This window comes from Pinus tabuliformis, chromosome 9 (genome assembly GCF_031772625.1).
Source record: "Pinus tabuliformis cultivar Carrire ecotype Pingquan chromosome 9, CPIR1, whole genome shotgun sequence".
Classification (NCBI taxonomy): domain Eukaryota; kingdom Viridiplantae; phylum Streptophyta; class Pinopsida; order Pinales; family Pinaceae; genus Pinus; species Pinus tabuliformis.
The window spans coordinates 452717216-452789304 of NC_142307.1; the positions used below are offsets into that span (position 1 = coordinate 452717216).

General features: G+C 37.8%; 1 protein-coding gene across 1 annotated transcript; it reads left to right on the forward strand.

Annotated features, from left to right (window-relative positions):
* The first annotated feature begins 18312 nt into the window (after window positions 1-18312).
* LOC149149152 (uncharacterized) lies at window positions 18313-46748 on the forward strand. The gene is made up of 3 exons (XM_089442400.1): window positions 18313-18724; window positions 18995-19628; window positions 46688-46748. The coding sequence occupies exons 1-3, from the start codon at window positions 18313-18315 to the stop codon at window positions 46746-46748; spliced, it is 1107 nt and encodes a 368-aa protein (XP_089298526.1).
* Window positions 46749-72089: the final 25341 nt, after the last annotated feature.

A 72089-nucleotide genomic window follows, 5' to 3' on the forward strand; every position in this document is an offset into this window, starting at 1 on the left:
GAGTTCAGGAAGTTGTCACTAAGGGGGGATAGGCTCTAGTGCCTCCTTCCTTCTCCTATTGTGTCATATTTGTAAATCCTTCAATCCTATCCCAAGTTGTTCTTAAGGGGGGATGTTAGGATATTCCGACACATAGGAAATAGTTAAGTACAACTTGGTCTAGTGTAGAGTTAGGTATAGAGTTAGGTAAAGTGTGTTTCTTTACCGTTGTACATTTTGTAACTTACAATCTGACGGTCACGATATGTAGTGATCCGAAGGTTCATTCTCTCCTCGGTATTACCGACACTTGATCCGTGGCTTGACACCCGATTGGTCCATGAATTCTATTTAAAGCGCATGGAGGGTCATTTGTAGGGTAATCCGTGCATGAGAGAAGCTTATGTAAATTTTCATTCTTTGATTAATAAATTGCCTGAAGTGGCCGCGTTGGCTCAGGCCGTGGACTGTTTCCCTCTTTGAGGGTTTTAACCACGTCAAAAATACTGGTGTATTGATCTGTGATCTGGTTGTGAGCGGTGTCCTTTTGGTGTTCTTTCTAAGGAACTTACCCTGTAAATTCCTACATTTCTCTTAGGGAAAATTTTAAGAACCCCCTAAATTTCTATGTATAATAAATGGGCTAATCCCCATGATACATAGGAAAAATGGGAGGCGATTTTATCAATAACATAATATGTATATGTAATTTTCTTGGTGAATCTCTCACCAGATTATATTATCTTGTACAGTGATGGAGAATCTTTCACTGAATTATAAAATCTTGTAAGAGCTTGGCAAATCTTTTACTGAATAATAAAACATTGTGAAGTCTTGGTGAATGTTTTGCTAAAGTATGAAACTGTATATGATAATAAGAAAACATATTCATTAAACTGTAATATACTAACATACATGTTTGGAAAAAGAAACATAATTTTCTCTTCCTACAAACAATGTTCCAAGTTTCAGTGGCCATGTTTGTCAAGGTTCTAACAATACACTCTTTCATATCCTTCTATTAGTTTTGATAACATTCCACAACAAAGTTCTTTTAGGTGTTGATATTGAAAACAAGTTCTATCAAGGTAGGAGAGATTAATCTTTTCTCTACAAATTTTGTCAAGCTACCACTTTTTTCAAGTTATCAAATTCCATAGACTCCAACTGCGAAAAACAAAAAACACATCAAGTTTGTTTACCCCAACACGCCAACAAGTAGCAAGCCCCAACTATATTATATAAGAAATTATTAGGTATCCCAAGGGCTTGAAGGGGATCTAATTGAAAGAAGTGACCATTGTGAGAATCCTTCCAATTAATATATGAATATATAAATGTAAATTTATTATTATTTTAATTGGAAATATTCAACTAAATAATAAAATTTAATTACGTCTCTCCCAATCTAAATTGCTTATTAGCATAATTTAATACCCTCATAGTTCTCGCATTTTTTAACAACGTTGTAACATGTAGATTATTTTCCTTTTTGGTGAACAATATCCACCTTTTAGGAAAATATGGTGTAGTAGCTTCAACCCCTACAGATCATTAGGACAAACTAAGAATAGCACAGAAGATGAACGGTTGTACAAACCAACTTATTTTTCAAACAACTAATCCAACATCAGTACCTAAACATTTTCATGAAGATATCATATTGAGAATGTTTGAAAAATGGTGAGAAATCTTCTACGAGGGTGATGCAAAAAGTGTGATAAGGTTTCATTGTTTTGAATTTTTTTTGTTAAATCAGAAAAAGTTAAAAACCAATATTAATGGAAATATTGGTATTTTTTACTAAATTTTGTGAAGTGACTAAATGTAGCTTTAACCATTCACCTTAAGATGTTTTTACAATATAATTTCCTAAGTCTATTTAATATCTTCATTATCATAAAAGCCAACTTATATCCATCTTAACTCCACATCTACCACTTTTAGGGGGATGAAATCTATTTATACCTCTGAGCACTTGGTAGACCCAAAATTAAAGTTAGGTAGCACTCTGTTGGGAAAGCTCACCATGAAACCAACGGGACATACTTTGGAAAAGAAGGGAAAAGAAACTTCTCGTTCAACTGGTTTGGTGGGCTGGCTTGAAACTCACCGATCATAGGGCTCTTAGCTGGACATTCTATCCTTCTTTTTAGGGTCCCTAAAGGATGGAACTCCCTTACAGCTTTCATCCCTTGGTTGGCCTAACTCACTAACCTAACCACCTTCTCTAGATGTCTTGCCTGGTTCCACTATGGTGATTCGATCCATTAGGTCTGGTTATTCCAGCGAGTCCAGTCATGAATGTTCCGATATGGGCATATGTCATTCATTCATGGATCTAAGATGATAGAATTTCCCCTTTAAATAGTCTATGCTTACATGAATACCATGGTATTACCATGGGTTATCATAAACCTGGAGTATTACCATGGGTTATCATAAACCTGGAACTTAAAAATTACTATTAGTAATTTATAAAAATTAATAAAATTAATAATTGATTTTTATTTTATTTTTCATTTTAACAAAGTTAAAATGTTTAACATACATTAAATTACAACATCCATTTTTACTCTTTGATCCACCAAGCCCTGAGAGGGATCAAATAATTTTTCACTCTATGCTAGTTTGCATATCACGATATTTGATACCTCTCGGGGCGTAGATCTAGAGTAAAGATGGATCTAGAGTAAAGATGGATCTATGCTGGTTTAATTCCCCCATTTAAATAGGCTACATTCCACATGAATACCATGGGTCAATACCATGTGCCATTTTTATTTTTATTAATACTAATATTAGGGTTAATAATGTTTTTTTGCATGGTATTAATAATAATCTAGGCCATGGTATTTGGCCCATAGTATTTTTCCCATAGGTTTCACCTAAATATAATGCATTTTTTGAGTTTGAGTGTTCATAAATATAAGGTGACTTATGGAGTAAATATAAAAAAATGTTTTATTTGTTTACCATACCTCTCCTTTATTTATATTTTTATTAATTTACCTTACCTCTTTTATAAATATGGTATTTGGCCCATAGGATTCACTTAAATAAAACCTCTTTTTTGAGCCTTCATAAATAGAAAGAGGGTTATGGAATAAATATAAAAAGAGGTTTTATTTATTTACCATACGTCTAGTTTATTTATATTTTTATTTATTTACCATACCTTTTGAGTAAGTATAAAAGAGGTTTTCTTTATTTACCATACCTCCACTTTATTTATATTTTTATTTGTTTACACCCTTGCATGTATATAAGGTGACTTATGGAGTAAATATAAAAAATGTTTTATTTATTTACCATACCTCTCATTTATTTATATATTTTACTAATTTACCATACCTCATATTTTACTAATTTACCATACCTCTTCTATAAATATGGTATTTGGCCCACAAGATTCACTTAAATAAAACCTATTCTTGAAAATTAGGGGGATGGAAGGTTGTAACTCCTAATTTCAATGGCTAAATTTACCCTTTTTACCCTCTCCCTTCAAATAAGGTGGGCTATTTGAGGCAATTTGTAAAAATGTACTATGATACAAAATATTCGCACACTAAAAATTTAAAACCCCTTAATTACCCTCTCCCTTAAAATAAGGTGGGCTATTTGAGGCGATTTGTAAAAATGTACTATGATACAAAATATTCGCCCACTAAAAAATTAAAACCCCTTAATTTCCCCAAAGGGCGAACATTTTCCCCTAAAATTTTCCATGATTTCTCTGACTTCTGCCTAAGTACTTAAAAACCATCCATAAATCATTCATCCACCTTCATAAGTATTTTCCTAAGTAAAATCCTATTTTACGTACGAAAATTACATAATTTCTCATAAAAAGCCCTTTTTCACTTAAGCCTAAGTTAAATACACAAATCAAATGTTTTTTCACTTAGCGCTTTTCATTTCACTGTCATATTAATTTTTAACCTATATGATATAAATCCCTGATAATGTTTACCCTTTCCTGTATTATATAAATATGAAAAACCCCGAATTTTTATATATCCCGCCCTTGGTTAATTATAGTCGTAATACATCCTAATTGGGATTAATTAGTTAATCTGTAACTAATTAACAGCCCATAAATCCCCCACCACATTAATATGCGATTAATTAACCCTTATGGTTAATTAATAACCTTCCCCGACCTATCGTGCCACTCCCGATATGATTTAATTAACCCTTAATCATATCGGGCCCGCCTTGTTAAACTCCCTCATATTGCACCTTCTGTCAACTGTCTGATCACGTCCTCCAGATTTGACGTCCATTATGAATATCGCGTGACCCTTTGTGACCGCGCGTTAGCGCACAATCACAAAGCGGTTTTGCATAGTGCCTCCACCACGCGTCGTAAGATCTGTGGAATCGCTGGCTCTCGGCTTATTACCGCCTGTCCCCAAAAGTGGTTTGATATGAAACTACTTACTGCCCTCCCACATACGACAAAAACGTCATGTCACTCACCGCTGTCATCATTTGCCCATAAACCAAAAAACCCTGCCAACCCTTGACTTTGCAAATGAAACAAACAATGTCATTTTTGTTGTTTCGTACTGTAAACCTATGCTCCCATGCAAAGAATGTCGAGGTCAACAGTTCGAAGTTTTAAACCGCCAACCTGCTCAAAAAACTTGTAGTTGAAGTAGCCCAGAGCCTGTTAGCCACTACCAGTACCTGAATTACACTATTCATCCCCCGAACACAGGTATTTATCCAAATTTCCGACAAAACCCTACAAGTTCTTGTTTTCCACTATAATTTGACAGAAAAGGACTCAAATTCATTACAATTCAGTCTTTGTTTTCATCATATAAGTTCCCAGACCCTTTGTTTTGCCCATTTCCCACAGAAAACCTAAATTCCCTTTCTGAATCCACAAGAACTAGAAATGGAAACCCCGGTGGCTTTGAATGTTGCACCTATAAATGCCCCTCATAAAGATTTGGACTACCTGCCTTTGGCAAACCAGGACTTCCAAATAAAAGACCTTGCCACTGATAAAAACCACCTCAAAGTCTTTTGCCAAAGTAGAGATAATTATCTGAATGGCTCTGACGTCCTGGGATTGTGGGAATCCAATCTTCCTATGTACTTTCTCTCCTCAGTCCATGTTTTCCCTAATCTAATTCATCAATGCCATGCCAATTATGACCCTAATCGCAGAGCAGTTATGTCTCCCAGCCAAACAATCCTTTTCCCTATAACTACTGAATCCATCAACGAAATGTTGCAATTTCACTCTAGTCAAGCTCTCACTCCCATTTCCATTGGAGATTTGCTTAAGAAATCAACTCAATTATCTCAATCAGAACGTAATCGCATTTGTCAGACTTTCATGTTGCCTAAACATCAGCCTAAGGGCCCACCTCCTTATTTGCAGACTTTCTTCACAGATATGGGAAGACGCATAGTTGATATGATATCTTTGATTATGGGATTCAACACTAGTGAGTTTGTTGATGAGATAACCCTAGTGTTGTTGTCAATTTTTACTCCTAGACAACCCCCTACTGTTAAGTATGATTATGCCATTTATTGCTAATAAGATTCATGACCAGTTCTTGAGACTGGAGAATGAAGAATTTTTCAAGTATACCACCTTCATATATCATCTCATGTTGTATTATCAGTCAGAAAACTTCCCTTTTCCTATCATGAAACTTGACACCAAAGGTAATCCAAGGTCTGTTATTTTTTGGAGTTCCATCTTCCATGATTCCCCTGGTTCCCCTTACAATAGTGAGTTCATTGATCAGTTTGTTCATCCAACAACTACCTTATTGATAGGGATTTCCCCTCCCAGGATCAGTGGGGGCATTAAGAGAATCCTACAACTCTCCAAGTAGTACAGAATAGGTGAATGGTATCTATACAAGAACCATATAGAAATCAGGATATATGGGTGTGAACCCTGTCCTTTCAAGTTACCAAAATACATTCCAATGAGACTGTTTGCATTGGAATATTTCAGACAAATGATAAATTTAGACATGGTTCATTTTTGTAAAGCCAAAAAGAAAGCTCAACTCAGAATCAAAAATCAACTAGGTAATACTAGGGAGGCATGGAGAGAAGAAGAATAAATTTTAGAAGATCACCTTAAGTTACACAAAAGTTTTGGTTGGATGCCATATGACTCTCATAGCTTCATATGTGATAGAAGAATGAAGAATAGGTTGTCACCATATATACATCATAGAATCCCAGAGATTGAACAATTTGCCAATATGGATGAATGGAGGGAAGGAACCCTAGTAGAAACTGATAGTGAACAGGTCAATATGGAAAATGTTATGAGAGATCTTGAGAAAACACTTGACTTGGATTCTTTTGGGTGGGTATGGTTTGAGTCTTCTCAAAGGTTAGGGATTAGTTCCTCTACATCTGAAACCTCTCAGCAGCATTCACAGGATACTAGCACACCAGTTACAGGAATATCCAAGGGAAAGTGGCCATAGACCAGCACTCAAGCCACAGAACAATCTATAATGTCTAAGTAGCCTGAAACTTCTAAGGAACAGGCTCAAATGCAAACCCCTCCAGCTCAAGGCAATGTGGGAGAAACCCAAGTCCTACAAACTCCTCTAAATGAGGAAAGGAATAAAAAAAGAGAGAGGGAAGTAGCCACCCCTACTAGTGGACCCTCAGAACAAACTGGTGCTAAAAGGCACAGGTTAAATCCTCTTTCAGAGGAGGAATTCATTGAAGAGACTACTGATATCAAAGGAAAGAAGGAGTAGATAGTCATCAAACTTTCCCAGTAGGTGGGACATCTACTAGCTCACAAAGACAAGAGCTAGAGAGACAACAAAGTGCAGAGGTATCATCTTTCAGGCCACCGGGGAAGGACACTTCAGATATCAAGAAGAAGTTTATAGAAATAAAAGCCAGAAATGATCCATTGAGGCTCCAGATTTACAATCAATATTTGAAAATGGCTCCTACTAATCAAAACAGATTGATGTCAGCCTTTGACATCAAAGAATGGAAAATGATAATGAGTTATTTCAAACCCAAAGTGCAACAGCCTCAATCAGTAGCAGACTATCTCAGAACCAATTTTGAAGTCATGGAAAAGGACATTCATCCTTTGGACCAAATTGAATTGCACAAACAGACAGGGGAGATGATCTATTCTACATTGACTGGTAAGGCCATGATGGCCCAAAGACTAGAAAATTCCTTGAATAATACAACTGCCCAACTACAGCTGGAGAAAGCCTCCTCACAGGCTAAGGACAACAGAATAAAATCTTTAGAAGAATTGATCATTGGGTTGGGTCATGATCCTCAAGATGTGAAGGCTGCAGAAGCCTTAATTAAAAAGAAAGATGAAGACATAGCTGCCTTAAGAAAGCAGTTAAAGTTGCCTCCTTCAAGACATCCACAGACTGCTGAGATCATAAAGCAAAAATCTGAAGAAGAGCTGATGGACTTACTCTTAAAACTTAATGAACGACTGACTAAGACAGAGAAAGAATTAGAAAAATCATTGAAGGACAAGCACGAAGATTCTACCTCTCAACCTCTCAATGTGATACCAGTAGTGTCAACTACAGTCCCTTAAACCTTTGGAACAGCTTTGGCTCCAAATGCCCCTTTATTCACAGCAGAGGTGGTCACAAGTACAACAACATCAGGAACAACACAGGAAAATACTTCAAATTTGAGCACAGAGGAACTGATTAGATCAATGGAGGAGATGAAACTTCAACTTTCAGAGTTACAAAAGGTAAAAGAACAATATGTTACCTTAGAACAGAGGTATGATATTTCAAAGATAAATGTTGCAGAAAAGACAAGGGAAATTAAAGGATTAGAAAACAAGGTAAAATCATTAGAAAAAGACCTTACATTTGACAAGCCCTTGGCAGATATTAGAAAGATTCTTTGGGCCAACATCACTCAGTCAATAAATGATGTTTGGCCATCAATCCAAATAATTTTTGAGCAAATTGATTTGGTGAAGGCGACCCAAGAAGAGATTCAGAGGACAAGAGCAGAATTAGGAAAGATGCCTGAGGAAGCTACCAGGCTCATAAATTTTTTGAATAACAAGAATAAGTACCAGCTTGAAGAACTGGGCATTGAAGACAGAACATGGACTATTCTGGAAGTTAAAAGGGTATTAACTAAAAGGACTCTGATGCAAAATTTAGAAAGAAGATGCCATGACATGCAAGAAGAAATTAATGCTTTTATGGAGAAATTTGGTATTTTGCAGAGCAAAGGGTTACCTAGTCCTTTAGTTATTAATGACAAATTAATATTATGACTCAAATTGAATCAATATGCACGCAATCAGACAAGTTCATCAACAAGTGCATCAGCATCAAAGGCACTGCCTACAGGTAGAGTTCTCTATGATAGTCTAGAGAACCTGTTCTATGTCGAGCATGAACTAAAGCACTTGTGGACAAATTGAATCAGTATGCAGGCAATCAGACAAGTTCATCAACAAGTGCATCAGCATCAAAGGCACTACCTACAGGCAAAGTTCTCTATGATAGTCTAGAGAACCTGTTCTATGTCGAGCATGAACTAAAGCACTTGTTTCCAATTCAGCCTACCTTTTTCAGGTACACTAAAACTGATGAAACCCTCAGAAAACTTAAAAAAACTAGGATACCATAGCCAAAATGGTGGGAATAAATGTTAGAAATTTTGTAATTAGTCCTTGGTAAAAGGTAAATTTTGGTTTTTACTACAGTCAATGATGGTGAAAAGGATGAACAGAGATCAAACAGGTAAAGAGTATCAGAGCAGGTCAAAGTATATTAGTAAGAAGATTAAAACAGAGTAGCCAGTACAGAATTACATCAAAGACAACAAGATGCCAAATCATAGGGCCTAACTCCAGCACACTCTTAAGAATAGGGACAGAAAACCATCCGTTTGCCTCTATCTGTTATCTACGAGACCATTTGTCTCTATTTTCATGTAACATATGGTTAGTCATCCTAGAATATATCTCACTCTATTATGAGATATTTTATTGTAAAATTTTTGTATAAATACTCCCTCATTTAGAGTATTGAGTGTCGATTCTTAGACATTGCTGTAAAACTGATTATTTTGGAATAAAGTGTTGTTGGACAAATTTTGCATGGCTGGCTGAACAAAGAATTAATGCAAAGGACTTTTCACAGGATTCTTGTGTCAAACACCGGACAAATAAGTATCTTATATCTCATGTGGTATTGTTTTCTTGTTTATTATATCAGTTATGTTTCAGATCTGAATATTAAAATGAAAAATAATAATTCAGAAAGTGCTTGAGTGCAATCTGTCTTCAATCGTTTTTATTCTCAATGTTTTATTCTAAACTAGCATAAACAGTGAATTCTTAATTGCTCATGTTTCCTAGTTTACTCATTTTGATCGTTTAGTAAAGAATTCTTAATTGCTCTTTATTGGTGATCAGTCAAGTTCTCTTCTTTTAAAACATGTTGAAGGATTCTTAATTGCCCTTCATCCCTTTTAAGTTCGTCCCATCTTTCCAAGTCTCTATTTGCTCCCTGTTTAGTTATCTTGCCCTGTGAAGCCATCCTTTATTGAGAAACCAAATCCAGTTGAGCCATATTCTGTTGACTCCATTAGTCCAATGGCCTAAACTACTCAGTTCTGCCCCTCTACTATTGAATTTCACCAAACAAAATCAAAACCCTTTCCAAAGCTTTCATAACTAGCCTAAAACCTTTTAAAACAAAGCTAAAACTTAAAGAGAGAGCCCTCTCTAGGTACAAATTGGCTAGATTCTGTACCCAGAAGTTGGTTTGTGGTTACCTCAGACACCTTTCCTCTTCTTACAACTTCTAGGAAAATCTGAGTGATAACAGTTTGAATCTGTAAGGAATTTTTACACCGAGAAACCTACTATGGCCACTAAAATCAATTTTTTCTGACTTCTCTTTGTCCAAGAGCATAATTTAGGTTTTGGGTAGAGTCAATTGTGTGGTTTATTTAGTCATTTTAGTTACGTCAATTATGTGCCATGTTCCCTAATTGTGGTATATCACAACCCATTGTGGTCGGGGTGGTATGGGTTGTTTCTTTTGTCATTTAGTGAGTCCTTTACTGTGATTCTTTTCACTTGTCAAGTCTTTCCCCCATAACAGTCAGTTTTGTTGACTTGGCTCTCGTTTCATTTTGTTGGTTTCCCTTAGAATTCTTATTTCATTAGATTTTTTAGGGGGATTTTTAATTCATTCATTTTTTAATATGAAGTTGACATGTAACATTTTAAAGATTAATAACAATATGTGTGTGTTTGTGTTTAACATTTAAAAAAATAATTATAACAAAAATAATTATATAGAGAGATAATCCTATGGATATATGTTTTCTATTTCCAAATATGATTGGAGCATATATTAACATTTGGATGTATAGAATGTGAATCATAAATAGAGTATTTCAATACAAATAGAGCACTAGATTTAGAGAAACACCCTCCCAAGAGAAGAAACGGGCCCAAAAGACCAAATATTGATGAAATTCACAAAACAAAGTGCAATTGAAACATAATGAGGACCTCCTGCTTACTGAATTACCTTCACAAGCACTGCAGCTTCACCCAATGCCAAGCTTTGTCATTTGAGAATGCCACAAACAAGTTTCGATTGAGGCATCCACACATACTCCAGTGACCCTCTCTCCCCAACCCCTACCCAAACATGCACTATTGAATTGAAACAGGGGGTGCCTTGAAAAAACTAGTACACCAACCACTCTTGGTAAAAAAAAATTACCTTCACATTTGAAACTAAAACCAGAGAACCAAAGAAAACCCACTCGTTGGGTGGCCCACTAGAGGGTCATGGGGCCAAAAACCACTACTCACATTACCCGATAATCCACACAACTAGAGCATACACTGTAAACGCTGTAATAGAAAGGAAAGTTTGAATTACCTGAGAGGTGAATTTATTCCCTTCACTGATGAACACAATTTCTCTATGCCTGGGTCTTGAGGTTAGCATCTCACTAGTCGAGCCAAAGCCAAGATCTTGACTACCAAAAAGAAACAACTCCCATGCATGAGCTGACCAAGTGCCCAATATTATTATCTGATACACTACTCCATGTGGAACAACTTTATAAGGCCATATTGCAATCACAATCGTTCTTCTCCACCTGTCGATACCTCCGCTATCTATCCAAAGAGGTTTCCCGAATGAACCAAGCATGTAGTGCCATCCGAAATCAAAACTTTCATCTCCCAGTTACTACATCTACTCCCAAGTTCCATCACCAGTGGAATAATAACCCAGGTTATTTTGAGAACCTTCCCCTATAGGACACCAAGCCCTTCGTACTCTACACGTTTAACCTTCATTGCTTCCGCGTGGGATGACAATTATTGCCCCGCTCCGGAATAGTTTCCAAGTCCATCACCCCCAATAGGGAATGATGTCATTAATTTTATTTTAATAAATAATAATTAATTTCAATTTACTTGTGTTATTTCTAAATAAATATTATAAGTTTATATTATTTGAAGAGTGAAATCATTTTAGTACTAAAAGTTTATCTCTATAAAAAATAGCTAATATGACTATATAAATTAAATGGCTAGTAAACATTGATAGGAATCAAATTATGATAAACATCAAAATGCTTACTTTATAATACATCTCACATTGTCAAGATTCTAAAAAACTCTTAAAAAATAATTATATGATACTTTATTTTATATTATTATTTAAGCTCATAGACATGTATATTTTACTTTAATTATCAGTAATTATTAGGTGGATGGTAGAGATTTAATCTCCATAGAATATGTTGAAATATCCATAGTAGTAGTCACATATTAAATGATAAGTTAAGATTAATATCCAAGTTAGTTATTCCCTTTTAATTAATTGCATCAAGAGCGATCTATAGCCCAGTATGGAGGATATGTTGTCATGTCCCGTCTTCTTATCTAAATCAAATTACGCAAAAATAAAATTAAAAATTAGCTTAAATTTAAAAGAATAAAATAATTATAATTATTAATTAAAACATTTTTCACTCAAGCAAATTACATAAAAATAAAAATTAAATAAATAATTCGAATTAATTAAAACTTAAAGTGACTTAGATCCATGTAAAATCTGCATCTACAAGCTCCAAGAGGGATCAAATCTCTTGAGGTTCAAACCTCTTTTAGAGTGAAAATAGATTTGATCCCACTAAGCATTTGGTAGATCCGGAGCTAAGATAGCCCTAGGTTGGTTTATCTCAAACTAATTAATTAAAGAAATTTTATATCAACGTGCGCCATATTGGGCATGTGGTATTGATAAGCCGTGGTATTGGCCCATATATCATTACAAAGATTATTTCTAAGTTAATAATTCTTATGATAAAGTGCGAGTCAATCTCCATGGTTAAGAATATTATTATCCGATAACCTCCATGGTATATTCTAAAGCATTCTTAATAGTATCCACAAATTCAAGTTTTAGATTTATCTCCAAAGTAGTTATGCACCTTTTTTTCTTCTTTTAGTTAAATTGATTAATTAAAAAAATGTCATACCAATAAGTATCATACGAAATGAGCTATGGTTTTCTTTGGGCGTGTGATAGTAATAAACCATGTTATTGGCTCATAGTATTGTAACAAAGCCTATTTACAAATAAAAAGTATGAATGAATCTCTATGGTTAAAAAGCATGTTTCATGTTTTTTCAAACGTATATATGTTTAACTTGTATATTAATTATTTTTATAATTGATAATAATAATAATTTAAAATAAATTTATACTTCAGTTAATTTTGATGAATTTTTTTTAATTTTAGAAATGTGAGATGTATCATGAAGTAATGATGTTTAACATAGATTAATGTCTGTTCATGTTTACCAACAACTTAATTTATATGGTTGCACTAGTTACATTTTTTTAAGATGTACATTTGTTTAACATATATATTAATTCCTTTTATAATTATTATTAATAATAATTAAAATTAAAGTTATAATTTAGTTAATTTATATTATTTCTTTAATCTAGGTAAGATGTGTCATGGAGTAAGTGCTTTGATGTTTAATTCATATGGTGGCACTAGTATTATAATTAAGTATGTAACACGATTCTTAACCATGGAGATTCACCCCATTTTACTATGAAAATGATTAACTTATAAATAGGCTTTGTTAAAATGCCATGGAACAATACCATAACTTATCTATACCACATTCCCAAAAAGCCATACGTCATTTCATATGGCACATGGTCATTTGAATTTTTTTTAATTAATCAATTTAATGTAAATGGTAGAAAGGGAATAACTACTTTTGAGATAATATTAAACTTTGATTTGTGACTAAAACTAAGAGTATTAAATCCCTATGGTCCACCTAATAATTATTGATAATTTCACGAGAGGGGATCTCCATTCTAGTATGGTAGAGATATAATGTTTAACATTTTGACTAGGTCAAAATAAAATAAAATGAAAATAAATAATAATTTTTTTGTAGGAAAGTAAGATTTTTTATATTATTAGAAATGTACATAGATTACAAACTTGCAAAACTGGATTTTTCTATGTGTAACACCAAGATGTGAACAATGGAACCAAGTGGAGATCGCTTGCCCATGAGAGGAAAACCAGATGATCTCCCACAAAAATTTGAGGCTAAATGTAAACATAGATACAAAAAAACTTAGGAAACCTGAAGTGAGAGCCATCTACACAAAACTAGAAATGGGATGGCCTCTTGAAGAGTTTGAGTGCGACACACATACCATGGGGTAGCAAAAATCATAATAAACAATGTTGGAAATAGACAAACTAGAATAGTAAAGAGAAAAACAGAAACCTCTGAGAGAGTCGAATCATGTATAGAATTCATGCATGGACGCTAGATATGGAGTGAATTGGTTGGATTGTTGACTCTTATGGTCTAGATTTTTTCCTTATGGGCTTGCTTCTACAGCTCGAGATACAAGAATGGATCACGGTAGCCCTCCGGAAGATAGGGATGGAACTCCCATTCAATGTAATCCCGCCCTGTGTGGGAGTCCTTTAGATTCCTAGAGGCCTCACCCTTTGAAGTGCCCTTGACTCCTACTAGACTAGACAAGAATGGTATCAGTTCCCCCAAAGTTAGTGAACTGTGGGTGGCCAACACCTTCAGTTTTTTTTCTTATGATTCAAATTGTTCTTGAGGTGAAGGTCTTTGTCCTTGGTGGGAGGATTCATGCTATTTAGATCTACAATGAGAATTGGAAGATGTAAACAGAGGAGGAGGAAGAGGAGAGGGGATCCTCATGGATCATAACATGTTTGGGAGCATCTTTCTCATTTGAAACAAAATTGTATTGGCCTTCACCATTCTTCTTTCAAACTTTTTTTTATTATTTCCTCTTAATCTCTATGTTGTCTATCCAGCAAGTTCCTGACTTCACAAAGAGTGTTTCTAGTGTTATGTCACTGCTCAACCTCCATGGTATCCATAAGTCTGTGAATATGGACTAGAATGTCCTCACCAAATTCCTCTTCCCCTTGAGCATGCCATGGGGGGAGAGGTTTACAACCTCTTCCCCTCCACCCCATCTAGCCTGGGATCTCTTTGAGACCATAATGAATAGAGAAGAACTGCCTACTGGTTCACATGAACTAGATGTAGCTCTAACCAACTCTACACCACCTACAAACAAACCCTCTCTGCACCTGTTCCTACTAGAAGGAATGTCTATGATAATTGAGCTTGAATCCATGTCATGCAATAGAGGTAAATAAATGATCCTCTTCAAAGAATGTGAGACCATAGTGCATTGAATGAGGTGTGAAGTTAAGTCAAGGATGTTGAAAAATTAACTAGTATCGGTCTTCATAATTGTTGTATATAGCTCATGACATGATATTATTATGTATTTGTAAAAAGAAAGAAAGAAAAAAAATTATTGTAAAAGAAAAGAAAATTATAAGCATGGATTTCATGCTCAATTTATTATATTTATAGTTCAAAGCCCCCATTGTGTGCTTCTAGGGTTTGTGTCATAAGCCATTGTCCTTGTCATCTTGTATTAGACCCTTCTTGGGCTTATTATATCGAAGAAGAAATTTATTTTTGTGTCAAAATTGTAATTTGTCCCTCCTCAACTATCCACTTGGCCTCATGAATGGAATTAAGCCTCATAAAACCACTATATATAATCTAGGACTTCGACCTATTTTTTCATCTATCCAAGCAAGTTGAATCTGATGTCACAAGGAAGTGAAAAAACAAGAAAAAGGAGTGAGAAAGGCTTGAAGAAGGAAGAAAGACCCTAGAAAAGGAAAGAGTACTATTTTTCTCTTGATTTGGCTCACATGTGTGAGATTTATGAGTTGCACGAGGGCCAAAATTTTTAGGTTTGTAGTAGAGGCTAAAATTTTGATGCAAAAGGGCTGAAATTTTGATGCAAGCAATATTGAAGAAGGTTGACTTTTGTTGTCTAGAAACAAACTTTTGTCATCTTGGAAGAACTTTGTTGGAAGGCTAACTTGGTGGATTGGAGGAGGTCTTTGTCTTGGTTAAAGGGTCTTGGTTATCTCATTTTATTTGGTTGTAAAGTAAGAGAAGATTTTTGTTTTTTGGTTTTCCCCTAGGAGAGGGGTTTTTCCCTGGTTGAGAGCCTACATATTGTGTCCTTATTTTTTTTATATTATTGAACTTATGTTTTGGTAGTTTCTTGATGATAATAAGATAAAATAATACAAAAAAGAAGATAATAAGAATACACAAAAATCACAATTAATTATCAAAATAAGAAAATACTTCTGCCTTTCTGATTTTCTAACATGGTTTCAGAGCCAAGGTGAAGCAGAAGAGGAAAAAGGTAGCTTTAAGATCAATAGCTTCCATCATCTTAAGAAAGGATTCATGAGAAGTTTCAAGATAGATCATAAGGAGAAGAGAAGTCTTAATTTTTGGACCTTTGAAGATCTGTTGAAGAACACCATTTGCTAGAAGGAAGGAAGTCTTGAAAGGTAATAGAGAAGTTTTGGATCCCTATAAGCCAGTTTGAAGAAGAAAACCTATTGAAGGGTACAAAGATATCTAGACTTAGTCAAGCGTGACATTGAAAAGTTTACATATGGACTCGTCAATGAAATCTGAGAATAAAATTCAAGGAGCTTCTAACTTTAGAGCATGGAAGATAAGGATGGACCTCATCCTTGCAAGGAATACAATATCAGAATTAGTACAAGGAAAAGTCAAAGAACCTACAGATGATGCTGGAAACAAGTAAAAGGAAAATGACATTATATCCATGAACCTAATTGTGGATGTAGTTAAATTCAAATTCATTCCTTTCATATACATGTTAGATACTTCAAAGAAAATGTGTGATGATCTCTCCAAGTTATCTACAATCAAGAATATTGGACAAGTGGAAAATCTAAAGAATGAACTTCAAACTATCAAAATGACCAAAGATGATGTAGTGTCCTCTTACTTTGTAATAATTTACTACAAGAAGTTGATGAAATATTCCCTTATAAGAAATTATGATTGTTGCCCTTATAGGACTACAAAATTCTTGGAATGCCTTTGCAGATGAAATTAGTAGTTGGGAAAATTCTCGCTCCTTTGAAGAAATGTGGTCTACATGTACTCAAGACGAAGCTCATATTTCCTTAATAGGAGGTAATCAAGAAGATGAAGAAAATACCTAAAATGCCTATTATTCCCATTTTAAGAAGAAATGAAGAAATAAGAAATTTAAAGGGTCAAGGAAAGTCATGTGAAAATTGACCTATCTAAAATAGAATCATATCGTTGTCACATATGGGACATTATAAAAATTGATGATGAAGAAGAGCCAGTCTGATACTTTTTAAATGCGCGTGCTTGCTCCCGCCGTCGCCTGTAGCCTGCGATTTTGAATTGGCCATTGGCCTCCTAGCATCGCCCCTCCAGAGGCTCCACCGGAGGAGGCAGCTCTTCAGCAAGTATTCTCCGACCTGGTCCGATCTTTACCTCCACAGCCAACTCGCCCCACATTTTCAAAGTTTGTGAAAAAGCTTGATGGGTTGTAGGAAGTTTCTTTGCCTCCAACCTTACCCCATATGGCTGCCCTTGCCTTGGAAAAAAGAGGTCTTATTAGACAATTTACAGGACTCTGGCCCTCTCCAAAAACAGTGCAGAGGTGGGTGGAAAGGAACTGGTCAGACAAAGCTTAGTGGAAAATATCTATCAAATTTTATGGGAAAGTATACTTTACATTTCATTTTGAAACAAAGGAAGATAAGGACATGATCTTCCATAATGGGCTTTACTTCATGGTTTCCAGATGACTATACCTCAATAAATGGACACCAGACTTTGATTCGGAGCTGGACATTCCTAGTGTTGTGCCTATTTGGGTCCGTCTTCCTCACCTCCCCCTGCACTTCTGGGGAGATGAATCAGTGCATGCTATTGGGAATGTTGCTGGGAAATACATTGATCAGAGCGAACCTAAAGACAACATGCAGGCCTGTGCTCGCATCTGTGTAGAAGTTGATTGGGAAAAGGCCTGCCAGAAGCCATCAAGCTCAACGTTGACGACTGGAATCACATTCAACAACTTGAATATGAGCAGATCCCCTTCAAGTGCAAGGTATGTCACGAATATGGCCACTTTTCCAATCGGTGCACTAAACTTCTTAATGTTGAAAAATCTCCAGAAGAAGAGCAATGGGAAACAGTTAAAAAAAAAAGGCAACCCCTAACCCTAACCCATCTCATAAAGCTAGGCCTTCCTCTCGTCCTCCCCCCAATCCCCCACCCTCATCTCCTACCCCCTATTCATCCCACCCTCCCTTTTCCCCGATCGCCAGCCTGATCCCCATTCCTCCTCTACCTCCTCCAACCCCTTTCACATCCTCTCTCCTCCTAAGGATCCCCCTACTCTAGTGATTCAATCTGTCCCTTCAGACTCTCCCCTTCCCTTGACTATCTCCTCATCCTTCCATCTGATCCCCCCCTCTTAGAATCACTAGAAGCAATTCCAAGGAGCATGGTTCCACCCTTGACAACCAAAAGAAGCCCAGAAGAAAATCTGCCAAACAACATAGAGATGAAAACACGCAAAAAGATATAGCATTGGGTCTTCAAAACCCCATAGAATCCTATATACAAGGGAAAATAGACAAGGACTTAGTAAACAAGGACCAGGGAGGAAGAGAAACTCCTCACATCCCTCATCTTAAATGATGAAAGTACTCTCTTGGAACAGCAAGGGATTAGGGCACCCCTCCAAATCAAATGCCTTAAAAGATCTAATTAATCAAGAAAGACCAGAGATTGTTTTACTTCAAGAAACAAAACAAGGACAGATAGAAATGAATAAAATTATTGAACAGCATAAGCAATACAAAGGATGTGTGTGTGATTCTAGAGGGGCTTCAGGAGGAATCACTACGCTCTGGCATCAAGACAAATGGAACAATACAGTAGAAATAATAGAGCAGCATTGGATAAAGATTGTACTAAATAACAACATGAGCAGTCAACAGCTTGTCATCTACAATGTTTATGTTCCAAATCACTATAGAGACAAGGAAGTTTGCTGGAATTCCCTCAGCAACAATATAGTGGAGGAAGAGAACAACAACATAATTTTAGGTGGAGACTTAAATCTCATCCTGCATGCTAACGAAAAATGTGGAGGCAGCTTTACTCCTGATCCTTTTAGAAATCAGCTGGAGAATGTAATGCAGCTTGGAGATCTTGTTGATATAATCCCAAAGAATCGTAAGTTCACTTGGAGCAATCACAGGTTAGGGAAAAGCAATATTATGGAAAGGCTTGATCGAATCTTGGTAAATGTGTCCCTGCTCTCCACTTTTACAGTTGTCTATGCTTCTATTCTTCCCTTTGTTGCTTCAGATCATTACCCCACTGCTTTAACCCTTGAATCCCACTACCCCCTGGGCCCTATCCCCTTTAAATACAGCCCTTTATGGAATGACATTGCAGCAGCAAAAGATTTAATCCAACAAACTTGGCGTTAGCATGTTGAAGGCTCACCAAGTTTCATATGGGAAAGCAAACTCAGGAACGTAAAGAATGCACTCAAGGATTGGGCAAAAACTCAATATAAAGAACCGGAAGCAAAGAAGCTAGAAGTGAAAGCTAAAATCGAAGATTTACACCATGCAATGGAAAATCAAGAGTACCTTCAGGTAGGGAAAAACCAGGAAGAAAATCTCTATAGTCAATTATACAGTATCAGAAGAGAAGAGGAAGAAAAATGGCGAATAAAATCAAGGCAGGTTTGGTTGAAAAGCGGGGACAGGAATACGGCCTTCTTCCACAAGCAAGCAACAGTTAGACAAATCAGAAACAACATAACAACTATCACAGACAGCATAGGCATTCAGCACAACGATCAAGCTGCTATCAAAAAAGTGGCTTCAGAACACTTCAAAGAGCTCCTATCTGAAAAAGGGGAAGAAGAAAACTATGCTGATCTCTTACAGCATATGCCAAATAAAATCACAGCAGAAGCAAATGAAAGACTGATCGAAGAGATAAAGGAAGAAGAAATCAAGGGAGCCATCTGGGGCCTCCAGCCTGACAAAGCTCCAGGACCGGATGGCTTCCCAATTTGCTTCTATAGGGAGCACTGGGAAACTATCAAAAAGGATCTCATCAAGTACTTCAAATGGATACAGAGGAAAAATAAAATGGGAGGCTACACAAATTCAACCCATCTAGCCCTCATCCCCAAAGAGAACCGCCCCTCTAATTTTTCCCGTTTCCATCCCATATCGCTTTGCAATTCTTATTATAAAATCTTCACAAAAATCCTTGCTTCCTGTCTCAAGCATCTCTTGCCAATGCTAATTTCCAAAAATCAAGTCGACTTCATGACAAATAGGCAAATTTCCGACTCCATCCTATTAGTTCAGGAAGCCATCCACTCAAGCCACTCCAGGAACGAAAAGGGTTTCATCCTGAAATTAGACTTGGCAAATGCTTTTGACAGGGTCCGGAACTCCTTTCTATTTGCTACTCTTCAAAAAATCGGCTTCGCTTCTTCATTTATCGACCTCATAAGAGCTTGTATCTCTAGACCTTGGATCGCCCCCCTTGTCAATGGTAGGCCTGGCCCTGCCTTTCAATCTTCAAGGGGATTGAGGCAAGGCTGTCCTCTTTCTCCCTATTATTTATCTTAATGGTTGAATCCTTCAGTTGCGCCCTTGACCATAAGCAGCAGGCAAGTCTCATTACCGGAATCAAATTTGAAGATGGAGTTAAAAACATTAATCACTCCCAATTTGCTGATGATACCTTGCTGATAGGAGGGGAATCCACAATAATAGCTCGAAGATTCAAAACTCTTTTAGATAAATTTATGAGATATTCTGGGGGAATGATAAATCACCTCAAAAGCTGCATTTATGGTTGGAATGCTTCATCTCAAACACTCCAAAACATATCCAACATCTTTGGGGTGCCGTGCAAGTTAAATTGGGACCACTTCAGCTATTTGGGAATGCCAGTGAGCATGGGACGTGCTAGAGCTGAAATATGGGAAACAATGCTAGATAAATTGAAAAGAAAAGTTCAAAAGTGGGGATCCTCCTGGCTCAACCCAGCTGGCCAATTGGTTCTCCTTAAATCAGGCCTTTCTTCTCTCCCTCTATATCAGTTCTCCCTAGTTCAGGCACCAGCCTCATTTCACCACAAAATGGAGAGTATTCTCAGATATTTCTTATGGCAGGGTGGAAAAAATGAAAAGAAAAAATATAACTTGGTTAGTTGGAAACAAGTTATTCAAAGCCAGGAAAAAGGGGGGCTTGGAATCAGATCTCCAATGCTCACAAACTTAGCCTTTGGTGGCAAGATAGTTTGGAGATTGCTTGAGGATCAACAAGCTTGGTGGAAAAAAGTCATTGAGGCCAAATATCTCAACAGCCCAAGGCAGCAACTTCTAACAAGTGAAATACCCGTCAGAAGCAGCACAAGCATTTGGAAACTTTGCAAAAAAGCCATCTCCTTTATGGCACAAAATGTCTCAAAGGTCCCCAAAGGTGGCAGCAAAATCAACATTGGAGCCGATAAGATTATGGGAAACCAAGCAATCAGCAGTCGTCCAGGTATGGAACCAATTCTCCTCTTTCTTCAAAGCAAAGGAATATATCGCTTAAATCAAATTTCTCAATGGGATATAGATACCCAGGCCTGGAAGGGTTGGAGCTTCCCTCCCATCCCTGATAATCTCAAAGAGAACTTCAACAATTTTCAGATTCATCTTGATAGCATCGCGCTTATAATTAAAAATGGAAATGATGGATTCTGATGGGATCCCACGGGCTCCAGCTACTCAATACAAGCAGGTTATCATTATTTGTGTAATAGGGACCACCCGACTCCTCCATGGATGTATTGGAAAGCAGTTTGGAAATCTGAAGCAGTTCCTAAAGTAAAATTCTTCATGTGGATCCTCTTAAAAGGGAAGACCCTCACCTCAGAAAATTTGCAAAAGAGAGGTATTATTGGACCCTCCCGATGCCCAAATTGTCATGAGGCAGAAGAGACTATTCAACACCTTTTCATCTCGTGCCCCTTTGCTATCTCTTGCTGGAAAAGCATAGCTCCAAATGACACTTTCACCTAGAATCCACAACTCTCCATCGGTGAAGCCTTAAGCAACTGGAAGAAAAGCTATCCCTGGAAACCCAAGAAAAATAACATTGCCAAGAGGGTGTGGGATGCCCTCCCATATGCTCTCTTATGGAAAATCTGGATTGCTAGGAACCGCAAGGTTTTCAGAGATCAAGGAACATTAACCAGACAACTTTGTAGTAAGGCTAAAAGCCTTGCAATAGAAACCATTGCTGCCAAAAGTATAAAGAAAATCGATATGGCCAACCTCTGTATCGAAGAGAGAGACTTCATCAGGAACCTGATAGACAAGCGCAGTATCCTCCCATCAGCAAACACCTTCAGTAGCTCAATCAACACCCTCAGCCACAATTGGAAAATAAGATTAAAGCAGGATGAATTTAATGAATGGCTTTGCAATAGCAACTCTTATACCCTTTTCTTTGATGGTGACTCCAAGTCAAATATAGGAGCTGCGGGGGCAGGGGGAGTTATCTATACACCCAATGGAGAACCCTTAGTCACCTTTGAGTGGGGACTAGGAAATATTTCAAATAACAGAGCAGAGGCTCTGGCACTCTACCAAGGCTTATACCAACTTCAAATTCATGGAATCAGGAAAGCATTGATTTTTGGAGACTCTGCTATTATTATAAGTCTTATGAATAGTAAGCACAAAGCCTCCAACATTCTCATACAACAACTCATCAGCAGATGTCAAACCATGATCAATCAAACCTGGGAGCTAAAATTTTTCCATATTCTTCGCAACTTAAATCGAGAAGCAGACAAACTCGCCAGTCAAGCGTGTATCTGAACTAAAGGAAATATTCTCTGCAACAATAAGGATTTTTTTCAATACCTCCCCTGATCTTCCTCATGATTCATGACAATCCTATTGAGCTTGACACTGGCCGAAATTTCAAGGCGTACCCTGACAAAATCCATTGCAATCCCGATGTGGCAATCTCTCTGCCGCCGAAAATCTTGCCTCCCAATCCTACAGTCTTCTCATCTACTTCGATATTTGGTCGCTCATGTGAAATTTGTGAATCCACTACCTCTTACCGCGTGACTCTATCCTCCCTCTCTTGCAGCCCGCTCACCATAAATACTTGGGCACCTCGTCTTCAGGCCTTCATCTCTACCAGTGATTTTTCCACTGCTACTGCACTCATTTTCGATCTTAGCTGCTCCTCAGCGCTATCTGCTCATGCCAGCCCCCCCGTAATCCTTCTTATTCCTCTGTAAATTTTCTGACTCCTCTTCGTAGCTCCTCCCTTGTTCCTCTAGTTGCTTCTGCTCTCCTTGTTTTTTGTTGGCCTTCGTTACATTCCATGCCTTCTCTTTTCAATTCAGCGCTCCCTTTCATGCTAGAACTGTTAAGGGCCGGTTCAATCTTGCTCTATTCTTAGGCAACCTGTTCACCTGCTCCTCCAGCTAGCCCTCCCTATTCTGGAACCTCTCAACGACCTTTTCCCAGTTCCCTGATCACTCATCTTTCCCTCTACTCTGTTCTTCAGTTCTTCTGCCCTGACACTCTTGTTACGGTTGCAACAACTACTTCTTGGCGCATTAATTTTCTAGCGCATCATCATAACAGAGCCAAATCTTCTCAGATGGCTCGTAATGAGGACTACCTGCACTGTTGGGATCTCCAGGAATAACTGGAACAAATCAGATTACATCAGTGAGTTTTGGATGAAAAGATTGATTCCTCCACTCGGATAATCAATGCAAAGTATGAAGCAGACTTAAACCTCTTTCTCCATCGTGTCTCTTCCCTGCAGGAATAATTCAATACCTTATCCAACATTTGTGCTCATATTCAAGAATCTATAGATATCCTTAAATATATGATGGAGAATCTCAATGCTCAAAGCGCCAGCTATTCCTGCTTCAAAATCGCTGATTAGGAAAGCAAGCTAGAAGAATATATTGCACGACATATTAGTCACATAAATATAGATTAGGATGTTTTGTAAAGTCTGTCTACTCCTTTTCCAATTCGTTAGAATCTACTCTTGTGTTAGTTTCTTTCAAGTTAGAAAATTTAGTAAATTAGCAGAATGTTGTAATGTAATCCAACTGCAAGCTCAACCTTTGAGCTCCACTCATGTAACTCTGGAGCTGAGCCTCCCAAAATTTTTTGAAATACAAACAACAGCCGAACTTGTTAAAAAAATAAAAAAATAAAAAATAAAAATCAATGCCTTGATAATCCTAAGAACACAAAGAGAGAAAGATACAAAGCTAGAGTTGCAATTGACGATAATCTTGAAAAGAAGACCAAAATTGAATATTTTGAAGTCAAAGACTTATTTTATTAAGTCTTTAGCGATGTTATCCATTGTATATCCTTTATTGGTGGTATAGGTCATTGTTTTTAGGCTTTATAGAATTTTATCTTATAATTAAATCTGGGATTAATATTCCTTTTGAGTCCTGCGATTTGTAGATCTAATGTGTTTTTATTGAAAGTTCTTGATTTGTTTTGATAAGTTGAAGAAATCCCTCAAAATGGTTGGATCAATACAAAATAAAGAGGGAGCTTCTACTTTTCTCAAAACATAATTATCTTGTTCTTTATTTCCTTTACATTATTGTTGACTTCCTCTATATATCTAGATTTATTTTTAATTCTTTGTTGTAATCCCTTCCTTATGTTTTATTTGGAAGAAGGTTTGCAGGAATATTCTAAAGAAGAAAATATTGTGGTTAGATTGATAGGGAGCCTCCAAAAGCAAGACATGAGTTATGTAAGAAGCCTTGTTGCAAAGAAAATCCCTTCAAGGTTTGTAAAGAGAGCAACTCAAGGTATGCTTAAGATCATAAGATTTTTAGTAAGTCCTTATAATAAAATAAGGTACGATCATTTTGTCTTTAAAATTTGCTTTATATTAATAACTCTCTCATGTCTAGGGTTTTTCTATAGAATCATAAATATTCTTATATTTTTCTGGTGTTTGATCTCTATTAAATCAACACTTGTAATAACTATCATTCGCTATTTGTTAACTCTGATAAAACCATAACCTTTTGATTTTTAGGGTTTCTTGATAATATCTAGGGCATACGATAAAACCATAGCTTTTTAGGGTTTGATATTTGTATCTAGGTTTTATGAAAAAACCCTAGAAAATATGTAAAATTCTAAGGCATGAAAGTGTAACCCTACGTGTAAATTCTTCCGCTATGGTTGAAACCCTAACATGTTTAGTTGTTGGATATCTAAGGTTTTTTTTTTTAAGTTTTGATAACCCGAGATGCTCTCCTTGTGATAACATGATAACCCTCGTTTGATAAAGTTATTTCATGATCCCTTACATATATATTTGTGCATGGTTGTACTTGCTAATGAGATTTGTAGATACATAGTTTTCAAGAGGTTGTAAAGATGTATGCCTACCTCACACTTGATGATGACTTTATGATGATGTTGAGTATGATGGAAAAATGAAACTATGAGAACCTTGATAACATTGAAGCTTACATTGATGACTTTGTTTCCATATGAAGATAAAAGGATTGAAATTTTTAAAGATCGAAGTTCTTCTGTGATATGATGATGCAAAAGAAAAGGCTCATGTAGTTTGAAAAATGAAGTTGTTGATGATGAACTTATCTCCCTAAGTTGAGAAGGAGCTTTGATGTATTTTTCTTTTTCTGAGGAAAATTGTAGATCCTCCATAGTTGAGAATGTGGACATCATGTATAGTAAATACTATGAGGAAAGAAGGATATTAGAGAATGGCTAAAGAACTATTGATTATTATTCGTGTTTGATGAGTTGTGAATAAGAATTGGTTGTTTTGAGAAGTGCTGAGGCTAAGTTTGGTGCTCCTTGAGAAGACTGGAAAAGGAAACTTTCATTGATATTTATTTGAATATTGTGATGACCTAAGAAACATCAGAATGTGAGAGGACCCCAAATTTTGTGCTAGAATATTAATAGAAAGAACTAATATATTAGAAGTTTGATACTAGCTGGGGTCATGGAGCAACAATATGTTATAATGGATGAACACGTAGCTGATGTGTTGATCTCTCCCTTAGAAGTTTGAATATTTTATAAACATTCTTGGATTGATTTGATTGAGTGGGAGAGATGAGTACCTTAGGCTATGTGCCCATATGATTGTACTAAAGAGGAGATATTGGCCTTCTTGGTATTGAAATCTCAGTTATAGTTTGGCCTTGATGATGTCTAGATCCCGATGTGGGAGGGTATCTTAGTCTTGATGATATGGAGCTTTATATTAGTGTTGATATCTTGACCTTAATAATACCTATATCCCTATGAGGGTTAGTATCTTGGCATGGAGAACTATATGGTATCTATATCTTATTGGATTGATACCAGGGTTGTAGCCTAATGGTACATATAGTGGCAAGTTGCCATGATGATACCTTAGTACTTGTTGAATTAGTGTCTTGGCAGGTAGCCTTGATGACACCTAAGTGCTTGTTGAATTAGTGTCTTAGCGGGTAGCCTTGATGACACTTGATTGATACCGTATCAGTTTTTGGCCTTGATGGTATCTAGCATTGCATATGTTTTTGTACTCTTATTGGAACACTTCAAATTGATGTCAACATTGTATCGATTAAGAAATTCTGAATACCTCCCTAGTTAAGAGGGAGTGTTGAAAATGTAACTAGTATCAGTCTTCATAGTTGTTGTCTAGCTCATGACATGATATTATTATGTATTTGTAAAAATAAAGAAAAAGAAAAATTGTGGTAAAAGAAAAGAAAATATAAGCATGGGTCTCATGCTCAATTTATTATATTTCTAGGTCAAATAACCCATTGTGTGCTTCTATGGTTTGTGCCATAAGTCATTGTCCTTGTCATCTTGTATTAGAGCCTTATTGGGTTTATTATATCAAAGAAGAAATCTATTTTTGTGCCAAAAATATAATTTGTGCCTCCTCCACCAAGTCGGACTCATGAAGGGAACTCAATGTCACATAACCAATATATATAAGCTATGAATTCAACCTATTATGGCATCCATCCAAGCAAGTTCAATCTACAGTCATAAGGAAGTACAAAAGCAAGAAAAAGGAGTGAGAAATTCTTGAATAAGGAAGAAAAACTCTAACAAAATAAGGAGGAACCCTAATGAAGGAAAGAAGGCTATTTTTCTCTTGTTTTGGCTCACATATTCAAAATTTATGACTTGTAGGAGGGTCAAAAGTTGTAGGTCTGTAGTATAGGCCAAAATTCTGATGTAGTAGAGCTGAAATCTGTGATTGTAGCAGGATTGAAGAAGGTTGAATTTTGTTGACTAGAAACAGACTTTTGTCATCTTGGAAGAACTTTATTGGAAGCCTGACTTGGTGGATTGGAGGAGGTCTTTGTATTGGTTAAAGGGTATTGGTTGTCTCATTTGATTTGGTTCTAAAGGAAGAGAAGATTTTATTTTTTGGGTTTTCCCTTGAGAGAGGGGTTTTACATTGGCTAAGAGCCTACATCATGTGTCCTTATTGTTTTGATATTGATGAACTTATCTTTTGGTAGTTTCATGATGAGAAGAAGATAAAAGAATACATAAAAGAAGATAATAAGATTACAAAGAAATCACAAGAAATTATCAAAATAAGAAAATAATTCTACCTTTCTGATTTTCTAAAAATGGAATCACTGCCACCTCATTCCCTTTGCTTTGTCATGCAACACTCACATGGGAAAAGTGTCTTGTTTTTTGACCTCCACATACAACTACATATAGGAATTAAAAAAGTAATAATCATAATTACAATAAAACATTTTAACCTGGTCAAATTACATAAAAATACAAATAAAATAAAAATAAAAATTATAATTATAATTACAATTAATAACTAAACTAGCGTAGACCCATCTTAGCTTCGGATCTACCAAGCATCGAGAGAGATGAAATCTCTTGATTTGATCTCTCTCAATGCTTGGTAGATCTGAAGTTAAAATGGATCTAAGCTAGTTAAATTAAAATTATCAAAACCCTATTACAAAATAGATACTTCTATCATAAATATTATGAATTTGTGTTATTCAAATTGTGAAATCATTTTAACATTAAAACTCTATTAAGTTTATATTATTTAAATATTCTAATATCGGACAGAGAGTAGGCTGGAGACAATTCGCACGTGCACCAGCAGCCCCTGGTACAGTACTCCCTCCAACACCATGGCCCCAAGAGGGGGCCTTGAGGCCCCTCCTCCTTCGCCTCCTCCACCAAATATCCTTGCATTCAAGAAGCTGATCGGTGACAGTAATAAACGCCCATCAACGGAAACTCAGCGAAAGATTGTAAATAAACTCAACAGCATCTCCATAGTCGCCCTGTCCGTTGAAGATTCCTGTAGATCTGATTTGAACTTAGCTAAAAGAGGGCTCATCAGTGAATTTAAAGGGTTATGGACCTCCCCCAAGGCTGTCGAGGTGTGGGTACAGAGGAACTAGCACCCACTAGTAAAGGAAGGCATCAAAAGTCTCCTGGTCGGTAAGGGATTTTTTTTCTTTGTTTTTGATTCAGTAGAAGACAAAAATCTCATCTTTAGGAATGGACCATATTTCACGGGACCTCAGGGTCTGTATCTAAACTCATGGTCACCATACTTCGGTCTGACACAAGATGTGTCATTAGCAGTTCCAGTGTGGGTGCGCCTCCCTCATCTTCCACTGCACTGCTGGAACCTGAAGTCACTAGAAACGATTGGTAGCACCCTAGGAAAATACATAGACATAGCAGAGAGAAGGGATCAGTATTCATGTGCAAGAATATGCGTCGAACTTGACTTGGAAATAGGGTTACCTGAAGCCATAAAGTTAACAATAGCGGACTGGTCTTATATCCAAGAGTTAGACTACGAGCAACTACCATTCAAATGCAGAAATTTCCATGAATATGGACATTTCACAAGATACTGCAAAAAAAAAGGAGGAGGAAGATCTAGAGAAGTTGAAAGGAGAAAAATGGATCCATTTGCAGAAAGCATTCCAGGCCAAGGTGAGTAGTAGGAATAAAGAGAAAGAGGTACTGATGGAGTCTAGAACTCCCTTAACATGAATGTTTCAAACAAAAGGAAGAGGAGAACAACCAAAGACAACGACCTCAATAAACCCATTCTAAACCCTCAACACTTCAATCGAAATTCCAGAAACAGAGACAGAGGAGATTAAACGACAAGTCCCCTCACTTGAAGCAGAAAAGAAGAACATAGAAGTAACCCAACTTGACTCCCCAGCATGAACCTCCTCCTCACACACATATGCAGAAATGACAAGGAAAAAACCCCTGGAAACCTCTGGGTCATCGGAAGACAAGACATTAGAGAGACCCTCTAAAAGAGTTGGAAGGAATTCTCATAAGGAAGCCTGGGAAGAAGGGGCGGAGAGGAAAAAAATGCAAGGTAGCCAATCCACCATTGAAATTTCTATCAGGAGAAACACCAAAACAAGGCCCTCTAAGGGGGGATCAACTCACTCCAATTCCATTAAATAATGAAACTAGTCTCTTGGAATTGCAGAGGCTTAGGGAATACTTCGAAAGCTGAAGCAGTGAAAGATCTTTTGAAAATAGAAATTCCCGAGATCCTCATGCTCCAAGAGACTAATAATTAAGGGGAAACCCTTCTTGAGATCATCAAATTAAAATCGGGAAAAAATGCAGGAAAGGTCATTAGTGCAAGAGGTACCTCTGGTGGCCTAGCAACATTGTGGTCAGAGGATAAGTATCAACTAGAAAGCTCCTTTGAGACACAACATTGGATATTCACCGAACTTCAGCACCTCTCTAGTAAGCTCTCCATCTTGCTCTTCAACCTTTATGTTCTAGTCCACCTTACAAAGAAGAAAGAATGCTGGAGACCTTGTCTGATTTCTTAGACATTTACTCCCCTTAGAATATAATAGTGGTTGGAGATCTCAGCCTCGTCATTGATCCAAAAGAAAAGAGAGGTGGCAATAGTGGCAGGGACCAAATGCTTCCATTAGTAGAGGAGTTAATACTTCATTGGGATCTTCTTGAATTCAAACTGAAGAAAGGTCTTTACACCTGGACAAACAATAGAGTTGGGGCAGAACACATCTCTGCTTGCCTAGATCGCTTCCTAGCGCAGAGCTCTTTGTTACTAGGAAAAAGACTGATCTCCTAAAAAATTCTCCCAAATTTGGCCTCAGATCACAAACCTATTCTCTTACAGCTGGAAGAGGAAGAAAATTTGGGCCCTATCCCCTTTAGATTCAACCTGCTTTGGTCAGAGAAAGAATTGTTCATGGAAACTATTCTGGAGGCATGGTCCATACCTATGACAGGATCTCCCAGCTTCATGTGGGAGTAAAAACTAAAAATAACCAAGAGAGCCTTGAGAAATGGATTAAAGAACCCTCAAATTATCCTACTAGCAATAGAAAGGAGACAGTTCAGTTTTTATTAGATCTGCAAATGGATTTGGAAAGTAAGGAGATCTCTACTTCACATTTAGAAAAAGAACAAGTTTCCCAAATCAAATCATTTCGCGCTTTCCGCCATGAAGGAGAGACTTGGAGGCTTAAGTCTTGTAGCCTGTGGCTTAAAGCTGGAGATTGAAATACCTCTTTCTTCCATAGGCAATATAGAGCACGGCTATCTCGAATCCATATCTTTGAAATCACTTGCTCAAATGAGAATTTGCTCAAAGGACAAGAACAACTAAAAAAGGCAGCAGAAGATCATTTCTAGAATCTATATAAAGAGGAATGGAATGGGAGTGAAGAAGTCACCTCTGAATTTCTCTCCCACATTCCATATTTGGTAAGCAAGGAGGACAACACTAGTCTTACAAAACCTTTCTCTGAGGAATAAATCTGTAAAGTAATATTGTCCATGGAACCAGACAAGGCACCAGGACTTGACGGATTCTCAATTCATTTTTACAGATTGCGCTGGGAAATAATAAAAAATGATCTTATGAGGATGATTAAAGCTTTTCATCAAAAATCCAAAGTGGCAGGCAGTACTAACTCTACCTTCCTTGCATTAATTCAAAAATAAGTAAATCCAGGAACTTTTGACAGGTTTAGGCTAATCTCGCTCTGCAATGCATCATACAAAATCCTAACAAAACTACTGGAAAACAGAATCAAGCCACTGCTTGGGAAACTCATTTCTCCCACCCAATGTGGCTTTGTCAAAGGGAGACATATATTGGAAAATGTAATACAGGTTCAAGAAGTCATACATTCTAGTTATCTTCGGTAAGAGCAAGGTATGCTCATAAAGTTAGACATGGAAAACGCATTCGACCGGGTAAGTCTTTCTTTCTTGTACAAAGTCCTCCTTTACTTTGGTTTCAGCTCTAATTTTGTCAATTTGATTGAAGCTTGTACTGAAAAGCCATGGATAGCTCCTTTAGTTAATGGCAGCATAGCAAACTATTTCCAAGCATCGAGGGGAATAAGGCAAGGCTGCCCCCTCTCCCCTTTCTTGTTTATTCTGATGGCAAACTCGCTGAGTAGAAAAATGACAGCTGAAAAGAAAGCAGGGAAAGCTCCAAGAGTCAAGTTGACAAAAGGGCTAGAGCCTATAAATCATGCACTATTTGTAGATGACACTCTTCTTTTGGGTGGAGCCTCCATCAAGATAGCCAAAGTTTACAGTGGAATTCTTCAAAAACTCCGCAGCATATCAGGAGCTCTTATAAATAAAATGAAAAGTGCAATATACGAGTGGAATGTGGATCAACAAGCAATTTAGAGAATAGCCATCTCCTTAGGCTTTTTACGATTCGCTTCTTGGGATAAAACCAAATATCTTGGGTTACCAATAACCCTGGGCCCTAAAAAATTATCGTTGTGGAAAGCAGTAATAAGCAAAATTAAGTCCAAGATTACAGCTTGAGGAGGGCAATGGCTCACCAATGCTGGAAAACACATCCTTATAAAATCTATACCATCCTCCCTGCCTATTTATCAAGCTTCCTTTCTTCTGGCTCCAAAGAAGATCACGGAACAAATCTATAGACTTATGAGGGACTTTCTGTGGAGAGGAGGAAGAGGAAACCAAGGAAAATTCCATCTAGTGAATTGGGATACAGTTAAACGCCGCATCTCTAAAGGAGGCCTGCAAATAAGAGACCCAGACCTTGCCAATCTGTCTCTTGGAGGTAAAACACTTTGGACCCTCTTCTCAAACAGCAAACACCCTGTCAGTCAGGTCATAAAGAAAAATATCTAAAAGGCGCATCGCTAAGGAACATACAGACATATAACAACATCAAAGGGACGTCGATATGGCATCTCTACCGCTGTGGGATAGATTTCTTCCAAAATCACTTGTATTGCATTCCTGGCAATGGAAAAAACATGATGCTCTGAAAAAACAGCATAATGGGATAGTCGCCTTTGAGCGAAAATGAAGCAATCAAAGAAATCAGGAACTAGCTCATTCAACACGGAGTCCTCACCCTAGCAGATATCTTGACGTGGGATGACTCTAGAAAATGGTGAACTTGGGAAATCCCTTGAGTTCCAAATCAAATGCGTAATCAAAAGACCCTCCTGGAAGAAGTCTTAATGAAGCTGGCACTAGTTCAGATGCACTTGACGGACAAATGGGGATGGGGAAAGACTGGAATCTACAATGCAGGGCATGGATTTTCCTCTCTTCAACCACAGCGAGCTTCGAGCCATACTGCATCTGTGTGGAAACAAGTCTAGGACCCTCTCGGTCTCCCCAAGATAAATTTATTCACCTGGATATTAATGCATGGGAAAGTGCTAACTGGCGACAATCTAACTAAAAGAGGTATTCATGGGCCATGTCGGTGTTCTCTCTACTGCAAAGCTGAGGAAACCATGGAGCATGTGTTTGTGGACTGCTCTTTTGCTCAAGAAGTTTGGGACTACATCCTTCAAAGCCTCAATGTCTCTTCCCCATCCCAAGTCAAAGTATCTAACCTTTTTAGCACCTGGAGAATGCGTTATCCCCACATGACCCAAAGAAAGACAACATGGAACAGAATCTGGAAAGCAGTACCCATATATGTCTGCTAGAAAATATGGCTCGCCAAAAACGACCAGATCTTCAATAGCATTCCGAACTCCCCTTTGAAGGTGGCAGCAAAAGCAAACAAATTACTCCTCAAGACTGTGGCCAATCGTCCCCTTAAAAACGATAACATGCTTCTCCCAGAAGAAAAAAAAATGGATGGGAACTTATGTATTTTGAGATAGGATAAATAACACCACTTTCCCCAGTAAACCTCCTTTATGGATACTACGAGAAGCGGACGTAGATTTTCAAGCTTGGTGGAGGAAACAGGGTAAAACAACAATATTTTTTGATGGTGCCTCCAAAGGCAATCCAGGGACAACAGGAGCAGGCAGAGTGATCTACTCCCTGGAGGGTATTCATGAAGATAGCTTCAACTGGGGACTTGGACATAGAATCAACAACCGGGAAGAAATTCTTGGGTTGCTAAAAGCCTATCAGATAGCACGTGAAAAAGGCATTAAGGAAATATAAGTCTTCGGGGACTCAGAAATTTTGATAAAGATATTAAATTCGGAGGACCACTTCAGCAATCTGGCGCTCAACAAGACACTTCAAATGCTGAGATATGTGCTCCAAAACTTCTCTTCCTATGTCCTTTTCCATATTCTATGTGGCTCAAATAAGGAAGTAGATGCAAAAGAAAACCTGACATGCCTCCTGCCATAAGGAACCTTAAGCAAGAATATTGAAGAACCTATATGGAACCCGATCTTGTAATCTAGAGTAAATCTACACCTATGTAAGGAAAAGGAGAGTTGCAACTAAAAGGAATCTTGAATATTGTATTGATGGTTCTTTTGGTTTTGGCCCAACTGGTTTTAAACAATTAATATAACCATTATAGTTAAAAAAAAATATTATAATTATCAATAATAATAATAATTTAATTTAATTTAATTTTAACATCATGGACAAGTCAAATATCAAATTAGTATATGAGATAAATTATAGATTTAAACTTTTTTTTTGAGGAAATATATATTCTTCATCATTAGAACATTCAAATTGTGTATGCTCTTAATCATCAAATACTATATATACTTCAATTAGCCAATTTTATTTTAATATTATATGGTGTTGGCTCAAAATTAAATTTATGTTTTCACACACATATTTTATTTAAAAATTGTTTACTCATCTTTTTATTAAAAATAGCTTCAAAAACTATTTTTTTTGTGCTAAGTTCACCTTTCTATTACTGAAGAAGAGTTTTACAAGCCATGGATCTATGTGCTACTAATTTTCCTGTCAGGAAATCATCCTAGTAACACAAATTTAGTGTCTTGAGATTATAAGTATCCCGCTTCAATAGATCAATAGAAAAAAAAAAAAAACCAAAAATTGCTCCTAAGAGCATGAAGATACATGAGAGTGTAGATATGAGAGCTTTGTTGTCCAAAGCGATAATAAATTAAGTAGAACACAAATTCACTAGAAATTACTTTTAAAACATAGGACTGGGGAGCCCAAAGACCTGGAAAAGCTTTGGAACAAGCCACTAGTGCCGAGCCCTGTGACTGCTGAGAACCATCACAACCATGATTAGACCACGACCACTAAGAACCATCGCTAAACCATGATGTTGAGTTGTTCCCAAACTAGTCGAACACATTGAATGAGGAGTAGCCACTATCAAGCCTCTCCAACTAATAGAGTGGAGAGTGAACAGAGGAAAAGCAAGAGCAATGAACCATGAAAATACCTCCTCAACAAATATGGTGATCCGAATTGGATCCTAAAACACTCTCTAAGTTTTCATAACTTTGAAAAATTCATACCAAAGTTTCAAAGACTTACAAAGGTCGAGCTTATCAGAAATACCCTTGGAACAGTTGTAATTTGTGAGCAGCATGGAGCAATGAGGACCCTCGGTCAAGCGCGCAAATCATTGGCCCATGGTAACGCGCGTTGCCATGAAACAACAAAACGGGAGGTCTTTTTGAGAAATAGGGGAGGTTTTTGATATGCGATTAGCTACTAACCCTGGGCAAACCCCTCAGAGAAGAAAAAGCCCCTAGCGACTCGGACCTGAAAAGTCACAGACCGTACGGAATTCGCCGATTCCGTCAGAGGCGAGTCCCACACAAAAACTAGTAGGATATCGGAAGGGCTTCGAGCGGTAAGCGGTTTCAACCGAGTCCCGCCCGATGCCACACACTGGGTGCCACATGTCCGGTAGAAGAGATAGAAAACTGCTCACATCAGATGGGTAAATGTCATGCAACTTACCTGCCCGATATGGATAGAGACTGTGGGATCTAGAGGCTCCAAATTGAGGGTGGACATGCAATCTGACGGATGACCGGATTCAACGGGGTAAACAAGCCGATTTGTATAAAGTTTGAAGTCTGACATGAACGATGAGTTGGCAGAAGAGTCATGTTCGCAGGCAATCTAGGAGTTAAACGGAAATAAAGATCATTCAAATATTTCCAAGAGAACTGACACTCAGTTCATTATGAAACAAGTGGCCACATCCCTGTGAAGCATTACAAAGTGATGATGACGCAGAACAAGGGAATTAAAATGGACAGAGGCAAGAGAACCAGAAAGCTAGGAAGCAGAAACGAACAGTCAGAAAGCAGATTGGCTTTAAAGACACAAACTGACACAGAGAGAAGAAGGAAGCAGTGAGAAAAGCGAGTAAGAAATCTAAGAGCAGAGAAGAGAGAAAGTAAGTCGAGCTGACCTACAGAGCAAAGGCAACATCGAGACAGAGCCAGAGAGGGTTAGAGAGTCTGTGTACTCCAGAGAAGGCTTGAGAGGTTCAAGCAAACTCCTCAGCATAGGCCTGTCATGTATGAGTCTCAGATTGGGCTCACACTACTGTGGCCAGCAGAGGTCAAGTTTCAGTAAGGAGAGTTTGTGTACTCCAGAGACTTGGGGGATCCAATTCCAGTCCTACTAATTTATATTTGTTGAGTGAGACTCAAATTTATCTCATAGTTGTAAAACCTCTGCTTTGAAAACATAATAGAGAGGCCACCACTAAAGGTTGGACCAGGAGACGTAGCCCAGGAGCATTGGGTGAACTCCTTATTAAACTTGTTGTATCTACATGTTTTCCTGTTTTGTTTTATCTAACTACTTCAATGTCTATGTATTTCGCAATCTTATTGATCCGTTGCATAAAGTAACATAGGCACATCCATGCACATGAGTCTGTAATACCTTTAATTCTTTGTCCTGGATAAATTCCAGATCAAGTGGTATCAGAGCTCTAGGTTACTAAGATTATTCAAGCTTGTGCTGGATTTTTTTGTTGAATGCTAACTAGATCAAAGCTTAAATTAGGAGAAGAATAATTGGTTGAAGCTAACCTTGAAATTGGAAGACTCTATCCTAAGAGGAAAATGTCAGAAGAAAGTCCCTTTGAATGAGACTCCTAGTTCATGGACAGTTTTATGACCATAAGAGCCATGGTGGTGGAACTGTATAGAGAATTTAAGAAAGGTAGAGAAGAAGATTCAATAAACTCCAAACAAGATAAAGGAGTAGAAGAATCTCTCCTCCATGACCATTCTAAAGAAAAAGGGAAAGAAGAAAAGTTTCCCACACCTCCTAATAGCCCTGAAAACAAAAATAAAACATCTTTGATTAAATTAGATGTTAAATTTTATTTGCAGATATATGATGGAGAGTTGAATGCAGAGAATATGGATAATTGGATTATACAGATTGATGTGTATTGCAGAGTGCAGAGCATCGATTCAGACAAGAGTAAGATTCATCTGGCCAACCTATGCCTTGGAGGCACTGCCTTGGTATGGTGGGAAGGCAGGACACACGCTGACATGAAGAAGCATGGTAAAATTATTTCTGTCTGGAGTGAATTTGTTTCTGCAATTAAAAAAAAATTCTATCCATTAGCCTATATGTAGCAAGCCATGATGAGCTGGAAAACTCTTCACCAATTAAAAGGGCAAAGTGTAAAAGGTTACACACAAGAATTTAGGAAAAGAGATTTGGTTCTAGGAATTTCTTTAGACTCACTTGAAACTATGCTGAAGTATATAGGTGGTCTACACAGCTACTTAAGGACACTATTCTCATGTTTAATCCCACTAGCATAGATGAGGTATCTGTTTAGGCTACACATCTAGACGCTAGAGGTAAGAATGTGAACCCAGAAGTTGGGGGATCATCAAAGCCCACTGCAAGCAAAAGCAAGGAAAAAAGAAAACGAAAATGGAAAGAGAGGAAGACAAATATTGTACAAAAGACCAAATCTTCATGCACTCACTGTAAGAAGGATGGGCATGATGATGAACACTGCTGGATCCTGCATCCGGAGCTGAAACCCAAGAAGTATGAGGGAAAAAAGAAGAAGATTGTTGCATCTATTCAGAAAGATTTGGGGTCAGATTGAGGAGATGAAACAAAAATCGCAGCCATAGGTATAAAAGGTAAAAATTCTAAAGCATCTACTAGTAATTCTTCACAATCTACTGATAATGAAGAAAATGGGAGGAAAAGACATGAGATTTTTCATATTCGAGTTATTTCCAAGCATCAAAAGATTGATACTTTGTTTGATAGTGGCTCACAAGTAAATTTAATTTTTGAATCAATTGTAAAGAAGCTGGTATTACTAACCACACCTCACAAGAAGCCATATCCATTAGGTTGGTTATGTGATAAAGAAAAGCTACAAGTGACTAGACAATGAAAACTTAAGTTTTCTCTTGGGTCAGCATTTGTAGATGAGTTTGAGTTAGATATAGTTCCTTTGGATATATGTGGAATCGTTTTAGGAAGTCCTTACTTGTATGATAGGAAAGCTATTTTTTATAGAGCTGAAAACAAGTATCAACTCGTTAAAGATGGAATCAAATATATTGTAAGAGCTCATAAACTCAAGAATAATTATACTCTCATAAACTCAGGGCAGATGAAAAGAATTGTAAATTCATGCAAACAAATTTTACTGGTGGCTTTAAAGGAAAAGAAACCTGATAAAACCAATATATTTGAGGGTTGTGATGCTAAACAGCAAGCTGATTTAGAAAAAGTTGTTTCAGAATATGATATACTATTTCAAGAACCTAAAAGTCTGCCACCCCAAAAGGAAATAGTACATGATATTAATTTGTAGCAAGATGCTCCGTTGCCTAACATCAGAATGTACAAGTTGTCTGCTTTAGAGAATGTAGAAATCAAGAATCAGGTACAGGAGTTGCTCGAGAAAGGGTTCATAAGAACTAGCACATCACCATTTGGGTCTCCAATTGTCTTGGTGAGAAAGAAAGATGGCTCATGGAGAATGTGCATTGACTACCGAGCACTGAATAAGGTAACGATCAAAAATCGTTATCCCCTTCCTCGCATAGATGATCTATTATATCAGTTGAAAGAGGCTATTTATTTTTCCAAGTTGGACTTGCATAGTGGTTATCATCAGGTCAGAGTTGCAGAGCAAGATGCATGGAAGACTGCTTTCAAAGCAAAGCAGGGATTGTATGAGTGGTTGGTTATGCATTTTGGCTTAACTAATTCTCCTACTACTTTCATGAGAGTAATGAATGATGTACTCAGACCTTTTCTTGATGATTTTTTCATTGCATATTTGGATGACATTCTTGTATTCAGTAAAACATGGGAAGAACATTTAAAGCACGTCAAGCAGACTCTAGATGTTTTGAAAAGAGAAAATCTTTATGTTAAGCTCTCAAAATGTGAATTTGGCAAAACATCTTTTAATTATTTGGGTCATATTGTAGGGGGTGGTGAATTGAAGATAGATCCCTCTAAGGTTGCAGTCATTGTAAACTGGCCTAAACCCAAATCTACTACAGAAGTGAGAAGCTTCCTAGGAGTAGCACGGTATTGGAGAAAGTTTATTTCTAACTTTTCCTTAATTGCAGCTACCTTACATGCTTTAACAGGACTGAACAAGGTGTTTTAGTGGGGAGGCAAATAGCAGAAAGCCTTCAACACCTTAAAAGAAAAGATTAGTACAGAACTAGTACTAGCACTGCCCGATCTTCAAAGACCATTTGAGATTGAAACGGATGCCAGTGACTATGCCATGGGAGCAGTGTTGATGCAGCACGGTAAACCCATATGTTATCATTCTGAGACATTTAATTCTGTAGTAGTTAATTATCCCACATATGATAAATAATTGTATGCATTAGTACAGAGTGTGAAAAAGTGGAAACATTACCTAATGGGAAAAGAGACAGTTATACATACTGATCATCAACCACTTCAATATTTGCACTCACAAACTAAGTTGCAGCAATCAAGACACTATAGGTGGATGGGTTTCCTACAACAGTTTCATCTAGTCATCTGATATAAAAAGGGCATACACAATAAAGTTGTAGATATGTTGTCCAGACCAATCATAAGTGCATCTACTATACTTAAGCATAATTCAGTATTGCCTGAAAGCTACTTTGAACAGTGTGCTCAAGATATAGATTTTAAAGATGTATATGCAACTTTAAGTCACGGAAAGCAAGTAGAAGAATTGTATTATCATGTTAAGGACCAACCCTTGTATCATTTTGGAAATTTATGAATTCCACAAACTGAAAGAGTAAAGATAATTCAAGAAGCACACACTTCTCTAATATCAGGTCACTTTGGTGTAAGTAAAACAGTTGCGCAGCTGCAAAAAAATTTGTTATTGGCCAAAAATGAATGAGACAGTTTTAAGATATGTAAGAGGATGTACCATGTGTGCTAAAAGCAAGCCCAGCAATAGAAAACTAGGCTTGTAAACTCCACTACCAGTTCCTTCTCATCCTTGGGAAAGTGTTTCCATGGACTTTGTTGGGGGACTGCCTAAATCTAGAAAAGGTCGTGACTATTTATATGTTGTTGTGGATAGGTTCAGCAAAATGTGTATTTTAATACCTTGTAACAAATAGATTACAGCTGAACAAACTGCAAATTTATTCTTTCAGCATGTATGGGTTCATTTTGGATTACCCACTTCCATTATATCTAATCGAGATACCCGATTTGTTGGGAAATTTTGGTCAAGTTTGTGGGAATTTATGGACACCAGACTGAAGAAGAGCACAACTTTTCATCCGCAAACAGATGGCCAAACAGAAGTGGTCAACAGGACAGTGATCCAGTTGCTCAGAGGCTATTGCAGCAAGCATCCCAAGCTTTGGGATGAACATTTATGTTATGTGTAGCATGCTTACAACCGAGCTAAACATTCTTCTACACAGAGATCTCATTTTAAGGCTTGTTTTGGTTTCACACCAAGGTCTCCATTGGATTTTGTCGTTGGAAAAGACATACAAATTGATGGACATAGTGATGTGGACAAGGAAACCAAGTTCATTGAACAAATCCAAGAGATTCACCAGGCAATACAGGAACAACTGGAAAAGAGCCAAGCCAAGTACAAGGCAAGGCATGATAAGCATCGAATTGAGCATAGTTTCCAGGTTGGTGATCAAGTCTGGTTGTATATCAACAAAGACAGAATGCAAGGTGAAGGTAAGAAGTTGAAGCCAATAAGGTATGGACCTTTCAAGATACTTGAGAAAATTGGTGAGGATGCTTTTCGCCATGATTTACCAGCTTACATGCACATCTACTCAGTTGTCAATGCAGATAGCTTGAGACTATTTGAACCTTCATTGATTGAAGATCCCAAAGAGCAGAGTCAATTACCTTCTATTGATGATCTGTTACCTGAATATCTTAATGAATTGCAGGAAGATACAGTCCTGGACAAGAAGGTGAGAACTACGCGCAGAGGGGATGTTGAGTACCTTAGGATTGGGCTAAAAGGTTCAAAAGCAAGCAATGCGAAATGAATAGAAATGGGACAAGCAAGGAATCTATACCCTCACTTGATCGATGCTTAAAAACCAACTTTTGGTGGTTCAAAGTATTTTTTCAGTGGGAAGGTCGTGATCTGAATTGGATCCTAAAACACTCTCTAAGTTTTCATAACTTTGAAAAATTCATGCTAAAGTTTCAAAGACTTACAAAGGTCAAGCTTATCAGAAATGCCCTCGAAACAGTTGTAATTTGTGAGCAGCGCAGAGCAACGAGGACCCTCGGTCAAGCACGCAGACCATTGGCCCATGGTAATGCGCACTGCCACGAAACAACAAAACAGGAGGTCTTTTTCAGAAATGGGGGAGGTTTCTAATATGCGATTAGTGACAAGTCGCTAATCGCATATTACCAGGCAAACCCCTCAGAGAAGAAAAAGCCCCGAGCGACCTAGACTCGAAAAGTCAAAGATCATATGGAATTCGCCAATTCTGTCAGAGGCGAGTCCCACACAAAAACCAGCAGGATATCAGAAGGGCAACCAGCAGGATATCAGAAGGGCTTTGAGTTGTAAGCAGTTTCAACCGAGTCTCGCCTGATGCCACACATTGGCTGCCACGCGTCCAGCAGAAGAGAGAGAAAACCACTCACATTGGATGGGTAAATGTCATGCAACTTACCCACCCGATATGGATGAAGACCGTGGGATCTGGAGGCTCCATATCAATGGCGGACATGCGATCTGACGGATGAATGGATTCAACGGGGTAAACAGGCCAAGTTGTATAAAGTTTGAAGTCCGGCATGAACAATGAGTTGGCAGAAGAATCATGTTCGTGGGCAGTCTGGGAGTTAAACGGAAATAACGACCGTTCAAACATTTCCAAGAGAACTGACACTTAGTTTGTTATGAAACAGGTGGCCACCTACTTATGAAGTGTTACATAGTGATGATGATGCAGAATAGGGGAATTCAAATGGACAGAGGCAGGAGAACCAGAAAGATGGGAAGAAGAAAGGAACAGTAAGAAAGCAGATTGGCTTTAAAGACACAAAATGATAGAGAGAGAAGAAGGAAGCAGTGAGAAAAGTGAGTAAGAAAGCCAAGAGCAGAGAAGAGAGAAAGTAAGTCGAGTTGACCTGCAGAGCAAAGGCAGCATCGAGATAGAGCCAAAGAGAGTCATAGAGTCTATCTACTCTAGAGAAGGTTCGAGAGGTTCAAGTGAACTCCTCGGCATAGGCCTATCATGTGTGTCATATTGGGCTCATACTATTGTGACCATCATAGGTCGAGTTTCAGTAAGGAGAGTCTGTGTACTCTAGAGACTTGGGGGATCCAAGTCCAGTCGTACTAATTTATATCTGTTGAGTGAGACTCAAATTGAGCTCACTGTTGTAAAAACTCTGCTTTGAAAACATAATAGAGAGGCCACCACTAAAGGCTGGACCAGGAGACGTAGCCCAGGAGCATTGGGTGAACTCCTTATTAAACTTGTTGTATTTACATGTTTTCCTGTTGTGTTTTCTCTAACTGCTTCAGTGTCTATGTATTTCGCAATCTTATCGATCCGTTGCATAAAGTAACATAGGCACATCCATGCACATGAGTCTGTAATACCTTTAATTTTTTTGTCTTGGATAAATTCCAGATCATATGGTAGTGAGGAGTATCCATAGGAACATGGGAGATGACTATTTTAAGCGATATGCCATATTTGTGTTGCCCATAACCATCCGAAAAAAAATATTCCCCCAATTGCAAACATGAGACCACATGATCCTTGAACAGAAGAGACTGAAAGACTAAGAAGAGATTAAAATCTTCGGCTCACTGAAAGGAGGAAAAATCACGTCTTAGAGAGTTGAATTGTCATTGAGAGTCTCAGCGGCCAACTAAAGCTCCACCATACAAGCCCGAGTGGATGCATATTCCTTAGCCAGGGGAGGATGGCAATAGAAACCCTCCAATCCTATGTGTACCAATGTAGACCAATGTATGGGCTAGCTGGCAGAAGTGAGGACATGATAAACATCACAGGAATGCCAACCATGAATCAGAGAGAAAGAGATGCAATGCATACTATTGAGAGTGATGATGGATTTAACTTGTAATGCATAATGTCTAGAGGAAAGCTTAAAGAATTGAGAAGGCCAACCATGATGCCATCACATGACTTCTTTGATGGAAGCTGCTTCAAATAACAATTAGGATACATAATGAGATTGCAAATGATGGGAGGGACAAAGTACAAGAACCATGAGCGAGTAGATATTGCATCACACCAACATTAAACCAAGCCTGCCAACCCAGCGAGAGGCTCATACCATGAGCCAGTTGGCCTTCAGAACCACACAATGTCATCATGGTTGAGACATATTATAATTTTGAGCACCTGTCGTGGGGGATTCAAAGATATTATCTTTATTGGAATTCAATTTTACTTTAATAGTAAAAATCTATTTTTGTGAAAGAATTAATATTATGAGTTTGTATTAGTTAAATTGTGAAATCATTTTAATATCACTAGAATAGATCTATTTTAACTTCAGATCTATTAAGCATGGAGAGGGATTAAATCTCTCGAGGTAGGAACATTTTTTTGAATCAAAAAATTAAGGAAATGTTTACAGGTTCAAATATTTGATTCCTCTTGGCTCTTGGTAGATTCAATCTTAAGATGGATCTATGTTAATTTTGAGCAACAGACAAAAATGATATATATATATATATATATATATATATATATATATATATATATATATATATATATATATATATATATATATATATATATATATATGACATTCAAATATTTTATTTATGATTCACATTCTACACATCTAAATGTTTATGCATGCCATAAGTCTCTCTTTCTCTATATAATTATTACTGTTATAAATATTTCAACTCCATATTAAAATAAATTATAAATCTCCCTCTAAAACTTATTAATGGAATAAAAATTCTCTCTCTCATAATCTCTATCTCCATATTAAACTTTTTTTAACTAATAAAGTGTTATATATATATAATTGGAATTAGAATATTTTATTTATGAATCATATTCTACACATTAAAATGTTAATACATGTCATATTTGGAAGTAGAAATTATAGAGGACTCTCTCTCTCTCTCTCTCTCTCTGTGTTATAAATATACTTTTTAAAATATTACATGTCAACTCCATATTTAAAAATGAATAAATTACAAATCTCTAAAAAAAAATAGTATTGTATAATAAGAATTCTCTCTCTCTATATATAATCATATTAATTTATATATATATATATATATATAGATAGATATATATGACATTAAAATATTTGGTTAATACAATCCCCAATCATATTTAGAAGTAGAAAACATATATCCATAGGACTCTCATAATAAATATTTTTTAAATATTTTTTAAAATGTTTTATATATATGTGTGTGTGTAGAGAGTCCTATGGATATATGTTTTCTACTTCTAAATATGATTGGGGCACATATTAACAAAATATTTATATATATATATATATATATATATATATATATATATTAATTAAAAAAAATAATATGAATTAGTGAGAGAGTCCTCTATAATTTCTACTTCCAAATATAACATGTATTAACATTTCAATGTGTAGAATATGAATCATAAATAAAATATTTTAATACCAATTATATATATATATATATATATATATATATATATATACACTTTATTAGTTTAAAAAAAAATATTATGGAGAGAGAGACTATGAGAGAGAGAATTATTATTCCATTAATAAGTTTTATGGGGAGATTTATAATTTATTTTAATATGGAGTTGACATGTAATACTCTAAAAAAATATTTATAGCAATAATAATTATATATAGAGAAAAACCTATGGATATACGTTTTTTACTTTGGATGTGTAGAATGTAAATCATAAATAAAATATTTCAATGTCAGCTCTATATATACTATATAAAACAAGCTATATATATATATATATATATATATATATATATATATATATATATATATATATATATGCATGTTGCTCAAAATTAACATAGATCCATCTTAATTCGGAATCTACCAAGAGCTAAGAGGAATCAAATATTTCAACATGCAAACCTTTCTTTAAATTTTAGATTCAAAAAAAAGTTTGCAGTTTGAGAGATTTAATCCCTCTCGATTCTTAAGAGATCCAAAGTTAAAATGGATCTATGCTAGCGATATTAAAATAATTTCACAATTTAAATAATACAAACTCATTATATTGATTCTTTCACAAAGCTAGACTTTTACTATTAAAGTAAAATTGAATTCCAATAAAGATAATATTTTTGAATCCCCTAGTCAATAATTACAATATGTCTCAACCATGATGACATTGTGTGGTTCTGAAGGCCATCTGGCTCATGGCATGAGCCTCTCGGCAAGTTGGAAGGCTTAGTTTAATGTTGGTGCGATGGAAATGTCTACTCACTCCCGGTTCTTGTACTTTGTCCCTCCCATCATTTACAATCTCATTATGAAACCTAATTATTATTTGTAGTAGATTCTATCAAAGAAGTCCTACGATGGCATCATGGTTGTCCTGCTCAATTCTTGAAGCTTGCCTCTAGACATGATGCATTGCAAGATAAATCCATCATTGCTCTAAATAGTATGCATAATGTCCCTTTCTCTCTGATTCATTATTTCCATGCCTATGATATTTATCATGTCCTCACTTCCGCCAGCTAACCCATACATTGGGCTACACTGGTACACACATAATTGGAGGTTTTCTATCACCATCCTCCCCTAGCTAAGGAATCTTCATCCGCTCAGGATTGTATGGTGGAGCGTAAGTTGGACGTTGAGACTCTCAATGACAATTTAGCTCTCTAAGACGTGATATTTCCTCCTTTCAATGAGCTGAAGATTTTAATATCTTCTTAGTCTTCCATTCTCTTATGTTCAGGGATGTACAGGTCTCTTGTTTGCAGTTGGGGGAATATTTTTGCCCAAATAGTTATGGGCAACACAAAGATGGAAGGTAGCTTAAAGCAGTCATCTCCCATGTTCCTATGGACACTCTTCACTACAAGATTTGTTGAGGAGGTCTTTTCATATTTCGTTTGTCTCACTTTTCCTCGGTTCACTCTCCCCTCTATTAGCTGGAGAAGTTTGATAGTGGCTACTCCACATTCAGTATGTTCGACTAGTTTAGGAACAACTCAAGATCATGGTTTCGTGATGGTTCTTAGTGGTCGCGGTCTAATTGTGGTTGTGATGGTTCTCAGCAGTCATAGGGATCGACAGCGGTGGCCTGTTCCAATTCTTTTCCACATCTTTGGGCTCCCCAGTCCTAGGTTTTAAAAGTAATGTCTAGTGAATTTGTGTTCTACTTAAGTTGTAATCGCCCTAGATATAAAAGCTTTCATATCTACCGTCTCATGTATCTTCATGCTCTTAGGAGAAATTTTTGGTTTTTCCCTATTGATATGTTGAAACAAGATACTTATAATCTCAAGGCACTCAATTTGTGTTATTAGGCTGGTTTCCCAATGGGAAAATTAGTAGCACATATATCCATGGCTTGTAAAACTCCTCTTCAGTAATAGAAAGGAAAACTTAACGCAAAAGAATATTTTTGAAGCTATTTTAAATAAAATATGAGCAAACAATTTTTAAATAAAAGATGTGTGTGTGTATGTGTATGTATGTGTGTGTGAAAAATTTAATTTAATTTTGAGCCAACACCATATAAAATTAAAAGAAAATTGACTAATTGAAGTATTTATAGTAATTAATGGTTAAGAGCATATACAATTTGAATGTCCTAATGATTAAGCATATATATTTCCTCAAAAAAATAGTTTAAATATAGAATTTATCCCATATACTAATCTAATATTTACCTTGTCCATGATATTAAAATTAAACTAAATTACTATTATTATAATTGATAATTATAATATTTAAATAATATAAACTAATAATCTTAATTTTTTCAAAAAATAGAGTTTTAATGTTAAAATGATTTCACAATTTGAATAAAATTCATAATATTTATGGTAGAAGTATCTCTTTTGTAATAGGGTTTCAATAATTTTAATTGAACTAGCTTAGATCCATCTTAACATCGGATCTACCAAGCATCGAGAGAGATGAAATCATGATATTTTGTCTGCCTCAATGCTTGGTATATCTGAAGTTGAGATGGTTCTAGGCTAGTTTACTTTTTAATTATAATTATAATTATTAGTTTTATGTTTATTTTATTTGTAGTTTTATGTTATTTGACCAGGTTAAAATGTTTTATTGTAGTTATAATTATTACTTTTTTAATTCTTGGATGCAGGTGTATGTGCATACCAAATGACAAGGAACTTGTCCCATGCGAGTGTTACTTGAAAAAGTGAAGGGAATGAGGCGGTGGTCATTCCCTTGTTAGAAAGTCTGAAAGGCAGAAATATTTTCTTATTTTGATAATTACGTGTGATTTCTTTGTATTCTTATTATCTTCTTTTATGTCTTCTTTTATCTTCTTATCATCAAGAAGCTACCAAAACATGAGTGCATGAATATCAAAACAATAAGGACACTAGATGTAGGCTCTCAACCAATATAAAACCCCTCTCTTAGGGGAAAACCAAAACAAATAAAATTATTCTCTTCCTTTAGAACCAAATCAAATGAGATAACCAATACCCTTTGACCAATACAAAGAACTCCTCCAATCCACCACGTCAACCTTCCAACAAAGTTCTTCCAAGATGAAAACAGTCTACTTCTAGTCAACCTTCTTCAATCCTACTACAATCATACATTTTGACCCTACTGTATTAGAATTTTGGCCTCTACTATAGACCTGCAACTCATAAATTTCGAACATGTGATCCAAAACAAGAGAAAAATAGTCTTCTTTCCTTCATTAGGGTTCCTCCTTCCTTTGTTAGGGGTTTACTTCCTTCTTCAAGCCTTTCTCACTCATTTTTATTTCTTTTGCACTTATTGGTGACTGCAGATTGAACTTGCTTGGATGGATGCCATAATAGATCGAATTCATAACTTATATATAGTGGTTATGTGAGGTTGAGCTCCCCTCATAAGGCTGAATTGATATTTCTTGAGGCCTACTTGGTGGAGAGGGCACAAATTACATTTTTGACACAAAACAAAATTTCTTCTTTGATATAATAAGCCCAAGAAGGGTCTAATACAAGATGACAAGGACAATGACTTATGACACAAACCCTAGAAGAACACAATGGGTTATTTGACCTAGAAATATACTAAATTGAGCATGAAACCCATGCTTATAATTTTATTTTGTTTTACCATAAAGTTTCCTTTTCTTTCTTTTTAAAAATACATAATAATATCATGTCATGGGCTAGACAACAACTATGAAGACCGATACTAGTTACATTTTCAACATTCCCTCTTAACTAGGGAGTATTCATAATTGTTTAACTAATACAAGGTTGACCTTAATTTGAAGTGTTACAAGAAGAGTACAATAACATATGAAATTATAGATACCATCAAGGCCAAAAACTGACAAGGTATCAATCAAGTGTCATCAAGGCAACTTGCCACTTAAGGTACCATCAAGCTACAACCCTGGTATCAATCCAACATGAGATAGATACTATATAAGTATCTATGCCAAGATATTAACCCTCATAGGGATCTAGGTATTATCAAGGTCAAGATATCAACACCAAAATGAATCTCCACATCATCAAGACCAAGATACCCTCCCACACCGGGATCTAGACATCATCAAGACCAAACTATAACTGAGATGTCAATACCAATTACGCCAACATGTCCTCTCGAGTACCATCATATGGGCACACATCCTAAGGTACTCATCTCTCCCTCTCAATCAAATAAATCCAAGCATGCTTATCAAATATTCAAACTTCTCAAGGAGAGATCAACACATCAGCTATGTGTTCATCCATTAGAACATTTGTTGCCCCACAACCCCAACTAGTAGCAAACTTCCAATATATTTTTTCTTTCTATTAATATGCTAACATAAAATTTGGGGTCCTCAAACATTCTAATGCTGCTTAGGTCATCCCAATATCCAAAAAAATCTCAATGGAAGTTTCCTTTTCCAATATTCTCAAGCAGCACCAAGGTTAGCCTTAGTTCTCAAAACAACCAAGTCTTATTGACAACTCATCAAACACAAATAACCATCAATAATGCTTTATCCATTCTATGATCTCCTTCTTTCTTCATAGTATTTAATATACATCATTTCCTGTTATGAAACCAGCTCAAGAAAAGATAGAAAAGATAGATCAACGCCTTAGAATTCAGCCTCTTCGAGGGGGCAACCTCCTTTACATTACATAAATGAACAATTCTTGGATGATACAAATGAAAATACCTCCTTTCTATATATAGGAGCCTAAGGGGTCATAACATAATCAGAGCTGACATAACAATAATAATGTAAGGGCACAAAATAACAATAGTGGGCTTCTATGGGGAACAAGAGTAACAATATGGGCACTACATGGGTACATCAATACAATAAGTGGGTTATACTCATAACAATAAGCAGTTACCCTAGTAGTATAGGGGCCTAACATGCCCCTCTCCTTCAAAAAGCGTTGTCCTCAACGCTTGAGTAGTTCTTGATGCTTCTGTATAAAATTCTTGTCCTCCCATGTGGAATCTTTAGCAGGTAAGTTCTTCCACTTGATGAGAGACTCTGAAATTGATCGATTTTGTAGTTGTCGGGTTCATGTTTCTATGATTACTCTAGGTTCCAATATGATTTTTCCTTCCTCTTCAATTTTTTGCAATATTGTTTGAATTGGGATCTTTTGCAACTTTTGAATAAGTGGCCATACTTCTTTGTCGTTCTTCCATTCATCCCTTGCTTCATTTATCCAATCTGGTTGGATAATAGAAATAGCACAAAACAATGCTTCCACATCCTCATCCTTGAAGAGTCTTCCCATTCGGTAAGGTCGCCATTTTTAAGTGCATGTAGTATTGCCAACGTTTCCTTCTCATAAATAGTTTGCTTTAGATGTAGCAGTAAAAATACCCAATCACCTACATCAAAACATTTTCCGCTATGATGTTGATCTACCTGTTGTTTCGTTTGATTTTGTACCGAAGTGGCGTTATCCTTTAAAAGTTGGAGAACTTGTTGTTGATGCTCGATGTGATTTTTCATTGCTTGAACCTTTTTCTTCTTGATATGTCTTTCTATATTTAGAGTTCGAGGAGTGGTCGGATTCATTTCTTGACGCTCAATGTGATCTTTCACTTCTTGAACATTTTTCTTCTTGATATGTCCTTCTATCTTGATAGTTTGAGGAGTGGTAATTCCGACCAATGAACTAGAAGATATGGTTGGATTCATTTCTTCTTTCTTGATGTGATCTTTCACTTCTTGCACCTTTTTCTTCTTGATATGTCCTTCTATCTTGAGAGTTTGAGGAGTGGTCATTCTTGCCAATAGTTTACAAGATATGGTCTAATTCATTTCTTCTTTCTCTGGGGTTGGGTCTTGTCATATATCCTCTTCTTTTGATGTTTCTTGATCCTTTTCTTCCTCCTCTTCATACTCTATGTAAAATAATTTCTTCTTAGCACACTTATGACCTTTAGTGCATTTTCTATCACAATTGTAACAAAGCCCTTTTTCTCTTTTTTCTTCCAATTTTTGTGGTGTAACCCTTGCAGGTTGTGGAAGGCTAGGAGAAACAACACTTCCATCTTTATAGTTGTGAGGGGTAGACTTCCTTGTTGCCATAATTTTACTTTCCAATATGTCACAAAGCCCTTTTACTCTTTCCAATTGTTGTGGTGTTGCTCTAAAGAAGGTGTTGCTCTTTGTATCCTCATAATGTGCTATCATTTCCTTCGTGAGAATTGACCACGTAACAAGTTGTTTACGAGAACAAAGACCTTTATACAATAAAAATTGATCCGATTCTAAATATGAAGATGCAATACATACCTTTTGTAACAGTGGTACACCATGTAGATCAAAATATATGCTCCATCTGAAGTATCCAATTTACCGGATCCTTGCCATCAAACTTCCTCATCTTTCTTTTTCTTGATTTTAGGACCTCGATCTTGAAACGACTATAACTCTGTACTTTCGAATATTTAAGTTTTGAAATTTATACCTGTAGTAGCCCTCTCTGTCCTCTTTCTAATGCCACCAGTCTGATCCAAATTGGATTCTCCAAGAAAGGGTTATGCACAATCTCCCAAGATGACCTGATTATAGACCTTTCTAGAAGAGCGAAATTGTATGAAGTTCCACGTGTCAAATTTTTGACCTTTGGCTCTGAAAATGATATACAAGAAACTACAGTCTGTCCTCTTTCCGTACCTTCTAACGAAATTTCAATCCAATTCTCAAAGAGAAAGTTATGACGATTTTCCCCAGGTCACCTGGTCACCTGTTTGGAATGTAATTCAGGAGTCTGCAAAAAGACCAAATTCCTCAGATCATATCTCCGAAAATATAGTGCAAAAAGATATGAAATTCAGACCTGAGATTCAGCGCGATTTATTCTCCAATGGGTTTTTTTTGAAACTTCTGAAACGTCACAGAAAAGAAGTTATAGCGAAAATTCCACGATGACCGGTTTGGAGCAGCAAAACCCTAAAATCCAAAGCTCTGATACCAAATGTTATGAAACCAGCTCAAGAAAAGATAGAAAAGATAGATCAACGCCTTATTAGAATTCAGCCTCTTCGAGGGGGCAACCTCCTTTACATTACATAAATGAACAATTCTTGGATGATACAAATGAAAATACCTCCTTTCTATATAGGAGTCTAAGGGGTCATAACATAATCAGAGCTGACATAACAATAATAATGTAAGCGCACAATAATAACAATAGTGGGCTTATATGGGGAACAAGGGTAACAATATGGGCACTACATGGGTACATCAATATAATAAGTGGGTTATACTAATAACAATAAGGGGTTACACTAGTAGTATAGGGGCCTAACATTTCCTCCTTCTCAAGTATGGAGGATATACAATTTTCTTCATAAAAGAAAGACATCAAAGGTCCTCAAGTTAGTGAGATAAGTTCATCATCAAAAAATTCATTCTTCTAGTTGCACAAGCCTTTTCTTTTTCACCATTATATCACAAAAGAACTTTGACCTTTCAAAATTTCAATCCTTTTATCTTCATATGGAAACAAATTCATCAATGTAAGCTTCAATGTCATTAATGTTCTAATAGTTCCCTCTTTCCATCATACTCAACATGATCATAAAGTCATAATCAAGTATGAGGTAGGCATACATATTTACAACCTCTTGAAAAATATGTATCTACAAATCTCATTAGCAAGTACAACCAAGCACAAATATATATGTACAAGAGCATGAAATTAACTTTATCAAACGAGGGTTCTCATGTTATCACAAGGAGAGCATCTAGGGTTATCAAAAATTTTAAAATAAACCTTAGATATCAAAGAACTAAACATGTTAGTGTTTCAACCATAACAAAAGCATTTACACCTAGGGTTACATTTTTATGCCTTAGAATTTTACATATTTTCTAGGGTTTTTTCTAAACCCTAGATACAAATATCAAACCCTAAAAAGATAGGGTTTTATCATATGCCCTAGATATTATCAACAAACCCTGAAAATCAAAAGTTCAGGGTTTTATCAACGTTAACAAATAGCAAAATTTAGTTATTACAAGTGTTGATTTAATCTAGAGATCACACACGTTAACAATATAACAATATTTATGATTCTGTAGAAAAACCCTAGACATGAGAGAGTTATTAATATAAAGGAAATTTTAAAGACAAAATGATCGTAACTTCTTTTATTATAAGGAATTACTACAAATATTATGATCTTAAGCAGACCTTGAGTTTCTCACTTTGCAAACCTTGAAGGGATTTTCTTTACAACAAGGCTTCTTACATAATTCATGTCTTCCTTTTGGAGGCTCCCTCTAAATCTAACCACAATCTCTTCTTATTTAGAATATACCTGCAAACCATCTTCTAAATAAAATACAAGGAAAGGATTATAACCAATCAACAAAAATAAAGCTACATATATAGAGGAAGTCAACAATAATGTAAAGCAAATAAAGAACAAGATAATTATTTTCTGAGAAAAGTATAAGCTTCCTCTTGATTTTGTATTTATCTAGACATTTTGAGGGATTCCTTCAACTTCTCAAACAACTCAAGAACTTTCTATCAAAACATATTAGATATACAAACCCTAGGAACCAAAAGAAAGATTAATCCCAAATTTAATTATAAGAGAAAATTCTACAAAGCCTAAAAATAATGACCTATACCATCGATAAAGGATATACAAGGGATAACATCCCTAAAGACTTAAAAAAATAAGTCTTTGACATCAAAATGTTCAATTTTTGCCTTGTGTTGAGGATTATCATCAATTACAACTATATCTTGGTTTCTTTCTCTCTTTTTGTTCTTAGTATTATCGGGGCATTGGTTTTTATAATGTCCCATCTTGTGACAATGATCTGATTCTATTTTAGAAAGTTTAATTCTCCCATGAGTTTTCCTTGACCTTTAAACCTCTTATTTCTTCCTTTCTTCTTAAAATGGTCATAATATGCATTTTAGTATTTTGTTCATCTTCTTTCTTACCTACTATTAAGGAAAGATGAGCTTCTTCTTGAGTACATGTGGACCACATTTCTTCAAACAAGGGATAATTTTTCCAACTACTAATTCCAACTGCAAAGGCATTCCAAGACTTTGGTAGTCCTAGAAGGGAAAAAATCATAAGTTCCTTATAAGGGAATATTTCATCAACTCCTTGTAGTTCATATCTTATATGGTAAATTATTACAATGTAAGAGGACACTACATCATCTTTGGTCATTTTGATAGTTCGAAGTTCATTCTTTAGATTTTCCACTTGTCCAATATTCTTGATTGTAAATAACTTGGAGAGAGCATTGTACATTTTCTTTTAAGTATCTAGCAAGGATATGCAAGGAATAAATTTTAATTTATCTCTATCCACAATTATGTTCATGTATATAATGTCATTTTCCTTGTACTTGTTTCCAGCATCACTTATAGGCTCTTTGACTTTTCCTTGTACTAATTCTAATACTTTATTCCTTGCAAGGATGAGGTACATCCTTGTCTTCCATGCTCTAAAGTAAAAATCTCCTTGAATTATGTTCTCAGATTTCATTGATGAGGCCATAATTAAACCTGTAAATGTCACACTTGACAAAGTCTAGATATCTTTGTAGCCTTCAATAGGTTTTCTTCTTCAAACTAGCTTATAGGGATCCAAAAATTCTAGATTACCTTTCAAGACTTCCTTCCTTCTAGAAAATGATGTTCTTCAACAGATTTTCAAATGTCCAAAATGTAAGACTTCTCTTCCCCTTATGATCTACCTTGAAACTTCACATGACTCCTTTCTTAAGATGATGGAATCTATTGATCTTCAAGATACCTTTTTTCCTCTTCTGCTTCACCTTAGGTCTAAAACCATGTTAGAAAATCAGAATGGAAGAAATATTTTTTTATTTTGCTAATTACTAGTGATTCCTTTGTATTCTTATTATCTTATTTTATGTCTTCTTTAATCTTATTATCATCAAGAAACTACCAAAACGTAAGTGCATGAAGATCAAAACAACAAGGACGTAGTATGTAGGCTCTTAGCCAAGGAAAAACCCCTCTCCTCGGGAAAAACCCAAAAAAAATTATTCTCTTCCTTTACAACCAAATCAAATGAGATAAACTAGACCCTTTAACTAGGGCAAATACCTCCTCCAATCCACCAAGTCAACCTTCCAACAAAGTTCTTCCAATATGATAACAGTTTGTTTCTAGTTAACAAAAGAAAACCTTCTTCAGTCTTACTACAATTACAAATTTTGGCCATTTTGCATCAAAATTTCAGCCTCTACTACAGACCTACAAATTTTTGCCCTCCCGTAACTCATAAATATCACACATGTGAGCCAAAAGAAGAGGAAAATAGTCTCCTTTCCTTGTCCAAGGTTCCTCCTTCCTTTTCTAGGGTCTTTCTTCTTTATTCAGGGCTTTCTCACTCATTTTTCTTACCTTTTCACTGTAGAAATTTTGAATAATTTAACACATATTCAACAGAGATTATCCTGATCATGTACTATTACGGAATACATACACAATACATAAGCTCCTCTACGTTGATCATCAATATAGCAGCATCAATAACAATAAAACATCAAGAGCATTCACACATTAACACAGTATGTAACTCGGGGAAAGCATCTCGCTAAAAACCCCACACTATCTGTATATTAATGATTGAGACCATGTAACATTACAAAGTACAATGCTTATCACAAGAAATACAGTACCAGCTCCACCTGTTACACACAATACAACTAAGATCTGATCTCCAAATCTATTCCACTGCTTGTCTGCCTCCACTGCTCAATACCTGCTCAAGAATTGATGAGAATGGTCTACCAAACTCGTATTTCACCTCCAAAGAATCACTCACAATGTGTAAGATGTGAGAAAAAGCTACAAAATGGGAAAATACATGAGCAAACTCATTGGCATACTCAATCCCTTGATTGTGCAAGATCTGATGCACAACTATAGTCACAACTGATAGCAATCTGATTCTCTAACACCTGTCCCTGCTGAACTGAACATGCACTGACATGCAACTGAGTTAACTGATTTATTCTATAGTTGTATTATGAGTTAATAATTATTTTAACAATTCATCATTAGTCTATTTGTAGTTAGACTAACTACAACTAGTTTAACCAAGTCAAACTGAACACAACTCCATCAACTCCACAATCAACTCCACCAAACTCAACTGATTGAGTTCTAACTGAAGTCATGCATGCAACAACTCAACTGACTCATAAGAAAAGTGTACTTCCTTCTGACAGCTGCATGGGCCACATCTGTAGCTCAATCTGAAGTGCTCCAAGAGAATAAGATCAAGTTTATAGTCCAAATATTATTATGAGATAATAATATTTGACTTTTCTATTTTTGACAGCCAGTCTAAAAATAGACTTTGATCACCCACACTGTGGTCACCCACACTTTGGTCACCCACATTGTGATCACTGACACTGTGATTACTCACACTGTGGTCACCCACACTGTGATCATCCACACTGTGATCAAAAATAGAACTTGCGCCATAATTTGCCTGCGGGCCCACTTAGTGAAGGCGACTCTTTTCACTAAGCTCCATCATCTTGTTGCAATCTCAACACTCCCTCTCGACAAGATATGGATTATCAGCAACCCCTTTCCTACCTCGGTGGTACTCGAATTTGCTCATGGTGAGAGCCTTCATCAGAATATCAGCATCATGATCCTCCATTGGAATGTATGAAAGCAACATGATCCTCCGCTGCACACAATCTCTGATATGATGGTACCTGATGTCAATATGCTTAGATGTATCATGAAATACAGGATTAGCCGAGAGTTTAATGCAACTCTGGTTATCACAGTAAATCACAGTAGGATCCAAAGGAGAACCGAACAAACCAACCAGGATCTTCCTCATCCATATAGCCTCGCATGCAGCCAAACTTGCTGCCATATACTCGGCCTCCGCTAAACTGAGTGCCACAGATCTCTGCTTCCTACTGTACCAAGAAACTATTGTCGATCCAATACTGAAGACCCCTCCTGATGTGCTCTTTCTGTCCGTTGGGCTCCCTGCCCAATCTGCATCCGTGAAGCCACATAGCTTCACCTCATCCTCCTGTCTGTACCACAAACCATATCCTGATGTGCCTCTCAAGTAGCGCAATACATGCTTTCCCGCCTTCCAGAAGAGCTTGGTAGGCTTAACCATAGCTTGTGAAAACTGGTTAACTGCATAGCATATATCAGGTCGTGTATTGACCAAATACATCAGCGACCCCACCAACTATCGATAAACAGTGGCATCCACTTCTTCTCCCGAAGTGGCATCCTCCTTCCTCCAACCTCCAGGAAGAGGAGTATCAACAGGCTTGCAGCCATGCATGTTGAACTTCTCCAGTATCTCCCGAGCATACTTGCCCTGAGAAACAAACAATCCACCACTGCGCTGCCATATTTCCAATCCTAGGAAATAGTGAAGGAGGCCCAAGTCCTTCATCTCAAACTCTATAGCAAGATCCTTCTTGCATGACAGTATCAACAGCTCATCACCCGTTAGAATCAAATCATCAACATACAGTACAATGATAAGCAACTTACCCTCCACCACAATCTGGTATAGGTTAGGATCCGCCTCGCTCTTGGAGAATCCAAGTCCTGTGAAATAGCTGTCTATCCATGTGTACCAAGCACATGGTGCTTGCTTCAACCCATACAGCGCTCTCTTGAGCCTGCACACATGTGACTCACTGCTGAAGACCTCAAAGCCTTTGGGCTGCTCAATGTACACCTCCTCCTCAATGACTCCATTGAGGAACGCAGTCTTCACATCCATCTATGAATGTGCCATCCCATCTGCGCTGAGAGAGCAAGAATCGTTCGTATGGAAGAATACCTTGCAACAAGTGCAAAGGTCTCCTCATAATCGATCCCCTCAATCTGTGAAAAGCCTCGGGCAACAAATCTTGCCTTGTACTTCTCCACACTCCCGTCAGCTGCCTGCTTAACTTTGTAGATCCATCTCTAACCCACCACTGATTTCCCTTCCGGTCTAGGAACAATCTCCCATGCACTGTTTCTGACAATAGAATCATACTCTTCCACCATGGCATCTACCCATGCGGGATCCTCCACAGCTTCCTCGAAAGAGGATGGCTCAGTCACAATACACTTGCTCATAAGAGCCATGTATCCAGTGTACCGATCAGGTGACTGTCTCTACCTGCGTTGGGCTGTAGGTGGTCCTACAACTTTCTCTGCATCTTGAGCCAGTCGCTCAGCTTTTGTCAAGCGCTTTCACCCTCGGATGGTTGGCGCTGCATGAGTGGACTCGTCCACCCCATGAACCTCATCCTGTGGCTGATCCACATCCTGAAGCTCATCCTTAGGAACTAATAGCTCCTCATCTGCATGCAAGTGTAGCTCCCTCTCAAGCGAACACCTCATGGCTTTCTCCTCCTGAAATTTTATATCCCGTCGGACAACAGTTTTACCATTGTCTGGCAAATACACATGATAGTTGTGGGGCGTATAAGTGTACCCCACAAATATCCCAACCTCTGCGGTCGGCTCCAACTTCTTCTTGGCATCCTTCGTCACATGCATGTAAACGTTAGCACCAAAAATCCTCAAATGAGAAAGATCAGGCTTCTTACCAGAATAAGCCTCCTCGGGTGTACTCATGCCAAGTATCCTATGAGGACAACGGTTCTGCACATAACTGTTGTATTGCATGCTTCCGCCCACAAGTGAAGGGGTAGGCCCTGATCATGCAACATTGCCCGTGCAGCACCCACAATCGTTCTGTTCTTTCGCTCAGCTACCCCGTTCTGCTGTGGGTTATGGGGAGCTATGAGCTCTCTACGAATCCCTTCTGCCTTGCAGAAATCCTTGAACTCGTCCGAGATGTATTCACCACCATTATCGCTCCTAAGAGCCTTCACCTTCTTCCCCGACTCCTTCTCGACCAGTGCTTTGAATTCACAGAACTTTGAATATGTCTCGCTCTTCTTCTGCATGAAGAAGATCCAGCACTTACGAGAGAAATCATCAACAAAAATCACATAATACCTGTGTTTTGCTGTCGAAGCAACTAAGAAAGGTCCACACACGTCTGTGTGAATTCTCTCAAGGATCGTCGTGGCGCGACTATCCTTCTCGTGAAAGGTGGCTTTCAAAAACTTCCCCAAAGTACACCCCTTGCACTGATCTGACTGCGCAAGTGTGCCTTTAGGAAGCCCTGTAGTGATCTGCTGCAGTATCTTCAAGGCTCCATGGTGAAGGTGACCCAATCTCCTATGCCACAACTCGCCATCATCCCGGCTTACCAATCCTTCTGCCTTGCCCGCCATTTCTGCACATCCATCTACATGCAACTGATATAGGTTCCTCACTCGAACCCCTATCTTTCGGGTCTCACCAGTTGTCTTGCTGCGCAGGAAAGCCTTTCCCTCGTTGAAAACAACATCATACCCCTTGTCTTCTAACATCGCCACTAAGATAAGATTCTTCTTCAATCCTGGAACATGCATGACTTCCTTCAATACGAAGGGTTTACCAGACTCCCTCTCAAAGGAAATGGTACCGATACCGGTCGCACTGTATCTACCATCATCGTCCATCTCGATGTGCACTCCAAGATCTTTGTCCTCCAGATCAGAGAACAAATCTTTATCTCCCGTCATGTGAAAAGACGCACCACTGTCCAAGAACCACATGGATCCCATCACACTTGAAACCAAGCATGTGATCAATGAAAAATCAAGCTCAAACTGAGAAGCTAAGGCCTCTCCCCCTGCAGATCCAGCAGCTTGCTTGTTCTTCTTCTTCTGCGAACAATTTGTGGCATAGTGTCCATGCTGGTGACAGTGAAAACACTTCACCTTGGACATATCCTGCTTCTTGCCTTTCGCACCAGACTGAGAAGCTTTCTTGCTCTTCCCTTTCTTTGCTTTGGCAGCCAAAGAACAATTCTCTTCATCAGCTCCCTTTAACGAAGATCCGTCCCTGGTACTCCGCCTGATCTCCTCCTGCACAAGATCTGACCATAGTCTTTCCCATCCTGGAAATTTCTCCCGACCATTGATAGAGTCCTGATAGGAATGCCAACTCTTCGAAAGACCAAGGAGAGCCAAGCTCACCAAGTCCTCATCATCGACAGTAACCCCCACACTTCCCAGCTCATCTCGACACTGAGTGAACTTTGTGAGATACTTGGGAATACTGTCACCCTTCTCGCATTTTATGTTTCTGAGTTTATCTTTGAGCGCCAGCTTCCTCTAATCGCTCTTGCTTTGGAATAATTTTTTTAATGATTTCCACATCAAATATGGAGTAGCCTTTCCATGGAGGCTGGACAAAATGTGATCCTTCACGCCCTCCAACAGAATCCTTCGACATTTTGCGATCTTCTTTTGCCAAGCATCAGCTTGATTAGCATCAGTAGGCTTTGGGATATCCATATCTATGAACTCCTTCAGCCAGTTATCATCCAATACTACCTCCATCCTATCCTTCCATGCAATATAGTTTGAGCTACCCTCAAGAGCATACTCCAATCGCAATCCGTTGAAAGACATTGTTGCGTTGTCACCAAGAAAACACTACAGCAAATTCGAATTCCACCAGCAACCAACTCAACCACCTCGGATCTAAGATTCGTGAGAACACAATATTTCTCGTACAGATATTGATTGTATGGGCATTCACCGGATATCTCACCTTCCAAAGGAAGGATGAATCCAGAGGCTACCTGGCCCGATTACAGACTCTGCCTGAAGAAATAGAATGTAGACACTTCCTGAATAGTAGATCTGATGATCAATAGCTCTGATACCATGTAGAAATTTTGAATAATTTAACACATATTCAACAGAGATTATCCTAATCATGTACTATTGCAGAATACATACACAATACATAAGCTCCTCTATGTTGATCATCAATATAGCAGCATCAATAACAATAAAACATCAAGACCATTCACACATTAACACAGTATGTAACTCGGGGAAAGCATCTCGCTAAAAACCCCACACTATCTGTATATTAATGATTGAGACCATGTAACATTACAAAGTAAAATGCTTATCACAAGCAATCCAGTACCAGCTCCACCTGTTACACACAATACAACTAAGATCTGATCTCCAAATCTATTCCACTGCTTGTCTGCCTCCACTGCTCAATACCTGCTCAAGAATTGATGAGAATGGTCTACCAAACTCGTATTTCACCTCCAAAGAATCACTCAGAATGTGTAAGACGTGAGCAGAAGCTACAAACTGGGCAAATACATGAGCAAACTCATTGGCATACTCAATCCCTTGATTGTGCAAGATCTGATGCACAACTATAGTCACAACTAATAGCAATCTGATTCTCTAACACCTGTCCCTGCTGAACTGAACATGCACTGACATGAAACTGAGTTAACTAATGTATTCTATAGTTGTATTATGAGTTAATAATTAGTTTAACAACTCATCATTAGTCTATTTGTAGTTATACTAACTACAACTAGTTTAACCAAGTCAAACTGAACACAACTCCATCAACTCCATAATCAACTCCACCAAACTCAACTGATTGAGTTCTAACTGAAGTCATGCATGCAACAACTCAACTAACTCATAAGAAAAGTGTACTTCCTTCTGACAGTTGCATGGGCCACATCTGTAGCTCAAACTGAAGTGCTCCAAGAGAATAAGATCAAGTTTATAGTCCAAATATTATTATGAGATAATAATATTTGACTTTTCTATTTTTGACAGCCAGTCTAAAAATAGACTTTGATCACCCACACTTTGGTCACCCACATTGTGATCATTCACACTGTGATTACTCACACTGTGGTCACCCACACTGTGATCATCCACACTGTGATCAAAAATAGAACTTGCACCATAAATTGCCTGTGGGCCCACTTAGTGAAGGCAACTCTTTTCACTAAGCTCCATCATCTTGTTGCAATCTCAACATTCACTTCCTTGTGGCTGCAGTTTGAACTTGGTCTGATATATGAAAAAATAGGCTGAATTCCTAGCTTATATATAGTGGTTTTATGAGGTCGAATTCCCTTCATGAGGCCAAGCTGACAGTGGAGGAGGAAAAAATTACACTTTTGACACAAAAATAAATTTCTTCTTTGATATAATAAGCCCAAGAAAGGTCTAATACAGTATTACAAGGACAAAGGCTTATGACACAAACCCTAGAAGCACACAATGGGGCTTTGACCTAGAAATATAATAAATTGAGCATGAAACCAATGCTTATAATTTTATTTTCTCTTACAATAATTTTTATTTTTCTTTCTTCTTACAAATACATAATAATATCATGTCATCCACTAAACAACAATTATGAAGACCGATACTGGTTAAATTTTCAACATCCTCGACTTTACTTCACACCTCATTCAATGTGCTACGGTCTCGCATTCTTTGAAGAGGATGGTTCATTTACCTCTAGTGCACGACACAAATTCAAGCTCAATTATCACAGTCATTCTTCCAGCACGATACAGGTACAGAGAGTGTTTGCTTACAGGTGATTCAGAGCCGGTGAGAGCTACATCTAGTTTATGCGAACCAATAGGTAGTTCTTCACTCTATTCATTATAGTGTGAGAGAGAGCCCATGCTAGACGGTGTAGCAGGGGATGACATCGTAAACATATGCGCCCATGACACTCTCAAGGGGAAGAGGAATTCAGTGAGTACATTCCAGTCCATATTCACAAACTTATGGCTACTATGGAGGTTGAGGATGTAGGTTTTAGCCCCGTACAGAAATTACCTGCATACGAATTCTAAAACACAGAAAATAAACAATGCGAGAGCATAACACATAAAACACATATACACAGAGATTTCCCCTAGATCCCAAAACCTGGACTACCAGCTTGATTTTTCATTATGTTCCTTTCAATGTTACAATACATATTTATACATGCTAAAGCATCGAATACCATGGACCAAAAAACCATCGCGTCCAAAACCATGGATCGAAAACCATCGCGTCCAAAACCATGTGCGAAAATCATGCACAAAACCATAGGTGGGTCCGCCCAACCTAACATAGCATCCAAAACCAAAATTTTTTGGGGTGTTGCCCTGGACCCCATAGAGTGGGGTTACCTGCGCCCCTCAAACCCCTTGTGACCCCCCCCCCCCGCTATGCAATCGGTGCAATGAAGGTGGGGCTCCGCCCCCTCCTAACTCCCCGGTTAACTACGTGGGCTAGTCATGGAAAGAATATAACACAATACAACATTCTCCCACTCGTTGTTTTCTTTCCAGAGGGGACCACAAGAGAGCTTAGTCATTTATCCAGCCCTGCAATGCCCATTGTTTCTCTACACCAAGAGAACTTCTCAGAGCTCACATCTTTTTTCAATGCATCTGTAGTATTATTCAAAGTGTCCACCTTCACCAGCAACACCTTTTTGTCTTCTATCATATCCCTCACAAAGTGATACTAAACATCAATGTGCTTTGTCTTTGAATGGTAAGAAGGGTTCTTTGCCAAGAAAATTGCACTTTGGCTGTCACAGTCTATCCTTATAGCTCCCTTTACTAAGCCCATACTTGTACACAATCTCTAAAACCAAACTTCTTCCTTGCTTGTATGAGTGGTTGCCATTTATTCTCCCTCTGTAGTTGATAGTGCCGCTACAGATTGTTTCTTACTCATCCAACTGATTGCACCTCCAAATAGGTTAAACACATACCCACTTGTAGATCTTCTCTGATCCAAATCTCCAGCCCAGTCTGCATCAACAAAGCCACGAATATCCAACACCCGGTCCAATCCTGGTCTTCCTTGGTAGCACAAACCATAATCACTAGTGCCACGCAAATGCCTGAAAACCCTCTTCATTGTTTTCCAGTGCCCCTTCCCTGGTTTTGACATAAATCTGCTCAATACTCCCACTGCATGTGCAATGTCTGGTCTAGTACAAACCATCGCATACATCAAGCTACCGACTGCACTTGCATATGGAACACGGGACATGTCCTCTTCCTCTTCTTGTGTCTTGGGACACTGTTCAGCAGATAACTTTACACTTACAGGAATAGGAACCTTCACGATTTACTATCTTGCATATTAAAACTTTGCAATATTGTCTCGATATACTTCCTCTGGTTTAACCAGAGCTTCCTCTTTGTATGATCTCTTTTAATTTCCATGCCCAAAATATAGTTTCAAGCACCAATATCTTTCATGTCAAATTTGGAGGACAAATGGGTCTTCAAATCCTGGATAATTTCTTTGTCATTTCCAACCAGCAACATATTGTCCACATACAAGACAAGATAAATAACACGGTCACCAATTAATTTAAAATACACACAGTGATCTGATTTGCTTCTGGTGAAGCCAAGTTCCCGTATAAATGTATCAAATTTTTGATACTGCATCCTTGGTGACTGTTTTAACCCATACAGAGACTTCTTTAACTTGCATACCAGTTCTTTCTTACCCTTCACCATAAAGCCTTCAGGTTGCTTCATGTAGATTTCCTCTTCCAGATCCCTGTGAAGAAATGTTGTCTTCACATCCATCTATTCTACCTCAAAATCAAAAGAGGCAACAATAGATAAAAGTAATCTAATAGAAGTTACCTTGGCAATAGGAGAAAAAATATCACCAAAATCAATTCCCGGCACCTGGGAATAACCTTTTTCTACCAACCAAGCTTTGTATTTCTCCACCTTTCCTTCTGCATTTGTCTTCTTCTTGAACACCCATTTGCTGCCAATGGGTTTCCTTCTAGCCAGCAACTCCACCAGATCCCAAGCCTCATTTTTGTGCAAAGATGCCATTTCATCAACCATGGCCTATTTCCAAAGTTTTCCATCCTCTGAATCTATTGCTTCCTTCATAGTTCTGGGATCATCGTCAATAATAAATAAAGCAAAATTTGAATAGAAAGCAGATGGACTATACCTTTATGGCTGCCTTCTTTCTCGAACTAATCTTCTCACACCCGAAGTTTGTGGCTCTTCATCTTTTGATTCCTCCTCTGTTGTAGAGTTTGATTCTTCCTCCTTAAGCTCAAACTCTATCTTCTCAGGTTCCTTTGGTTGGACTTCATATTTAATAACATCTTTCACCTCTCTGAATACCACATCTCAGCTGTACGCAACCTTCCTTGTTACTAGGTTCCAAAGCTTATAACCCTTTAAACCATCCTTATACCCAATAAAGATGCACTTTTCAGATTTACTATCCATCTTTGTTCTTTTCTCCTTTGGAACATGTACATATGCATCACATCCAAATACCCTCAGATGTGAAAGAGAGGGTTTCTTACCAATATATACCTTTTGTGGGGTCTTATCCTCCAACGCTGATGAAGGTGATCTATTGACCAGGTAACATGCTGTCTCCACCGCCTCTGCCCAAAATTCTTGTCCTTACCCGGCACCACTGAGCATGCTTCTTGCCCTTTCCATCAACGTCTTGTTCATTCTTTCTGCAACTCCATTTTTCTGAGGTGTATATGGAGTAGTCTTCTGTCGTGTTATACCACACTTCTTACAGAATTATTCAAATTTCTTACTGCAAAACTCTCCACCGTTATGTGTCCTCAGCACCTTTATCTTCTTCTTTGTCTAGTTTTCCACCAGAGCCTTAAATTCTTTAAACCTGTCAAAGACTTCAGATTTATTATTAAGGAAATGTATCCATGTATTCCTTGAGAAGTCATTTATAAATGATACATAGTACATAGATTTACCCAGTGATTGAACCTTTATAGGTCCAAACACATCACTGTGCACAAGCTCTAATATTTGTTTCTCCCTCTTACCACCAGAGGGGAAACTCACCTGATTCTGCTTCCCATATACACAATTTTCACAGAAATCAAAATCTAGAGAGCTATTACTCACACCTTCTACCATACCTTTACCATGAAGTATTCAAAGGCCCTTCTCTCCAATATTTCCAAGCCTTTGATGCCACAGCATGGTCTTCTCTCCAGAGACCACAAGATTTTCTGCTCCACTTTCACGAACCACAGAATTGTTGCACCCATCAATAATAGTGCTACCTTGCAGCTTATACAGAGTTCCAATTTGAACTCCCCGCATCAATACTAGTGCTTCCATAACCATCTTATAGGTATCCTTATCAAACACTATTTTTACACCTGCATCATCCAGCTTGCTTACAGAAATCAGATTTCTGGCCAATGCAAGAATATGCAGAACACCCGGAAGTGTTCTAACCCTTCCACCTTACAACTTCAACTTTACTTTTCCACGACCAATGATTCTAGCCTTCCTATCATCCCCTAAGAAGACATCACCACCATCGTATTTCTCATACTCGCAGAACCACTCTCTATGGGGAGTGAAGTGAAAGGATGCACCTGAGTCAATCAACCATGCCTCATGATCTACATGTGTACTTGAAGAAGCCAAGTACACATCCCCACCTTCATTTGAGGTGTTTTCGCCTCTGCAGAAGGAGCATCATTAGATCCCTTTCCTTTGTCGGGAGCTTTAGATTTACAGTCCCTTTTGTAGTGCATTTCCTTTCCACATTTCCAACACACCACCTTTACAGGTTTTCCTAGAGATTTAGATCTCCCACTCGATGACTTATTTTTTTTCTGTTCTGGGACCGTCCTCATACAGACAAGGCATCACCATTTTGGCTCTCCATATTTTTCCGTCTCATCTCCTTCGTCAGCAAGGATGAGACTATTTCATCAAACTGCAAGGCAGTTTCATTGCTACCTATTGCAATAACCAGACTATTCCACGAATCTGGTAGAGAACACAACAAACTAATGCACTTATCTTCATCTGAAATTTTGATAACAACAGACAATAACTGACTTACCATAGTATTAAACACATTTAGATGCTCTGTCATCGAGTCTCCATCTTTCATTCTCAGGTTATACAGCTTTTTCTGTAGGAACAGTTTATTCACCAGAGAGTTAGATTGGTACAAAGTCCCTAACTTGTCCCACAAAACCTTAGTCGTATCTTCCCCTGATACATTCAGCAATACTAAATATGAGACAGACAATCGTATTGTGCTCTTTGCCTTCTGATCTAACTTCTTCCATTCTTCATCGGACACTCCCGTTGGTTTAGTATTTGGATCTACCACGAACCACTAATCTTCATCCACCAACAGATCCTCCATATTGAGTTTCCACAACTCAAAACTCTAACCATTAAATTTCTCGATCTCTATCTTTCCACTACTCGCCATCTTCTTTCACCACCAGAAACGATCTCGCAGAACTCCCATTGAACAGGGTCTACCACAGGCCCGAGCGAAACCCCTCAGCAACAAAGGCGTCCCCTTGAAGCCAAAACAACTCTAATACCAAATGTAGGTTTTAACCCCGTACAGAAATTACCTGCATACGAATTGTAAAACGCAGAAAATAAACAATGCGAGAGCATAACACATATACACAGAGATTTTCCCCTGGATCCCAAAACCGGGACTACCAGCTTGATTTTTCATTATATTCCTTTCAATGTTACAATACAAATTTATACATGCCAAAGCATCCAATACCATGGACCGAAAAACCATTACATCCAAAACCATGGACCGAAAAACCATTACATCCAAAACCATGGACCGAAAACCATCGTGTCCAAAACCATGTGCGAAAATCATGCACAAAATGATAGGTGGGTCCGCCCAACCTAACATAGGGTCCAAAACCAAAATTTTCTGGGGCACTGCCTCTGACCCCATAGAGTGGGGTTACCTGCACCCCTCAAACCCCCTGTGACCCTCCCGCTACGCAATCGGTGCAACAAAGGGGGGGCTCCACCCCTATCCTAACCCCCGATTAACTACGTGGGCTAGTCGTGGAAAGAATATAACACAACCCAACAGAGGAGTGACGTAACACTAGAAACACTCTTTGGGAAGTTAGGAACTTGCTAGACAACCAACTTAGGGACTAAGAGGAAATAAGAAAAACTTTGAAAGCATAATGGTGAAGGACAATATGTCTTTTTTCAAATGAGAATGACGCTCCCGAACTTGGCATGGGCCATGAGGATCCCCTTTCCTCTTCCTCCTCCTCTGTTGACATATTCCAATTCTCATGGAAGATCTAAAGAGCACGACTCCTCCCACCAAAGACAAAGACCTTCACCTTAGGAAAAATCTGAATCACAAGCAAAAAAGTTGAAGGTGTTGGCCAACCATAGTTCTCCAACTCTGGGGAAGCTGATACCATTCCTGTCTAGTTTGGTGGGAGCCAAGGTAACTTCAAAGGGTGAGGCCACTAGGAATCTAGAGGACTTCTACACAGGGAAGACTTACATTGAATGGGAGTTCTCTCCCTATCTTCCGAAGAGCTACAATGATCCATTCTTGTATCTCAAGCTGTAGAAGAAGGCCCAGAAGGAAAAAATCTAGACCATCAAGGTGCCAAAGTCATTGGTGTAGCCAATTCACCCCAAATATAGCCCCTGTACATGAATTCCCTGCAAGATTTGACTCTCTCAAAGGTTTCTATTTGTCTCTTCACTATTCTAGTTTGTCTAGTTCCAACAATGTTTATTATGATTTTTTCTACCCCATGGTATATGTGTTGCACTCAAACTCTTTAGGAGGCCATCCAATTTCTAGTTTTGTGCAGATGGCTCTAGCTTCAAGTTTCCTAAGTTTTTTCTATCTGTGTTTACATTTAGACTCCAATTTTTGTGGGAAACCATCTAGTTTCCCTCTCATGGGCAGATAACCTCCACTTGGTTTCCACTATTCACATCTTGGCGTTGCACATAGAAAACTCCAGTTTTGCAATTTTGTAAACTATGTACATTTCTAATAATATTGTAGAAATTTTGAATAATATAACACTTATTCACAGATATTATCCTGATTATACACTATTTGCGGAATGCATGCATAATACATAACCTCCTCTACGTTGATCATCAATTTGTGGAATCAAAAACAATCGCATGCGCACATTGAAACATCAATCGCACATATCAACACAGTATGTACTGGGAAAAGCATACAGCTGAAAACCCCCAAATATCTTTATATTATAATGATAGAGAACATGTAACAATACATAGTGCAATACTCCTCACAGGCACTCAGTACTATCTCCACCTGCTACACACAAACTAGCTCAGATCTGAATCAAGTCACAGGTTCAAATATCCTCCACTGTTTGTCTGCCTCTACTGTGCAATCCAAAGTGAGAATAGGAATGATCCAAACTTGTTTTCCTTGGCTTGTACTGCGCAATCCACATTGGCAATCTCAATCATTGATTGTGCAAATCTCATGCACAGCCATAGTCACAACTGATAGTAGTCTCCACATCTAACACCTGTCTCCATTGAACTGTCCATGCACTGAGTTAATTGATGTATTCTTTAGATGCTTTATGAGTTAATAATTAGTGAATTAATTAATAATTAATTCACGTCACTCATCACTAGTGTATTTGGCAGTTAGACTCAATACAACTAGTTCAACTAAGTCAAACTGAACACAACTCCATCAATTCCTCAATCAACTCCACCAAACTCAATCACTTGAGTTCTAACTCAAGTCCATCATGCAATAGCTCAACTAACCCATAAGAAAAGCGTATTTCCTTCTGGCAGTTGCATGTGCCACATCTGTAGCTCGAACTGAAGTGATCCAAGAGGATAAGATAATTTTTATAGTCCAAATATTATTAAGAGCTAATAATATTCGACTGTTTCTATTTTTAGCCTGGCAGTCTAAAAATAGACTCCACCCATATGTCTAAAAATAGAAGTTCATCTATTTTTACCAACATGACCAATCATCCACAAATAGCATCCTGCAACTCATAGACCATGATCCATATGTCTAAAAATAGACATAGTCTAAAAATAGACTTTGCGCCAAAAATAGCCTACGGGCCCACTTAGTGAAGGAGACTCCTTTCCACTAAGCTCCATCATCTTGTTGCATTTTCAACACTCCCTCTCAACAAGATATGGATTATCTACAACCCCTATCCTGCCTCGGTGGTATTCGAATTTGCTCCTGGTGAGCGCCTTCGTCAAGATATCAGCATCTTGATCCTCTATGGGAATGTATGAAAGTAACATGATTCTCCGCTGCACACAATCTCTGATATGATGGTACCTGTTTCTGTTCGTTGGGCTCCCTTCCCAATCTACATCCGTGAAGCCACATAGCTTCACCTCATCCTCCTGTCTGCACCACAATCCATATCCCTATGTGCCTCTGAGATAACGCAATACATGCTTGCCTGCCTTCCAAAAGAGCTTGGTTGGCTTAACCATAGCTTATGAAAGCTGGTTAATAGCATAGCATATATCGGGTCGTGTATTGACCAGATACATAAGCGACCCCACCAACTATCGATAAACAGTGGCATCCACTACCTCCACTGAAGTAGCATCCTCCTTCCTCCAACCTCTAGGAAGAGGAGTATCAACAGGCTTGCAGCCATGCATGTTGAACTTCTCCAGTACCTCCCGAGCATACTTACCCTGAGAAACAAATAGTCCATCATTGCGCTGCCAAATTTCCAATCCCAGGAAATAATGAAGGAGGCCCAAGTCCTTCATCTCAAACTCTTTAGCAAGATCCTCCTTGCATGAAAGTATCAACAAATCATCTCCTGTCAAAATCAAATCATATACATAAAGTACAATGATAAGCAACTTACCCTCCACCACAATCTGGTATAGGTTAGGATCTGCCTCACTCTTGGAGAATCCAAGTTTGGTGAAATAACTGTCTATCTATGTGTACCAAGCATGAGGTGCTTGTTTCAGTCCATACAACGCTCTCTTGAGCCTGCACACATGCGACTCGTTGCTGAAGATCTCGAAACCTTCGGTCTGCTCTATTTACACCTCCTCCTCAATGACTCCATTGAGGAACGCAGTCTTCACATCCATTTGATGAATGTTCCACCCCATCTGTGCTGAGAGAGAAAGAATCGTCTGTATGGAAGAATACTTTGCGACAGGTGCAAAGGTCTCCTCATATTCGATCCCCTCTATCTGTGATAAGCCTCGGGCAACAAATCTTGCCTTGTATTTCTCCACACTCCCATCAGTTGCCTGCTTCACTTTGTAGATCCATCTCGAACCCACCACTGATTTCCCTTCCGGTCATGGGACAATCTCCCATGCACTGTTTCTGACAATTGAATCATACTCTTCCACCATGGCATCTACCCATGCGGGATCCTCCACAGCTTCCTCGAAAGAGGATGGCTCAGTCATGACACATTTGCTCACAAGAGCCATGTATCCAGTGTACCGATCAGGTGATTGTCTCTGTTTGTGTTGTGCTGTAGGTGGTCCTACAAACTTCTCTGCATCTTGAGCTAGTCGCTCAGCTTCTATAGTGCGCTTTTGCCCTCTGATGGTTGGCGCTACATGAGTGGTCTCTTCCACTCCATAAACTTAATCTTGTGGTTGATCCACATCTTGAAGCTCATCCTTAGGAACTAATAGCTCCTCATCTGTATGCAAGTGTGGCTCCTTCTCAAGCAAACACTTCATGGCTTTCTCCTCCTGAAATTTGATATCCCATCGCATAACAGTCTTGTAATTTTCTAGCAAATACACATGATAGTTGTGGGGCGTATCAGTGTACCCCACAAATATCCCAACCTCTGCGGTCAGCTCCAGCTTCTTCCTGGCATCCTTCGTCACATGCATGTAAATAAGAGAACCAAAAATCTTCAAATGGGAAATATAGGCCTCTTACCAGAATAAGCCTCCTCGGGTGTACTCATGCCAAGTATCTTGTGAGGACAACAGTTCTGCACATATACTGCAGTATTGCATGCCTCCGCCCACAAGTGAAGGGGTAGGCCCTGATCATGCAACATCGCCTGTGCAACACCCACGATCGTTCTGTTCTTCCGCTCAGCAACCCTGTTCTGCTGTGGGTTATGGGGAGCTATGAGCTCTCTTCGGATCCCTTCTGTGCTGTAGAAGTCCTTGAACTCGCCAAAGATGAATTCACCACCATTGTCGCTCCTAAGAGCCTTCACCTTCTTCCCCAATTCCTTCTTGACCAGTGCTTTGAACTCATATAACTATGAGTATGTCTCGCTCTTCTTCTGCATGAAGAAGATCCAACATTTTCGAGAGAAATCATCAACAAAGATCACATAGTACTTGTGCTTTGCTGTCAAAGCAACTGAGAAAGGTCCACACACGTCTATGTGAATTCCCTCAAGGATCTTCGTGGTGTGACTATCCTTCTTGTGAAAGGTGGCTTTCACAAATTTTCCCAAAGTACACCCCTTGCACTGATTTGACTGCACAAGAGTGCCTTTAGGAAGCCCAGTAGAAATCTGCTACAGTATCTTCAAGGCTCCATGGTGAAGGTGGCCCAATCTCCTGTGCCACAGCTCGCCATCATCCCGGCTCACCAATCCTTCTGCCTTGCATGCCATTACTGCGCAGCCATCTACATGTAATTGATAAAGGTTCCTGACTCGAACCCCTATCTTCCAGGTTTCTCCAGTTGTCTTACTGTGCAGGAAAGCCTTTCCCTCGCTGAAAACAACATCATATCCCTTGTCTTCTAACATTTCCACAGAGATAAGATTCTTCTTCAATCCTGGAACATGCATCACTTCCTTTAATACGAAGGGTTTACCAGACTCCCTCTCAAAGGAAATGGTACCGATACTGGTTGCACTGTATCTACCATCATCGCCCATCTCGATGTGCACTCCAAGATCTTTCTCATCTAGATCAGAAAACAAATCTCGATCTCATGTCATGTGAAAAGACACACCACTGTCCAAGAACCATACCAATCCCATCACACTTGATACCAAGCATGCGATCAGCGAAAAATCTAGCTCAAACTGTGAGGCTAAGGCCTCTCCCGCTGCAGATCCAGCAGCTTGCTTATTTTTCTTCTTCTACGAACAATTTGTAGCATAATGTCCGTGTTGGTGACAGTGAAAGCACTTCACCTTGGACATGTCTTGCTTCTTGCCTTTCGCACCGGAATGAGAAGCTTTCTTGTTCTTCTCCTTCTTTGCTTTGGCAGCCAAAGTGCAATTTTCTTCATCTGATGCCTTTGATGAAGATCCGTCCCT

Coding starts and splice junctions, on each gene's coding strand:
- LOC149149152 (XM_089442400.1), top strand. CDS start 18,313: ATGAATAAAATTATTGAACAGCATAAGCAATACAAAGGATGTGTGTGT. Junction 18,725..18,994: donor TGATATAATCCCAAAGAATC/GTAAGTTCACTT, acceptor AGCATGTTGAAG/GCTCACCAAGTTTCATATGG. Junction 19,629..46,687: donor ATCAAAAAGGATCTCATCAA/GTACTTCAAATG, acceptor TCTTGGATGCAG/GTGTATGTGCATACCAAATG.